Source organism: Merops nubicus, unplaced genomic scaffold (assembly GCF_000691845.1).
Source record: "Merops nubicus isolate BGI_N331 unplaced genomic scaffold, ASM69184v1 scaffold18898, whole genome shotgun sequence".
Taxonomy (NCBI): domain Eukaryota; kingdom Metazoa; phylum Chordata; class Aves; order Coraciiformes; family Meropidae; genus Merops; species Merops nubicus.
The window spans coordinates 23,864-95,952 of NW_008625326.1; the positions used below are offsets into that span (position 1 = coordinate 23,864).

Consider the following 72,089-nt stretch of genomic DNA (forward strand, 5'->3'; position numbering starts at 1 on the left):
GGGATGCTTTCCTTCCATATCAGCCTTCTGTAGCTCAGGCTAGAGCATTCATGCTGTATTTGGAACTTTGGCTGTCTACTGATGGACAGGGCTGCTAGATGTTCTCCACTTCCTATGTTTCATCCATGCAAAGTTTAGACTCATGGTTCAGCACTGAGTATATCTGAGCCCTTCCTTGTCAGGAAACTCCAGATTTGGTTGAGTTCACATTTCATTTCAGGCTTTTTGTGTTGCTTGTGTAGATAGGGAATGAGTTTCAATTGGGCTTAACGGACATATTTGAGCTATGGAATGAGTTCATTTTACAGCTATACGTGTTATCATCTGGGTTGTCTACTATTCTGGTGTCATCATTATTTCCATAACAATCTTTGCTACTCAATATGAGTTTGTTCACCTAGATATTTGGTAATGTGCACGTTCATTTTGTTGTTTTTTAGGCTTTCTGTGCATTTGAGTCCCAATTGGACCAGTAAAATGAGTTACATTGATGTCAAGACTGATTTTGAAGTCCTTTTTGTTTTTTTGTTTGTGTGTGCTCTTGACTTTCCGGTCTAGGGGGTCAAAAGAATGAGCTGATGAATGTTTGTTTGTTCCAGACTTTGCTGAGCCATTGGTCATACCTACATTTGGAGAAGGTGCTTCCAGTGCTGCAGCTGCGTTTGGAGCTGTTGGGCTAGATAACCAGCCTCCCGAAGAGATGGTGGCAATTATCATCTCCATGGGCTTCCAGAGGAATCTGGCAGTTCAAGCACTGAAGTCAACAGTGAGTTCCATGAGTTACTGGTCACACTTCCATACTATTTCACTTCATATTATGTCCTTTGTACATGTACATGCTCTGGTGCCTTTGAAACATGCGTATAAAAATCCAGCTAGTGGGTGATGCACATAGAACTATTCTGACAAAGTGTGGGATGCCTGACTTGTCTGGGTGAGGGTGGGGAGGGTGATTTTTGTCTTGTGTGAACGTTGAAGTATGGAGGAAAGTGAGGAAAACTTAGCCTCTTGTTACGTCTGCTGAGAAGCAACCTGAATACCTAAAGATTATGCATCCTCAAGATGAGAACCCGGGGGCTACTGGAATTAGTTGTGGGAAGATTTCTGTCAGGCTTCTGCAGAGTGTTTATTGAATACTATTTTCCATGGAGGTAGAATATGTATCTTAAAAGTTTTAAGTGCTGTCGAACACAATCCTTACTCTTCGAAGACTGATGAGTGGAAACATGATGCTAGAGAATGTGTTAAATGCTGCTCTTTGCTTGTTTGACTCCCAGAACAATAATTTGGAGCGTGCACTGGATTGGATCTTCAGCCACCCTGAACTTGAGAAAGAAAGTGAGCCTGGTTTGGACATGATGAACATGGAGAACAGTGCTAATGCCAATATTCTTGCAGAGACAGGGCCACAAGGACCCAGGATTAAAGATGGGTCTGGAAGTAAGTTCTCCCTCAGCTTAGAACTGGTTATCATGTTGTTTCATCACACTTACACCATTCATAGAGCTCCTCTCTGTTTTGAAAGTAGTTATTGTGTTTTTTTGGGCAAGATCCAAGCAATTTACTGGTGGCCCAGCTCTGTGGGGCTTCTAAGTTCTGTGGGCTGTGTTTGCTCAGAAAACTTTCCCTGAACTCACTGAATAGCCCAAGTCCAGCTTGTTGCCACAACGTGTAAGTCTCTCCTGGCCTAGCTCTACTTTTTGTTTTATTGCTGCAAGATAAAAAGACAAAATGCTAGAATGTTTAAAACTTCAGAGGCTAAGCATCCTAAAGATAATGCTGCTATTACAGACCACCCGATTTTTTGTCCTCCTGTGGTCCCATAGGAGAGCAGATAATCCTTTAAACCAAGTTCTTTATTCTCAATTTGGCAGGTATAATTGGTACCGTGCATGTACTGCTTTGCTCTTGTCTTTTGGGTATTTTTTTCTTTTTTCTTTTGAGAGCCTCAGTCATACTACTGCTAAACAAACCACAAGATGGGGCTAATGTGCAGCAGTCAAAGTTGTGAAGTGGGCAAAGAACCTTTTGTAAGTGTAAAAGCATTGGAGTACCAAAGCTTAGCTGGGGTTCTAACATAAGGGTATCACACAACGCTTTTTGAAGGGTCTGTAGTGACCAGTTCTAACAAATTACTGTACGTTGTGGATTTGTACCTCTGGTCTTGACTGTAATGATCTTATAAAAAAAAATGGACAGTCAATTTGATTTTTATTTCTATGGTTGCTGGTATTATGTAAGAACATTCATTTCTTTGTTTCTAACATTATATAGACCAATCTTAAGTCTCTTGGAGACATGGGAAACACTGATTATCATTAGATTTTTAAAAAAAAAAAAAAAAAAGATGTGGAATAATAATTTTTTTGTGGTACTTAGCCTTTATAGACTGAGACCATTTACTGAGTGCCTGAAATCCTGGTAACCAACATGATACTGTAAAATGGCTCCAGAAAGCCCTCTCCACCAAAATCCAGGCCCCTGTCCTTATGCAATATCCTGAAAGAAGGTACCCTTTTACTTTTGGTGGTCATGTGGGTGAATGGCATGAAGGGGTGGGGAGCAAGAATCAGTTCTGAGTTCTCCAGAGACATTAAGCACAAAAATTGTCCTTGTATTAAAGGAAGAGGTGTCTTTCCTGTCCTCTCTTCTATGGGCTGCTGAAATACAAACTTGTTTGGTTTGTTTGATTTATAGGGAATCTATGATCACACTTACAACACAGGTAATTTGTGTGCAGAATGAACTTCAGACCTGGCACTTTCTGTGGTGCTCTCTGGGAACTGGGACTGACTCCACTGCTTCCCCTTTCCTAGCAGGGGCTGTGGTCACAGCCCTGCTGTACGTGCACAGATCTGTGTGGGTTTGATTTGGATTGGTTTGATGTTTGACAGTGAATCTGACTGCTAGTTAAAGCAAGAATATGCTGCAGTCTTAACAGAAACTGTGTTTGGGGATGCAGAGTCTAAGTTAGGAGTGCTTAGCTGCTTCTCCTGTATTAGAAAGGTTTCCCTTGGAGCCATGTAGCAATGTTAGCAATAAAAGACTTATGGTCTCATTTTTATTTCTTAAACAGGATATGAGCTGTTTGGGTTCATCAGCCACATGGGAACATCCACAATGAGTGGCCACTACGTTTGTCATCTCAGAAAAGAAGGAAGGTGAGTGGAATGGGGAGAGAGACAGAAGAATGAGACAATGTTTTCTTGGAAGCATCTGTGTCTTTTGGGACATCAGTTCTGTATCTGCCTTTATCTGGGCTTCCCCCTCAATAGAAACCCATCAAACTATGGTCTGACAGTAGTACTGCAGTGCTAATCTTGGCTGTGATTTTGCTGTGCTCCTAACGTTGGGAATCCCCAATTTTCCTTCATTTGAATTGTAACTACACATTCCTCTGCATGTCCCTCTTCCTTTTCAGTTCCTAACTATGCAAGTAAACCTGCTTCAGCCATTTCTCTCATTTCTTGTTCTTGTTGCAATGCCTAATTTTAGATTTTAAGCTCTTTGAAGTTTGGATCTGAGAAGTCCCTAAAACTTGTGATGATTTTTTTATACACATGGAATGTAATTGATCTTATTTTTATTTCAGATGGGTGATCTACAATGACCTCAGAGTCTGTGCCTCAGAACGACCTCCCAAAGACCTGGGCTACATTTATTTTTACCACAGGATACCAAGTTAGGCCTCAAATCTATTACCTGGCCTTAAGAAACCATAAGCCTTTTTAACCTGCCCAAAAAAAGTGTACAATAAAAAAGAAAATCTAAAACCAACAAAAGACCCCAACCCTTGGACTGCCAAAAAGCAAAGGAAAATATGGGATATTTATAGTTTATTTAAAACCAGTCATTTTATGCCACTTTAAGTGTTTGAGGGAAAATTTCTATTAGGTGATGTACAGCACATTGTTTTAAATTTATACACCTTACAGGATGCCTTTAAACCATGCAGATTACTGGTGAAGTTTGCAGCTAGTATATGGAGAAAACAGAAGTTTGTGTTGAACACAAATAGCCCAGTTCAGCCCAGCTCCTGCCTGTTCTGTCCATGCGTCTGTTGAAGACCACAAAGAAATATTTGAGTCTTTGGTAACTGGGAACTCATGTTTTAAAACAGAGTCCAGACCACTTGGAGAGATCATATCACATTTAATGTTGGAGGGAGGGGGTGTGTGAGTGCTTTTCAAAGCAGAATTTCTTATTGGAGAGATTATTTTACGTACGATGAGAAAAGTCAACTGAATTTGTATCTGTTATAGTCCAGTTTTATAATATTGTGGTTTGCCTTTTTAAATGCATAAACCTAAGAAACTAATGGAGGTGGAAACAATCTCCTGTCAGTGCCCTGTATGTTTTCTGCCAAAGAAAAGTATTAGATTTTGTTTTTGCAGACATCAGTTTCTTCGTCTTCTCATGAATGTTTGTTTTGCAAGTTCTTCCAACAGATTCAGGATTACAGCTGGCTAAAAGAAGCAGACGTGACCATAAAATTAGATACGTAACCTTGGGAAAGGCAAGACTATTATTTAAATTTATTTTCTTATGAAGGAGGTAGAGAAAGGGTTAATGTCCCATTATATTTATTTCAGGGAAATTTGCATCTACAGCACTCACGTTCCAGCTAAAATCAACTTCCTGACAAAGCACTTGCAGTGCAACTCTGCTTTCTGCCAAAGATTGCTTAAATATTTAGTACCATCCGTGAGTGGGGAAAATTGTTTAGTAAAATTGCTGATTTATTGATTTTTTTTTTTTCCCCCTCTCTCCTCCCTCCCTTTAAAAAAAGAACAAACCAAACAAACCCACAGTCAAAAACCACCACCACCAAAAACCTAACAACCAAAACAATCACCTCCTTGAAATGATGTTTCAGCTTTCTTTAAACTTGCAAACACACCAATAATCTGATCTGGTCAACAGACACCTTCTAAAAGGTGTTTTAGATCTCTGTCGGGGATGACATGGTGGGTAGGTAGGGGCTGCCCTTTCCTGTCCTTTTGTTTGAGTGCTATTTCAGTTTGTGTCACAGGCAAGAATATATATATATGTGGGTTTTTAAATTGTATTTGGAAACACTGATTCTAGAAAGAATGCAATGGTGAGCCTGCGACCTTTCATGATTTAAAAAAAAACAAAACCCAAAGGTTCAGTGTTGGCCACTGCTAAGAGTCTGTTGCTGGAACTGCCTCATGTAATCTTACTGAGCCCCGAGAACAAATTGGAACAGTCAAAAAAAAAAAAAAATTAAAAATTAAAAACCAACAAATAAACAACCAAAAAGAACCAGAGTGCTAGAGAAGCAGGGAAGTGGGGACGTGTAATTACATCTTCTCATTACTCACAGTCAGTGCCTGTAGGTTTAATAGCAAAATTCAGGCAGCTACACACTACAGAAGAGAACCTAAATTAAAAATGTGATCATGAGTAGGACATTTTTTTTTTCTCCATATGCTGTTAAAAAATAAATACTTCTCCCTCTGGTCACAGAGCCTCATGCAGAGCCAAAAAAAACCAATAATTGTTTTTGATCTTAAAAGATTTTAATGCAATAATTATGCAAAGTGTAAATGGTGCCTAATTGCTGAGAAAGCTTCCTGCACTTAGTGCTCTTTCTGACACAAAAGAACAGTGTCCTGCCACATTAGAAAGTGGCTCCTGTGAGATTCAGCTGCCTTGTAATTATTAAGCCACCAGTTCTGGACAAAATAAAAGCTGCCAGTAATTTTTTTCCCTTATTCCAGGTTTTGAGTACTTGTGTATTTCACCAGAAAATGCCAGGTTTGAAAATGGGATCAGTAACTTGTGCAGTGACACATCTTTTATTTATTTAAAATAAAAGAACAAAACATCTGTATAGCTATGTTGGTGCTTTTTCATTCTGGCAGTAGAAAAAGGACAAAAGACCTCTCTGGGTTTTTTGGGGGTTTGAATGTTTTTCCCTTTTTTTTTTTGAGTGCCCCAGTTATATTCCAAGGAAGTTCAACACAATGTCGTCCCTCTCGCCTCGTGAACTCAAAGGGCTGTTTATAAACTAACAAGAGCTAGTTGGCACTACCTTTTTCTTTAGAAACCCTGGGTAGATAAAGACCAACAGAGTAGTTCCCATGTCCATTATTAACTGGAAACATGGCTGGTCTTGTAGGATTAAGGATGGAGCTTTGACTCTTGCAAACCATTTGTGTGGCATATCCTAGAACAGGAGAGGCTGCAGGACTGGTTGATCTCAGGTAATAGAAGGCACCTGAAGAGCTGGCAGCTGATAAACTGGAAATGGTAAATGGAAAGGGAGAGCTGGACTGGAGCAGCTCAGCTTCTGAAATTCCTTTCAGTTCATCACTCTTATGTTCTAGTGGGTCAGAAACGTAGGGAGCAGTTTAGGAGAAAGGTTTACACATCTAAAATTTAGCACTTGAAAATACGGTAAAAGTTCTTCAGCTGCTGGAGGAATTATTTTATTACCTCCCAAAGTAGTGTCTTCCCTCCTTTTTCGAATGTCCAGTTCACTCATCTCACTTTTGTGGTGGGATATGTGTGAAGAACATCATGATTCTGGAGGAGCAGGATGTAAACTCCTGACCTCAGCCTGATGTGGGGGAGTTAGTTTTGTTTGGTTGGGTTTTTTGTTTTAAACTTCACCATGCAGAAGTCACACTCAGACTGTATTGAGTGGATGACTAATTTATCAGGCCTTCCATGCTGAATTTGTCTGCACTTAAATGTGCTGGGCCAGGCAGGCCTTGGTGCACAACCTGGGCAGTGCCTGATGGGGAGACTCTGTGTGTCTTCTGGGGGTTAGGTGTGCTGAGAGCTTCTTGACAAGGGATGGAGGAGGAGAGCCGTTTGAGACAACCTGATCTGAGAATTATGGCAAGCCAGGACTTGGCAGCAAATAGTGCTCTTATTTCTCAGACTGGTTTTTACTTTTTTGTAGGATATGTTTAGGTTAGGAGAGTGGAAGGAAGACAAACTCAACTTTTCATTGTTTTCCTTTTCTCCTCTCATTGCCAGTGGTGTGCTGGATCCACTAGACCCCTTGTTCTGAGACAATCTCCAGGCTTCAAATCATGTGTAAACACAAACTCTTATTTAGTCTAGCTAAAATATAATTAGGATAAACATTTATTCAAAGCCATGGTTTAAAAATAAGTCTAGAAGTTTCTGGACTACTATCACTTGTGATTCTACTGGGTGCAGTGACCTTACTTCTGACTGACTTGGGTGTAACTGAAACCAGCATCAGTCCAGTTCCTTTCATTCAGGCAGCCTCCACTGAGTCAGAGTCCCACTCTGAATGCAGAAGCAACCAGAGCTTGTTAGATTGTTTTAGAGGCATCTCCAACTCGTTCCTTTAGTTCTCCATTCTGGCAGCAACCACTTTTCTTTGCTGTTTTCATGCACTGAAAGACTATGCAAAATATGTAACTGGACATAACTTTTTCTTATTTCCCCATCGCCCTTCCTACCTTTAATGGCTGAGATTTCTGTTCACTCTTAAGGGGTTTTACTGCTGTATCTTGGAAGTGTCTGTACTGGTTTACTTTGCACCATTCAGAGCTGTTTGCGTGAAGCACTGCTAACATTTTGGAGAGTATTTGTGTGAGATGAGAAGGGTTGTGAATGATATTGTTGCAATTGTTTTAAATTAAAAAGAAATATTCTCACATCTTTTGACTCTGTAGATTCTTGCTTCTTTTGCTCCTGTCTGAACTGAGGAGGAATAGACTGAATATGTTTTGATGCTGTTCTGTTCTTTGTGGTCATTTCTGGTGTTTTACTTAAAAAAACTAAACAGGGAACAAAGAAGTTTTTGAGTCTTGATTTCTTGTGACTTGTGGCCCTTATATGGCTTGAAATAAAATAAAATAAATCCTTGAGCCCCAAGTGGATATAAAATGTGGCAACAATAGAAAATAAGATTTAAATTAAGATTGATATTTTGTTGTTGTTTATTTTTAACTTTTAAGCCAGTTGATGTTCTTTGAACACATGAGCTGGCAATGCTGCTGTGGAATAGTGTCGTCATTTCATTCCCAAATTCCTGCTTTATCTTTGTCTATAATTTCTGATATCTATTTGAAATTTTGCCTGCTGTTCAGTGACAGAGAAGTCATCTTTTCCTCATGTGTAAGGGCTTTCGACAGCAGTGGACTCGTTGGTAGATGGAAGTGTAGGCCAAAAAAGAAGACCGAGGGGTGACAACCCTTTCATCTTCATAGGATCATGGAGCAGAGGTAAGAGGTAAACCTGCCAGGCTATAACTGACATTGCCTGACACAGAAGCAGAGGACATGGGAAGTGTTGCATGACAGAAGAGGTAAAGATGGTTCAGCTCCTGAAGTCTGGATTTGATGATCTGTTTCAGTTTCTTTTCTATCACAGATGTCCTTCATGACCAGGGCAAGTCACACTGCATTGTGTTGACCCCACTTATAGGAACTGGAAGAGGTGGGAGAACATGTCTCCTTGTGCAAGCTAAAGGGCTCTGTTCAGACTTGATGCAAGAGTACCCTGTGTAGGATTTGTACCTGTAACTTTTGCGGACAGCTTGTGGACAGCAGCGTTAGATCCCTGACAACACCACCCCTGGCCTCTGCTCCCCCTTACTAAATGGGGAAGGAACAGCTCTCTGTCCCTCAGGCGTGCTACAAGCACAACCTGCACACAGGACACGTTGACAGCCATGGTCCAAGAATGCCATCAAACATGGGAGGGAGACAGCTCATACTGAGCGCTCCTGTGGAGTAGGTGATTATATTTTCAGGCTTCTTCAGCCAGTGATTTTTGGAGCAGTTTTGCATGTAAGATTTGGCATTAACACTTGTCCTGCAGCTACTGTCTTTGGCTTCAGGGCTGCAGTGCCATGGTCATGGTCCATTTGCTACAGGGCACATGACCCATGAGCATTCCTGCTGCTTTCTTGTTGGTATGTTTCAGCAGCAAGAACTGAAGGAACCTTAACATCTCCTGACAACACACCAGTGTCAACAGCATACGTTACTTTAATCCTAGGGGTTAGTGTGGTTTAGCTCTTCTGACTCACCACATGAAAGCCAAAACAGGAAAATACGGGTAGCCAACTCCCACTATGTTTATGGGAAGTGCCTTTAGTAATGATTTCAATCGCTGAAAGTTGGCTTTGTTTTTTTCAGAAAGATTGTATTGTAATATTATTACTTCTATTTTAATTTTGAGGTGTGCCGTTGCACGATCTTCAGGAAAAATCTTGATCTACTTTTTTCCCTTCTTGCTCATACGGAGAGTATGTGCAAAATCCTTTGGGACAGACCTCATCTAGTATCGATTCCAGTTGTAAGTATAATTGATCAACATCTTGAAATAATAAAAAAAAACTTATAAAAATAACTCTACCTCAGAATAATGATGAACTTATGAAAAATCATAACAAAAGGCATCTTTCGGGCTTAGTTTTTAAGCAGAGAAGCATTTTCACATTGTAAACAATAGAAGACCTCATTTTAAAAAATCCTTTATTTCAGTTGGAGAAGTAGGCTCCCCTGTTCAGTTCAAGCAATTATAGTCAGCGCCATTTTCAAATTGAAAAGAGATTTTTGAAATTTTTGAAGACACAGACAAAGTTTATTTTTAAAACATATTTAAAAATTGCACAGTTATAAATACAGGTAAATAAATACAATTTAGTATGTGGAAAAGAACCCAAGGAAGGCATGCTTCCATTACAGTACAAAAATACTACATTAAATGTGGTGCTCTGCAAATAGTCGTCTATGAACTTAATAAATTTAACACATCCAATATGCACATCGTTAATTTCTGAGGAAATAGATTATTTTAAACAGCAGTGCAAGGAAACATCAAATTAAAGCATCCGTAAACTGCAAGTCTGTGTTTAATATTACACACAGCTGATAATGCACTAAGTATACAGAGGCAAAGTTACCTGTAGTAAGAAACTCATCGTTTGCTCTGTATGTACTTACACTCAGATTCTCAGTCTGGGTCAATATGAACCTTTGTAATGTACACATTTGGAATGTAAACATTCAGGTGTAGGGCTGAACTCCCACCGCCCGCGTCCCTGCCAAGCCTTGCACCTACGCTTAACTATCAACACAAAGAGTTAAGTGAGCAATGTAAATCTTGGCAGTAGCGGGGCTCTTCAGAGGGCTCAGGTGGAAGTATCCGCCAACCCTATAATCTCTTCTTCCCTGTATGTTGGCTTAAAAATAAAGCCAAAAAAATTGATGCAAGATTGCAAAGGTTTTCAAACTGTTTATAGCGTATGAAAGCCGCGCAGAATGCCTCTCAAAACTATATAGTATTATTTTATTCTAGATATGTTATACTCTGATATATAAAATATATTTATAAATGTTTTGATTTTTCTGAATGTACAATAGATAACTGGTATTAAAAAGTCTATTTAAATTAAAGGTATCACCGGTGTTGGTGGCATTCTGTAAATGCGGAAGGGGAAAGAAGGCCAAAGCACATTCAGTCTTCACCATGCAGGCTTGCTCAACAGGCTGCCACGGGGCAAGCGTTTGCGAAGTTACAGCTGATGTTAGGAAAATTTAGACTCCTTCCCTCTCTCTTTCCTGTGCTTAATGCCTACCACTTTGTGGGATGAGGCTCTGAAATTTCCTTTGGATTCTGTGGCATGTCTGGCTGTCATTTTGCCTGGGTCTGTTCAAAGCGTTTGTTCAGTGATCTCCCTGTGCACAGCGTTCCTTTTCTCTGATTTATTTCACCGGTCCAAAACCCATAGAACAATAATGAAGGAATCTGATTTTTAGGCCAGATGGGGTTTGAATAGTAGATAAAACTCTGTTGCTTAACCACCATTTTTTTGCAACGTGCAGTGCATGTAGCTGTCTTGTTTATCTGTGAATACTCAAGTGTTGGTATTTTATAAACATTTACTACAGAAATTCTCTGTACAGACTGCTAAGCTGACAACACTGGTGACCAGAAATCTCAGTTTTTCAACTGTGCAGGTTATTCATGCAAAATAACTAGTATGTCTCATTTTGCACATGCACGTTGGGGCAAAAGAGATCTACAACCAGTTTCTGTTTCACTCCAGTTCTCACTGGGTTTGCCAGCGGGCAATGATTTAGGCCTTGGGCTTTGCCTCCGTGGCTGCCAGTGCTTGTATCAGTCACTGTGTCTGTCATGGTGGCTTTTGTGTTGTGGAGGCCCATGTTCTCTGGATGCTCCTGGAATGACCTGGTTGATCTGTTGGTATTGGCAGGATCCTCCTTTTCATCTGCCAGGCCCCAGTTTTCTAAATTGGCTCCTTAGCTCTTCATGCTTAGCTTGATGCTCTAAGCTTTCAGCTGAGTTGTCTGCAGCTGAGATCTGTGGGTGCAGCAGATACTCGGATCCTGTGAAGTTTTACATCTTGGTGTTTGAAACGAGATAGTCAGACACTGAGCTGGTGGGTGAGTTTGAAAAGCCTGGTCATGGTAAGTAAGTGTAAACTGAGGCAATAGTTACTGCACTGGTTCCGGGAACCTTTCTCTCTGGTTTGGTGCTATCTCCAAGCTTCACTGTGGAAACTTCTCACATTTAGCTTTCTAATTCTTAATAGGATAATAAAATACGTCTGTAGAAGCTGTTCCTACAGATGCCTGTCATTAAATAAATACTTGAAGCAAACATAAAATCCACAACACAAAATGATTTCTAAGGATGTGATTTTAAAAGGGCTCTGTGTTTGATCTAATCTGTTCCAAACACCAACAACTCAGGTTTGAGTTTGGCAGATGCAAAGTACTTTTAAAATATCCCACAGGGGACACTGATCAAAGGTTTCAAACTATGCTCTGTGGGCCTTCTGCATGCACTCTGTGAGCGTGTACTCCTGTGGCATTACTGCAGGCTCTGTCAGTATCTCAGCGTGGTTATTCGTTCATGTTGCATGCAGTGTTGTCACGTGAGATTGTGTCATTTGACCCTCCCCTTAGTGCCTGTACAAGTGCTGTGATTTATCAGATCATAGCAAAATACCATTAGCTACAGATCCATATAGGTTGGCTTAAAGAGCAAACCCATTCATCAAACTGACACAAGCTGCTCTATTGCAGCAAGGTTTCTACAGCCAATACGGTTTGAAGCGATCAGCAAGAAGTGAGCCTGTTGCTTTCATGGCAAAGCCTCGCTCCCTGTAAGTGATCAGTCTGATCTCAGAGCCTGCTCAGCATGTGCAGTGGCATCGGAGGCCAGCCCTGGTTTGGTAGCTCAGGAGCTGAGCGTGCAGCGTGCTGAGCACTCCTGAGAAGACTGCAGGCTTTGTGTTCAGCAGCTTGATAGATCAGACTTACAGGCCGTAAATATTTATGGACAGTTGCAAGCTGGGGTTAGGAAAACATTTCTTAATTACATGAAATATAAAATAGGAGAAAGACTCAAAAACTTGGAATCGATTACCTGGCAGTGAGAAATCACCTCTGGAGAAAGAGAGGAGTAATAAGAAGGTGGGAGATGATGCAGCACTCTAATTTGGCATCACCCATAGATGCTGTACGGCTGTTACCCTGAAATGTCTCTGAGACTTCTCTGCTGACCTTGCTAGTCCCTATGTGAAACTGCTTCCTTACTCAGACGTGAGCAACCCTGTGTTTCTGTGCTGCCTTGCAGCTCACAGGGGTGCTGAGTTCACTCACGCAGGCCGGGAGAGAGCAGCACTCCCCAGCTCTCAGGTCCTGCCATCACATGCCACGGCTGTTGCTTGCCCATCGTCCTGCCTTGCACACTGAGCAGGTCAGGGATGGCAGGAGGGTTTGACTTGGTCGAGCTCACAGGGAGCACCAGAACAGGACCCAGATTTCCTGTCTCTCACCCTCAGGCTCAATCTGGTCCTGCTCAGCAGCTGCTGTATTTCTCCTACCTCGTGCTTGGTTAGAAATAGGAGTAGATGAGTTTCCTCCTCAGGGTGTTAATACACTGCAGCCTCTTCACAGGTTTCCTCTTGCTGTTTCAGGCAAATATACATCCTTGCCACTGAGTACTTCTGAAACACCATGAGGAGGTCTGATCAAAGCTGGATCTAATCCTGTCTCCTGCACTGACAGTGCTTGGCAGTGAGGGCTAGAGGACGAGGCTAAAGCCCCAGATACTGAAGAAGTCCCTAGAATTTCCAAGAGCTGCTGAACCTGACCTGTTAGTGAGGTGATCTCAGTCACCAGCTGCTCTCCTGCAGACCAGGCCAGGCCAGGTATCTAGTATGAGACATGGCACCGTGCCACGTGAATCCGTTTGGGAGGCAGAGGTCAGCCCCCTCATTTCTCTCTAGGTTTACACAGACAACTGTCCTCACACCAGTTGCATGGGTGTGGACGTGTATCCACAGATGAATGCAGTTTTGAGCAGTGTCTCCCAGGATAAATCAAAAACTACCTACTTAGCCAGGTTTTTTTTGGGGGGGGAGGCTAGGAGTTGCAGTAGGTTTTCCTGACAGAATTGCTGTATTACTCGTCCACATGCTAGAGAAGAAGTTCAGTGAGCTGCCATCAGTACCAAAAGCTCCTTGTCATTCTGGTTCTGAGAAGTCACGCAGTTGAGGATTTATTTTTTTAATTTGAAAAAAGCTCCTGAACAGCTAATTCCTCTGGATAAGCACTGATTATCTTACACCACAGCACAGAGGATGTTCTGGAAGAGCCTGTGTGATGGCAGGGCATCAGGGAAGCACATATGCCTTTGCTTTACAGCCTCTTCTCAAAGCTGCCTCCCTTCTCTCTTATCACTTTCCAGATTCCCTTGCACTGCACCTTCTGCTCTGTCTTATCAATAAAGAGCTGTCATCACACGTTGCTGTTAAAGCAAAAGAGCAAACTGTTGTCAGCTGATAGGCACACAGCAACCCATTTAGCTAATGTGACTTTCTCAGTCAGTCCTTGACAGCCCATCCTTAGAGAAAGTTGCAGGAATCTGTTATGAAATGCTTGATAAATAGGAATATATATGTAAACTATAAATTAATAAAGCACTATAAAAAAGAATTCTGTAACTGTCACTGCATCTCTGTTCTACGGGAGAGAGGGAGTGGTAAGTGTTTTGTTTGTTAATGAGAATAGATTATTTTTATTTAACAAACTATAGTTGGTGATTAGATGCAGTGATTACACTGTCTTACATGGAATTTTCCTGTAAGTGGTTGCTCAAAATAACAGACAGCTGCAAGAAACTTTGTACTGGTGAAACCATCCAGTTCCCACAGAGCTTCTTTCTCTGTCATCTGTGCAGTTGGATTTTTTTTTTTTTTTATCCAGCTGACTGAGCTGAATTTTTTGTTTTAATGCAGTTTATAAGGAACGTGCTCTTTGTCCCACTTGAACACATTTCAATAGCTACCTTGCACATTGAATTCCTGGCCATGAATCAACATAGTAGCCATCTAATTATACTTTTTGCCTTTCACTGTTTAGGAAAAATATTAAAACATCAGTCACTGAGAATTACCTCCTTAAAAAATTTCTATTCCTGTCTTTGATTGACACATTCACCTTGAGCTAAATGTGTTTGACTGTAGCCAGATCAATCCATTCATGGGGCAGTGTACTGCCCCTAGGACTGTTCCCTGTTCATCCAATCAGGGAAAATTAAGATGGTGTTTGTGTATATATATACATTTTTAAGCAGCTACAAATACTGATGTTATCTAAGCATTTAGTCTGCTGTGATGGAGGTCACTGAGACTTTAGCTACTGCTTGCTGTAACAGCAGGATCAAATCTTAGTCTTAATCCTACAAGCATTTTATACACCGGTTGTTTTTTTTTCAGGAAAAAATTTCCCTTGAGCATGGTCTGCAGGCATTAACTCCTATGAAGACTTTTCTTTATTTGCAATAAAGATCTGTGGCTTATTATGTTCTGAAATGACATAATTCACATACAACATGTACGTGCATGCACATGCATGTATGTATATAGTACCTGATGGATGCATAATAGAACAGTCTATTTTTCTAATAGATATTGTAGATCGTACTGTATTTGCATTTTATTTAAACATAAGAATACTGAAAACCTTCTCATCACATTTCAGGAGATGATATTTGGTCCTTTACGCCAACAAGGCTATCCTGTACATTCTGGTAGTAACTAAAAGAAAAGCATAGCACTCATTTACAAAAAGAAATATTAAAGTGCATAAGTACATAGACAAGTGCAGCTTCTGCTGTGAGCTTCTTTGAAGCAGACGTACTCTGTCTGGTAGCTGGTTCAAACAGCAACAGTTCTAGTGCACTAGAATTCACCAATTCTGCTGGCAACCCTTGGCCTTCCCCTATGTACACGGCTTAATCCCACAGTCCTCCATGTACAACGTGCCTCTTAACACTGCCCGTGTTGTACAACTGTGTGAGCCTGCAGAACTGGGCCCAAATCAATCAAGGTACCTTTGGAAGCAAAAATTTTCTTGACTGTCAAATAATAAATACATTCAAAGCAAAATACATCTGTTTCACATGCACCTATTTTCAGAGCTTATGTTAAAAATGGACTTTGAGAAAACTTTCAAACGAAGAAACCAGAAGACAGAGAATCCAGGTTGTAGGGCAGTATGATGTCAGCACAGTGTGGTGAGCTGCTAAGCAGGTTCCCTGGGTGCATTGCTTGTTCTAACGTGCAATAACAGTTATCTAGGTTTGTTCTTAATATATTTTCCTTTGTATAGCTGTGTATATATAGAGAGATAAAGCTTGCGTGGGATGAAGATTCTTCAGAAATGGTTATTTCGTCTAGTTCAGGGCTTTGTCAGATTAGCTGCAGCTCATTTCAATCCTTTGAGCTTGAATTTATTTACAATATTTTGTGCTTTTGAACTTTTCCTTGTCAAATAATGTCCAAGAGAATTCCCCTACAGCCATGATCTTTTGGAAAACATGGTCATTTTGAGCTGAGTAACAAAAGAGTTCTGTTTCCTAATACAATTTAATCCATTTGTGAATACTTTTTATTACGGCTCTAGGTTAAAAGCTCTTAACAGGATGTCTAGGTCACCCACATTGGCAGCTTGAAATAGTTCTGGCTGGTCCATCATAGACAGGGCAATTCGAAGTGCTGCCCAAATATTGCCTGATAGAGCAGGATGGGGAACCTGTTGTTGATTCCTGCTCTTCCTCTGCAAACTGAGAGCAGTGAGAAAATTGCTGACAGCTTCTCTGTAAGGGAGAAGGAAAAAGAAACAAACGATGTAATTTGCTGAGCAACTAGAGTAAAACTCTAGAAAGTTCTACGCTAGACTCAGGTGTGTTATTTTACAATGTAGTTCATCGGTCTCTTTGTGTTGGCCTTGCTTGGTTTTCTTTAAACAAGTGGCCGTGGCCTGTAGTGCTGCAGAGCACAGTCTATTCATACAGTATTCTGGGGACACTGTCTTCATTGCTGGGCAGCCCCCCTTCATCTTAACTGTCTTAGATGGGTGGGACCCTGGAATATCACCCTTGATTCCTGGAGGAGGTGCCAAAAGTGATTTTGATTACATTAGCTACTTGAAGCAGTTTACCTGAAGTTTCCCCTTCTGAAGACGAGGTCTTATATTTTTCTTTAAGAAAAGCTCTCAAGCATAGGATGAAGTTTAAGTGGGAGAACAATCCCACTGATTATAGTAACAGCACTTGCACTTAGAGCTGAAAAAATGCTTAAGCAACTCACTGGATGAGGCATTTAGTTTCTCTTGATAGACATTCCATAGGCCTGTTGTGTGGAATTTGTGAAGTAAGAGAAGTGTCATTCTTTGTTATCACTTTGTAAAAAATAATTACAAAATTTGATAGTAGCTAAGATTAGCTATATTCTGACTTTATTTTTTTTTTCTTAGCTAGCTCTAGCTAGGAAAAGAATTTTCATTTGGTCCTTATGATCTCTGACTTTTTTGTTTACACATTTTTGTAACTCACCTGTATGCCCCGAGGTTGATGCAGCTTATTCCTAAATTGTATCTGGACCTAATGAAGCCAGGCTGTATTTCTAAAGCACGTGTGTAGGCCTCCACTGCTTCTTCACTTCGATCCCCATTTGCCAAGGTTGCTCCCAGACGGTTCCATAACGTATAGTCCTGGTGAAAAATTGCGTTTTCTGATGTCGGTGTCAAAAAGGGACATAATAGCTCATTTTTTGCTTGTAAAGTAAGGAGGACTGTGGAAAATAACAGTGTCATATCTTCTCTTAATTGGCATGGAATGTGAAATTCTGACTCGTGACTATAGGCATCTTTATATAACTACTACAATTAATCAGCACACAGCTAGAAATTGGACATGTATAAATCTGTTTCCAAATGGGACTGTCTTGTAATTAACATTTCTATTTCAGGTATTAAAATTTTAATGGCTGAAGTGACATCTCATTAATATTATCCTGATCAAAAGGGGAGAAAGAAAATAGCCTGTATAGCTAAATTCTTAAAAATGTAAAAGCATAAAATGTACCTCTGGCCGGACAGTTAACGCTGCACTAAATGCATCTATTGCTCTGTTGAATTCTCCATTCAGGTGAAAAAGAACTCCAAGTCCTGTCTGCAAGTCAGGGTCTATCATATTGCCGTTCTGGTGAGCAGCCTCCAGGTAAAAATCCTTTACTTCTTCAAGTAATGAGCTAGACAAGGATGAAAAATGACTTAAAGTCCCCTCTTACAGTTCTTTACAGATATTACAATATAGATTACATAACCAGAAGTTAAAATCCTTGTAGTGGATGTATTAGAAGTGATATACTCCTAAAATCTGAAAATAAGCTCCTTCAACTTCATCATGGCAAAGATTTACTTCCAGCTGCTGTTGGAAACTCGTGTCTGGAGTTAAAAAGTTCACCTGTATGATGATATTTCCCTATATAATGATGAGAATGAGTTCTGTAAGGGGCTGCTGAGCGAACTAGGGTTGTTCAGACTGGAGAAAAGGAGGCTCAGGGGAGGCCTTCTCACCCTCTACAACTACCTGAAAGGAGGTTGTACCAAGGTGGGGTTTGGTATCTTCTGCCATGTAACAAGTGATAGGATAAGAGGAAATGACCTCAAGTTGCACCAGAGAAGAGGTTTAGGTTGGATAGTAGGAAAAATTTCTTCCCTGAAAGTTTTGTCAAGCCCTGGCACAGGCTGCTCAGGGAAGCAGTGGAGTCACCATCCCTGGAGGGGTTTAAAAGACGTGTTGATGCCAGGGGACATGGCCCATAGTGGTGACCTGGCTGTGCTGGGTTAACAGTTGGACTTGATAATCTTAAAGGTCTCTTCCAGCCAAAACGATTCCATGGTTCTATGAAGTCAAACTGCAGCTAAGAACCCAAGTGAGATGACACAAAGGCTTATTAAAACTACTAAAATCACATGAGTTTATTGGATGTAAAACTGTTTTTTACTGGCAAAAATACTAGTCATTCTTAAGAGGAACAGATCAAGTAACTAGCCAAGACCCCTGAAGAAAGACACCTAAATTCAAGACTTGTGTACTTATTACAGGCTTCATAAAACCTTTGCCCTGCCACCACCAGATGTCAGTGGGACACGGACGAAGTGGAATAACACACCTATCAGTTAAGCAGGACTTGCATATTTTAATTTTGCTTATACAAAATGAGCTTGTCACTCCAGGGTTTTTTAACGATACGGGTGAAACCTAAGGCCTGCCTTCAAAATGACAAGCAGTGAGATAGCCTGAGCATTTTAGTTCTATAAATCATGTTTATGCCTTTAATGACTTTATTCTGCATCTCACAATTCAGAGATACTTATCAACTTCACAAAGCCATGACAAAGGGCTGCCAACTCATGAGTTTCTTTGTTATTTAAAATGGCTGCCAGCTCCCATTACAGTATGTTAAGCTGAAGTCAGATACAATGACTACAGCGTCTCTCTGGCTAGAACCAGAATGGCTTTTAAACAAGCAGATGCTACCTCCCAATATTTTCAGTGAACTGAAGACATGTTCCACTGCCATCCTTCCTGGATTTGAGGGATTTGGTTGGATGTGATGAACAGTTGGAAGAACACACACATGTAGAGCAGGATACGGGCCTGGTATGGATTTTGAAGCATCTGAACAGCAAGAATGCAGGATGTGGGAATACAAAGGCAGAAGGAGGAGTCAGAGGAGAGTAATGGGAATTGAGAGGAAGCATTTCGGTTTAGCTATTTTATTTATTTTAACTTCCAGGGATGGCACAAGATACAGCCTTCAGCAGATATCCTGTGTTGGCCTCTTGCTTCTGCCACTACAGACATTGAGTCTTCCATCAGAAGAGGGGACAAGCTGGACGTCTACAGAGTAAGGGGACACTGCATGCACCATCAGCCCTAGTGAAGTCATTAAAATTTCCACCATCAGGGTTTACACTGTATTTACCTTTCATCTGATGTCTTGGACATTCTTCTGGTAAGTGCTGGAGACCCTTTCTTGCTTTTTGCTATATACTTGTATTTTGGATTTTGCTTTATCCAGTTTCTTAGAGCTTGATAGGCTTCTTGTTGATGGCCAGTGTTGGTATAACTTACAGCCAGGGCCATCAGAGCTTTTAGGTTGTTTGGCTGTAGTTCCAAGCACCTAGGCAGAAAATAAAAATATATTGAGGTATTTTTTTTCACCAAACACATTTCTGGAACACTTTCAAAGTAATCTGTGTAAAAAAATTATCACACAAGTAAGATCTACCCAATAAAACTCTTAAAGAAGGGGCTTTGTCTTATTTCCCAGTGATAAGTGCATTATGCATGTGCCCATACACACATGTGCAAGCATGTTGCTGTGCATACACATGTGTATATAAACATGCATACAGGTTTTGTTTTCATCCTCCTGGTTATGAGTAAATGTAGCTAGATTCTTTTTTTATAGTATGTCTAGTAAACAAAGAAAAGCTTTATATAAATTCAAGTAAACAGTTTAATGTGTTTTGCAGCTATATGAAAAAAATATTTTGGAAACAAAATTTCTCCCATCCCTATGAATCTTCTCAGCCACCCTGAGTTCTGTTTTTCATTGATAAAACTGGAGCAAATCAACTTGAGTTCTCTTTTTACAGTGATAGACCATGAACTGAAAACAGAATCTGGTTTATTTTTATTTTATTTTTGAACATCACTCTTGCTTGTTGAAAACTGTGGCGATGAGCCATCAAGCAACCCCTTGGGTTTCTGTCCAGGTAAGTGTGTAAGTTCCATATGAATGAGTTAGAGCACCTGTAGGTGGTGGTCAGCCTTGCTAATGCAACTGGCTGTGGAGAGGAGTCTTGCCTCAAGTGGAAACATGAAAACCTGCTACATAAAAATGATAATTATACTGATATTTTGGAACTGACATTTTACATACAAGTAATCTTCACATCTCTAGCAACCTAAAAATGTTGTCAGTTTAGTATTCAGCAGCTAAAAGGAGCTCGTTGCAATTAAGAAAACCTCTTCATTAAAGGACAGACTACAGAAAGTACGCCAAATATCTGAAATATCAAAAAGGCATTTTATGTGCATTCTGCCTAACTCATGTTGGTGAGGCCATGTAACTTTTCTTTCATGCAAGTACTTAAGTCACTAGATTAAATATTGCACTTATCTAAAAAAACCAATTATTAATCACTAGTCATCCCTCTGAAATCGCTGGGAAGATTTCTATGTCTTTGTCAATTCTTTACTCAGTTAAATAAATGCTTCATGTTACAAGGTAAGTATTGTGTTAAATGTACCTAGGCCACCATTACCCAACACTCCTCAGACCCTTTATTTAGCAATTCTCTTCATCTACCTTTGGAGGGCGACAATGGCTGCCTGCTCATTTTCATTCTCTGCCTGTGTTATGCCCAGGAACTGCCAGGCCTGCAAAAATAATCATCATTGGATTATTTTGTTATAGATACTCAACTGCAAGCAGAGCTACAACTAATAGCACTGTTAAGCAGTAGAGTGAATAAAAATAGCAGATATGTCCATAAAGAGCTACATTTTTTTTTTCTACAGCATGCATACCAATAGCACAATTCAATGCAGTTTTCAATACCTGATTTCTTAAGTTTGAGTACTGTACAATTTAAATGCTGCTAGAATTTTATGGAAAACAATGAAGAATAATCAAGTTGTACAGGTTTAAGGGATTCTAGAGGATCTGGGGAGTCTCTCTGCTTTTCAAAATACTGCTGCTTAGTTTAATGTAGCAATAGATTCAGAGACCTAGATAATTACACTGTAAATATTTTTCATGTTTCATGTTTAAATATATACTCGTTGAAACCAGCAACATTGCAGCAATTAATACAACTTTTAAAAATTTGACAACATTCTTGTTAAATCAAAAATGTTCATCTTTTCAGTAACAAGGTTTAAAAGTTAGTTTGAAAACAGGAAAAGAAGGAAAGGTTTGAAATATTGTCTCTTTTGAATGCCGTTAAAGGATAACTTGGAAATGCTATGCTTTAAAAAACAGATTCTCAATTTCTGAAGAGCTCACCTTTATCTGTTCAAAGCATACACTACTCCAAAACTATTGTTACTGTTCAGTCTGTTTCAGTTGGTAATTAGGAGCAAAGGTTTGGGCCCTGAAATCATTCCATCATTCCATGCTAAAGGGAGTCCCCTTTCCCTCTACCAGTAGAAGGCACAGGAGTGCATACCTCTGCATCATTGGGCTCTTGGAGAATAGCAGCCTCCAGGTACAAGATTGTAACTGGCAGGTCACCTTCTTTCATTTTTTTCAGTCCTTCCTCAAAAGCACCAGGCCAGTCTTTGAAGGGATTCTCAGTATGGAAATAATAACCCTGGAGAAGGGAGATAATGGACCTGTAATGAAGCACTGTAGCAAGGAATGGCAACTCTGTAAAACGAAATGACTCACTGTTTTCCAACTGGATGTAAACATCCTTTGTGCTGTGAAAACAGTATGAGCTCCCTGTGAAATTTCAATGACAAAAAGTGTGAAAGAGCCATCATTGCTCGACATTCATGTTTCTGCTCTCTTTATTTTAGCTCTGAAGTTACACTTACTGGTGCTCATGTTGGGCCTTCCTGTTCCCCTCAAAGACAGCAGGAACACAGGTTGCACAGGAAGGACGCACTGCATCAAAAAACTTTGTTTTACCTTTTCAATGGTTGAGATGGTGACTTGCCCTGGTGCTTCCTGGCTCTCCGAAATCCAGTTTCTGCGAGCCATTTCTTCCCATTCTGCCTGCATTTTATCCCAAAACTCTGTGTCTGACTAGAAGAAAAAGGGGAAAAAAGGGAAGAAGAGTAACAACAAAACCTGAAATAAAATGGTAAGCCTTAATTCCCTTCTACCAGTAGTCTGAGTCTGGCAATTTTGCTGAACCAGTATTAATTCTATTAATAATCATACTGGCTGAAATACTACAACTCATATTTGGAATTCCATATAATTAAATTTCACCTCTTATTTTGGAATGTATTTTGTCAACAGAAAACTCTTTATCTCAGAGGCAGCGTATGTTCTGTTTGAAGCAGGATTTGCAGCAGCTTACATTGCATCTTATTGATCCTAACAGGAAAATTTTGCATAAAGTCTGAAGGAAATGAATGCTGCTGAAACAGTTTAAAAGAGAGCAAGCATCTTACTTTGGTATATTCAGCATAATTTAAAATTATGTAAAATAGTAATGGCAAAGCTTAGAGCATTTGTACAAGAGAATTAATACAACTGGGGCTTTTGGTCATAACACAGAAGACTTAATATTGTATCATATACTGTGCTGGTGAGAGGAGTCTATAAGGGATTATAAAATTGTACAGTAAGATTAACATTCAGCTCAAAGGTGAGAGGGAAAAATGCATATACAAGAGAAATCTCATTCTTGTTTCATCATTTCTGTTTAGGATGTGTAACGACCAGAATGAGGGACCCACTGTAGCTACTAGAAAATGATGCCAAGAAACAGAAATAGGATTAAAAAAAACAAAGGGGGGTAGGGGGGGGGTGGGGGGAGAATCCAAGTTAAGGTGCTATTTTTTCAGCCTCCACACATTAGTCATAAGCCCTGAAAAGCAGTTCCCTATATGCTCAGCACTACAAGCCACTGCAAAGTTCTTGAGTTCCTACAAGGTTACAGCCAGAACTTCAGTGAACTGACACTACTGAGGGCACAGTTTCTCATAATATGTCAAAGACAACAGCTCAAATAATTCTGTTGAGGTTTAGAAAGAACTATTTGAGTGAGGTGCTGACCAGAATTGACTGAGGGTATTAAAAAAATGGCCCAGATAGTTTGATCTGAATCTTCATGACAAGAATGACCACTTCACTACTGCTCCACAGCCAGGTGTGATTTGCAAAAACAGAGCTTAGTCTGTGATGGCACGACTGGCTACAGCTCTCCTCAGGTACTTGGAAAAAGGGAAGTACAGCCCATTACTGTATCTAGAATGAGTCAGCAATGAGGACATGTGAGTCTAGGTGTGAAGGATTAGGACTTGCGCCGGCTAACGGGAGGTGTTGGCTGCTGTAAACCTAAGGCTCTCTGCAAATGGCAAGGTGCATTCCCTCCCTGGAAATCTAACAGGCATTTCTCTTCGGCTCTCACTGTAGCATCTGCCTCCTGATATCCCACACTTCCTTCCAGGGGACTCAAAACTGTCTGAATCATGCAGTTGCTGGGTCTGTGAAGGTACCTGCTCTGTTCCTCTGTGGAAACGAATGTGAATCATTCGCTCCTGGAGAAGAGATTTCACTCTTTGTAATAGAAGCAAACACGACTTGACAACTCTATTACACAGCAACTTTTGAGGTTTCAAAATTTGCTTCCATTCCAAATTTGAAGGAAATACGGTCTCTCCAATAGCTGTGAGATTGTGCTGAAATGTCCATTTAGGGTTTGAAAAGGCCAGGCTAATGAATCAGATCATTTCCTCTTTTACTCTTATCAGCCATGACCAGAGGCACTTGAATCCCTTAAATGATCCTGTTCAACAGGCATCTCCATCAACTGCTTTGCATTCAGTGCAAATCTTCACTGCGATGAAGAATTACTTGACCATGTTTTTATTAGCAGTAATTTTGAGATTCGGCATGAGGTAAAGGAGTGGAAATTTCCTTTTCCTAGAAATTAATATTAACAAAACTATGGAAAAGTAATTAGTAATGCCTTTCTAAACAGATTAATTTATAGAACTATTTTTTTTAATATATATATATATGAGTTTGTATTATGAATCACTGGTTTGGAAACACGCCAGTTCACATTTCTGCAGATCGTAAGCAAGCATATAAGTGGTTTTATTTCTTAAGTTTAAATTCTGCCGCTTAATTATATTTTTATAATTCACACAGAAGCTCACAGCATGCATACTCCACTGAAAAAGCTAACGAATTACTATGCATTCAAGCAGCCACGTTTTAATGGCTATCTACAGCAAGTTAAAAGTGGAGGAAAAATGTAGCGAGGAGAAGACCTGCTTTGCTATAAAGTCTTTCAACTCATCATATCCTCCTTGGACACCAGCCAGGACCCAGCTGTTATTTTGCAACTATAAGCAAATATTTGCTTGCTTGGGCCAAATGGCTGAGAGTCCCAGCTACAGCTCTCCAAGCAGCAGCATGTGGGGTGTCTGCAACTGCTGTGGCAAAGCTGCGCTGAGCAGCCGGATCGTGCGCAGTTGTGGCACCTGATAAAATGCTGTAGTGTTGACACAGCAAGTAACGGTGTCAACGGCAGAGCAGTCTGATGTCTTTGAGGAAGAGGACGGTAAATATGACACAGTCTTTGTTAAAGGCCCAAGTCTATTTCAGCTGTCATTAACAGCAATTTTTTCATTGACTCCAGTGGCACGAGGGTTAAATTAATATTGAGTGTTTCTGAAAATCTGATCAAGTCTCTGAGATCTAATTTTAACTCTATTTGCTTTGTGACTGGTGCCAATTATCTCATTTCAATGTTTTTGCTACCTTAATCCTGGCAAATTACTTTGGACATATCAAAAGTTTTCAGACCAGCTGAACACATCTAACACGTTCTCTCAGATCATCTGCAGCAGTTCAGTGGAATGACAACCAGGAAAACTGTTCATACCATCTGACTACTTGCAAGCAGAATATTCTGTATTTTGTCAAAGAGGCTATTTTTACTCCTAGTATTTAAAAATATGCTGAAGCAGTCAAACAAGAGGCAAAATATTTTCAGGCTCTTTACTTCCTATGGTGCAGTGAAAGGGGGTGAGGGGTGTACTTTCTGAATATTGCTGGCTAATTTCTAAACTTACCTATTCTCACAACTTTTAGAGTAGAATTTTGTCTGTCCTGTACTACCAAAAATTAATTTTCAATGTTCCTTCTTGACCAATATATAAGAAAGAAAGGTTTTGTGGTTGTTCTTTCCTTGAATTACTGCATCAACATACTCTTCAATGTGAGAGACACAGTGAGTTGAACTTATGTGCTAGCTACGTAAGATCTCCTTAGCTGATATAATTTCAAAACCAAATCTAAAATATGCCTTTTTAGGAAAGTTTAGAGATATTATTTAGAGTAAAAATACACATCTAGGAAAAGATTCCCATTGTGATTTGAGAGCGTACCAAATAAAATGCACCTGAATGACTTGAGCTCCTAGATCCAAATTTACAATGTGGTTTAGGCACTTAGGCACATCCAAAAGGGATGTTGAAACAGTGAGACAGGAATATTGTCGGTACAGGATAGATTCTAACTGTTAACCAGAACCTGATGATTCTAAACGGTGTTTTTCTAGGCTACAACAAACAAACTCCATCTTCTTCTGACTGCTGTCACATAATTTAGCTGTAATATGTTCTGATGCTTCATAACAGCGTATTATACACCAGATGGCTCATGTGACATAATGTTGTAAATAAAATGATGTTGAGAAGGACAGCTCAAAATGTCTTTTGCATAAGCTCAAAAACTACTGTGGCATCTGAAGTTTAATCTCTACACCAGGAAAGTGTGGATTAAGAAAATACCAAAACTGCTTATTTTCCCACCTCTGAGACTTTTTTGTACTTTTTTGGTTTAGATTTTTTGTTTTTTCTAACCTGTGACAAATAGGATGGTGGATGATAAAACAATGGTTTTAGCAGGATGGATCTGAATCCCCATGCTGGCAATTAAAAAAAAAAAAAAAATTGAAAAAACACCGATATTTGGGACAACAAATTATTACTTATTATTGCAAATTATAACAATAAGTTACTAAAAATTATTGTTGTTATTAGAAAGATCACATTAAAAGATATTTGGTATGGCACTTGGAAATCATGACGACTTTAGGCTATTTGTTTTTCCCTCATGTATAGCAAAGGGATGAAGCAAAAATCAAACCCCATTTCCAGAATGACAAAAATGTAGCGAAGTCTGTAAGCACCCAATGCATCTGGAAAGAAAGCAAATGTATCTGGACCCTCTGCAGTAAAAAAACTAATTTACTTACATCTTTATTCTTAAAAGATTCCCCAATGGCATAGGCATCTTTAAACCTTCTTAAGAAAGAATTACCTCACAGATCTTCATTAATCTCAAAGTTTGACAACTTAAAACCATTCCCAAAGCTCTCAAGTGAACACTGGGTGGAGGATGAAGTTTGGTGTCTTCATTTACTGAATTGTTAATTAATTCCTTTCGAACTAGGCCACAAAGAACCTGAGATTTGCTTCCTTTTCTTGATCAGTTTTCTGGCTCATCTTACCACTTGGAGCTTTCCCACTTGAAGAATATTACTGAAACATTCAAAGCCTAAAAAATGAATTTTTGGACTGTATCTATTCTCCACTTAAAAAAGCACTAATCTTTCTGAGATGGGCTGCAATTTATTTCAATCAGTCTAGCTTTCTTACCACTTCATTTTAGCTAGGATGAAAATTCAATTCTTTTCAGATGCAAATGGCAATAACTGCTCTCCAAGGTCCTGAAGAATCACTTCCTTCACATTTTCTTAAACTACCTGGTCCAAGTTTCTATTTTAAGCAGAAAGAATAACTTAAGTCAGCCAGCTACACAGACAGGGAAGCATTTAATTAGACTCTTTTTAATAGCTGTTTTGAGACTACATTAAAGCATTTTAACAACTTTGTTGCTTTAGTATCACCTTTTAACGAGCAGGAGTTTTTTACAATATATTCACCTTCTTACTTTACTCTGTAAAGTAATTCAGTAATGCCTTGCAATCTGTTGTTGGACTCAACTCATTTTTCTTTCTGTTGAATGTCTGGGAACTCCCCATCACACAGGGATTCTGGCAGTTTCAAGGGTGCTGACATCATTTGCTTAACAACTAACCATAATGCAGAGATGTTCATCACCAGATTCCCTGTGTCACACTCACAGATTACAGCACCTGTCCCACTTTAAGGATCAGTCTGCAGTGCAATTAGGGACATCTAGAACATTTTAAGCAGTGGCGATTTGAAAGCAAGTCTCTACTTTCGTGCCAGGTGCAAATGTATATGACGTGTGACATCAATAAAATCTATCGTGTGTCACCAGCAGTGGTTTATAAAGAATCTATCTGATCAGGAAAAAATGCACTCAGAAAATACATGAAAAATGCATTTGGTCTATAGCTTATAAAACAGCTAACTTACTGATTGTTTCCATTGTGTGCCAAGAGAAGGATTTTTTTGTGTGCAGTAAGATCCTTAAGAAACCATGATAGAAACCATGCAGTCTTACCTTAGCATATCATGAAAAATCCCTACAAATCAAAGTAATTTCTTAAATTAAAAGTTCTATTTCTAGCTAGAAGTCAGCATATGACTTTTCTTGACCCACTTGCTATAGCAGTAAAAGTTGAGCTTGAAAAGCTGATTCTGTCTAATCTTCGTTTATAGCTAAGGTTTGTTTTTTTTTTTTTTTTTTTTCTGAGAGAAACTGCTATTTAAAATTAGTAACTCCAGGAAATGTAGCTTTTCTCTGCTTTAAATAATCAAGTTCCAACTTGCTCCTATACTTGTGCTGTAAGATGAGTAAGTAAATCTGTGGAACGTTAGCTGAAAATGAAAACAGTAAATGAAATAACACCTCAACAGCTGCCTTTGCTCTTTCAAATTCTTCCTCCAAGGAGTGATTTCTGGAGAGAAGAGGACCTCCCCAACGCTGCTCCTTAGCTGATCGTGCCTAAAACATAAAAGAATAAATCAGAAAGGGATGATATATTCTCTGCCGCATTTCCGAGTTATTTTCTTATTTGCCTAGAGCTCCAAATGAGCTTTTCCTTGGGCAAAACTAGTTGTGTCCCTGCATGAATTCCTCTGAATTCTTTTATACTGTAGCAGAGATCATTCCTTATGGTAAGCAAAGTAATTTATCTGTTTCTGGACTTATCTTTTCACTCAAGATGCGTGAAAGATAGAGACATCCGAGAAAAGCCAATGCAGATGTTGGGCTATAAAGGGAAGAGCTGCCTACGTTGTAGAAGACTTTTACCTTAATTTTTCCTTCTTCTGTATTATGACTGTGACAACACATTCCATTCACTATGCTCCAGGAAGAAATCATCTTATTTTCCCGGTACATTTTGTGTTTTTCTTTCAGGTTGTGCTTTGGGATCACATTGGAGAGCCAGGTTTCCTATGGATTTCACTAGAAGGACAAATCCTTTTTCTAATCAGCAGCTCTCTCTTCTGTGCTTTACTATCAGCCTATCCCATTGGAAATACATAATAAGTTTCTCCCTGTTCTTTTAATAAAACCTTTTTTCTTCCCCCCACAAAACCAAACAGCATTCAATGGTGACATAGAAAAGCACAAAGTGGCCTAATCTTGCTAAACAGAGCTCTGGCTGCTAATCCCTTCCCTTGTGTTAGTCAGAGGTTAAACTCATTAGCCATTTGCCTGATCATAGTCCCAACTGCATTAATTTACGTGTTTATATTTCTGATGACTGTACTTGTAATATTCAATTTCAATGAGTCATGGTGCTGAAAGACTAATTTTGCTCACTTCAGACTCATTGGGCTGTATCTGCAGGTGTTGGGACGTGCACTGCTGGGATGAAACATCCAATACATCCCGGGGTTTCATGTAAGTCATGTACAATGCGTGGCCAAACATGTACGTCTCTGTGTGTCACACGTGGGTTTTTACCAGGAAAGGTGACATTCATTAGTCAGTCTAGCCCTAGAGTTTCTGGTTTGCTTCTGAGTCTTTGGTCTGTCAGGTAGAGATTGATGCGTGAAGTGTCTGTTGGGCTGATGATACACACACGGTTAGGAAAGAATCATACATCACAGCTTCCGTGAGAAGCATATTTTTTGGGGGGGCATAGTGCGATTTCATCTGTGTTAGTTTCTGGTCTTTGCTCTACACTGAGCATCTATTGTTTCTGCTTTTTTGTCTGCTACCTCTGGTCCAAGTTGACTGGAAAATATTAATTTTTTTTTTTCTTTGGTGAGGCCAGGAAGAGATTTCAGGTTGTCACTGACAACCTAGCAAACCTCAATCCTCTACACAAACCGGTTATTTTACTGATTTATAGACTTTAAGGCAGAAGAGATAATTGGTTCAAATTATCCATTTGTCTGTATAACACATGATGGTATTTGTCACTTCACATCTGCAGTATGAAACTGATGTTCCACAGAGAATAAATTGAGATTGCCTGGAATATAAATCTTACATTTTACAGCCTTATCACTTGCTTTGCAAATTTGTTTAATTGCCCTCCTTGTTTATCTTATTAATTTTAATTTCAGTTTCTATCACTTCTTTTTCCAGTAGTTTAAAGCACTATTTACTACTCCTTTTATTATTTTCTCTGTGGAAAGGTAGTTATGACTTTAATCTTGTTTAGTTTGGTTTTTTTTAAATTATATAATGAGATAGAGATCTGAAATTATCTTAAATATGGGGCGGTTTATTCAGATTTCAACCTTTTTTCTTTCTTTTATTCTACCTCTGTTTCTTTATACCTTCATTTTTTTATAGCCATCCAGACAACTGAAGTGAACCCTATATTCCAGTACCTGTCTTATCATTTCTCTATACAGAAATGAGGTGATCTCCTACCTCTCACTAATTATGTCTGCTTCTGCACGCTCTTCTTGCCACAGCACTGCACAGGGAGCACTCACATTGACATCCTTGTACACTCTGAGCCATAGATTTTTTTTTCAAAATGCCTTCCAGCATAGTGTTATAAGTAGAGCTTGCATTCTTGTTCTGAAATGCATGTTTTTTCAAGTGACTGTATTGGAATATGTATTTATACAAATATCTTGGTCACCAGGTCATTTTTATAATCACTTATTAACATTTTTTTCATTCCCATGTTGCATCACATGCACATTTTATCAGGAATGGCTTTCATATTTATTGTCAGATCAATAATATTGATGATCATGTTTTCTCTTTGGAATAGCAGAAGAACCTTGTGATTACAATCCCTAGGTAAAAACTACTGTTTTTGGGATCTTAGGTTACAGTTTTAATCTGTTTAACAGCTGCTTTACTCATACTGTGTGGTGCCAATTCTAAAATCAGAATATGGTTCGTTAATTCAAACATCTCACAGAATATCACACAGCAACATTTATCATCCTGACTTGTAATCCCATCAAAGAATTAAATGTGGTTTTCTTGACACAAAACTCTGTTGATAGACATAAATTATGTTCCAGCCTTTTCATTATTTATAAGCTGGTTCTTGCAAACTGTTTGATTACTTCCGCTTTTTAATTTTTTATTTCCAGTGACTGCAATTTCCTTAGGTCAAGGACAATACTGTAAATCATGATGTTCAGACTGAGTAGTGCTGCAGAAGGGGAGAGTGAGCTTGTTGGGGCAGTCGAAAGGTGAGGGGGAAGAAGACAAGAAGGACAGAAGTCTCCTCCTCTGCCACATGTCAGAGCATACACATTGTCCCCACATAATCCCCACAGAAATGTGCTTTCTCCCCCATTAAATGCACAGCCAGAGGGAAAAAAAGAAGCAATTAACAAAGCCCACACAAGCTGCATTTGCACACAGACAACGCAGAGTCATAGTCTGAGTTGTGATGCTCAGAAATGAAAGACCCCACAGAGAACAAACCTGCTGTCTTTTGCTAGTGTGACAAGAGAGGGGATGGGAATGGAGTGGCAGCACTGGAGAACGTCACCTCCCCAGCTGGTGAGAGGGTGGGACTCTGCAGCTACCTGCCTTCAGGGGAGCCCAAGGTGTGGTAAAGGGCAGGGTGGAGTGTCTGAGGCACAGACACGGTGTATGCTGTGGTCTGATACGCTCACCACTCTACAGTGGAGGTGCTGCAGCTGATCACTGGCTGCTTTCTTCAGGGACAAAATCTTCCATTCCAATGCATTTGCACACACTTCCCTGTGCTTGTACTTTGCTTATGTGCTGTTGGACCTGAACTGTTGGTGAGAGGTTTAAATTATAGTCTTAACTTTAGAGCAGGTCTTCAAATAATGAGCTAAATTTGTGCCTCGTAGCTCTTCATTTCAGCTATTTGGGAGAAGTGGGGAATAAATTTTGCATTCTAAATATCATTGCCACAAAAAGCAGATTTCTAAGGTTTACAGGCTCCATGCTATATCTTTGTTTGAAAGTGACATATTTAAAGTAGGTACTGTTTTTTAGTATGTCAGGGGTTTTGCGTATGCATTCTGGGTGAGCAACAAAATATCTAAAATGCTCAGGGAGGCATTTAGAGAGTTAAAACACTAACAGACTTCATGTTTACACATTTGAACATATTATCTCCCTCTGCAGTTGGTAAATACAAGAGAAAAAAAAAACAACTTCAAAAAACCCCCAACACTGTGGGATATCTCAGTACTAATAAAAGTGTAACAAGGAACTTTCCAGAATGGCAGATAAAAGAAAGAGCAAAGATACTTTGGGCCAATGTAGTGTAAGAGTTATTAATAGGGAATGCATGATGTGAGTAAAACAGGGAGAGGCAGGATGGCCACATCCAGTGACAGCTGCCATGCTATTGCCCATTCCAGCCTTCAAACACTTTTCTTCTTTATCCATTCAAAGTTTGCCCTTGTGATTTTGTATTGGTATAAGTGCTGGTAAACACAGAATTTTGCTAAGAAGATTGCTTATTTTTAATGAAAATACGACCTAGTTAGTATTTCAGTTTGAGGACTAAATCTAACATGTCAAAGATGAACGACGAAGGTGATTGTCTCAGAAACTGCTGATGGATAACTGCAGCAAGTTTGACAAGAGGAAATCTTTAGGGTATGGCAGAATCTGTTGCATATGCAAAGGTTACCCTTAAACGAGATAGACCAGATCTATAGAGGACAAAGTATGGAAAACATATGCTTTGATAAAAGCTCTAACATGATTCCTTTTACAAGCAGATGGAGAACTTGGTCAAGACAGATGAGCCTGTTTGTTGGGAACTGACAGCTTTGACAGTACAAGTATAAACAGGATGAAGCAGGCAGTAGTGACTGAAAATACTCAGTTTCTAAATAAAACACCTGGAATAAGAACACAATCTCACTTCAAGTCATTTCTCTGCACTACTAATTACCAGTTTAATAACATTTCAGAACTTGAATGGATCACAAGTTTGAAAAAAGGCAAAAAGCAAAAAATTTATGATAAAAGAAAGCAAAACATGAACTGTAGCAAAACAAGAGAAAGGAATTTTATACTTTGCTTCCTTTTCAAGTTGGCTGGTTCAGCTTCACTTTCCTAAAATTTTGAAATACCACTCACTTTACAGTCTAGTTTGGAGCCTCAAATGATTTAGCTTATACTGAATTAAAAATGTAGATATTTGCTTCTGCAGTTATTCTAGTAGAAGATAAACAGGAAATAGGCCATATAGAGTAGAGGTTATATACTAAATTTGCAACTCTTTCTACAGAAAGCCACAACACTTAAATTCTGTGATTCTACTTGATTTATACACGTCTCAGCTGACCACAAACTTCCTGGCATTTAGATCTATTAGGCTGAGGAACAGCCTCCTAAAAAGGGGTTAGGGATAATTAAAGATAAGCTGGACAAAGCATGTGAAAAACACATTGTCCATCTCAGGCGGATGATATTATTCAATAGACCTTTTCCATTACTAAGATGCACAAATCTGTTGTACAGAAAAGAAAGATATCAGGCACTACAACTAGTGTTAGGCTTTCCAAAGAGAAAACTAAACAAACAAAACCCCTTTGTAATTGAGTGATGGCAGGGAAGTAAAGGAGACTTTTTTTCCCTAACCAAAACACAGGAATGGATCCTGATAACTGGATTCTATTTCTGTTTTCTGCAAACTGGTGCATAATCCCAGGAAAGGCATTTGTCATTTTACTGTCTCATTTTCCCATTTTCAAATGGGACTATTACTTTCCATTAATTTCCATATTTTCCATCTGACAAAAAGTTTTGAGGTCCAGGCCTAAAAATAGCTGTGGAAGGGGGGAGAATGATTTTCAGCTACAAGTTAAACCACGAAACAACTCTCTCTTCCTCTCTGCCAGTGGAATTGGCTAAACTTGAAATCTTTCTGCTAAATAAGAAACGGGAAAGAAGGTGTATAAGCAACCTGATCTATGTGAATATAAAGATATGTTTGTGCACATATATGCATACGTACATATCTAAAACCATACAACTCTAAGTAATCACTTCCACACATTCCTGCCCAATATACAACATGACTGGAATTGGACAAATCTACAGACCTGCAGCTCAGAGTCCTGCATATTAGAGTTCCTTTTCCAGCAGAAAGCTGCTCTCCCACCAGTGGAGATAAACTGCTAATGAAAACAGTCTAATGATTCCTTCCTGTATTCCTTAGCCATTTCCAAATTCCAGGGACTCCTGGTTGACCAAGAGCCCTTGAGAACAGATATATCACAGGGATAGAGAACCACCAGAGGTCTGAACTTCAGAACCTGAGGAAGGGCAAGGAAGATGAGGCTGTAAATTGTAGTTTGAAGTCTTTGCCTCTGTACAGGAAGGTCACAGTTCACTGCACTGTGAAACTCTGAATGTTTGAGATGCTGACATAGTTATTTTCATAACATTAATTTGGAATCTGTGTGAAGATTCATCTGTATGAATCTTTAATGATAGTCCTTGAAAATATCCCTGAAGTAGTTCTTGCAGAATGTGAGCTGTTAGTCAGTGGGACAGTTCCTACTTGCTTTTTTATTGTTAATAAACCTACCAAGTGTTCTTACCTGTATTGCAGGTGCAAGTTCTAATTCTGATGTTGAATCAGAGTCCAAGGCACTCTTGACGTTAGTCAGCTCAGACTGTGACCTGTTTTCTGTGGACCTAGAAATAATGCATTTACATACTCATCACTGCACACTAAGACATGTGACCTCTGTCTTTCACGTTCATAAGCACACACTGATTAATTAGGTTAGTTCTTTTAACAGAATAGTTTAACTGGCAGTTACCAAAAGTGCCTGGACCAGTCTCAGTGTTTCACTCTTATGCTTTTCAGTTGCATACCGACAACAGTTAATACAACAGAACAGTCAGGCCTGATTCACCAGCAGAGCCCTGGGTATATGTTGACACGAAACTAGTATAATGGGACAAAGACTTGGCCTCTACCACTATGCTTCTCGCTCATAGCCAGGCAAAATGAGGTTAGGCAATGACACAAGACTGTACCTGCAGTCAGTGTCTTAAGAATCAAACACCAGATTACAGAACTTCACCTTGGCATATGTGCATTTTTGTCCCACAGTATCCTAATATTCTTTCTTCCTGGAAAATGAAACCCTGTAGACCAAAATCAAGCTAATGGAGCAAAACTTGTGTAAAGCTCTAAGTTAATGAAACACCCAGATAAAGGGCAGGTTAAGATACAGGATAAGCATCATTTGGTCAGAAAAGTGCTTCTGGTGTATGAAAATGCTAATTATGGTCATGCATAATGCAGTGTATGAGTGTTCCTTATATATCAGAAAGGCAGCAGAGTTAATCTACAGGAACTGTTCCCATAGGCAAAGTCCAATTCTTCCCTCATTTACATCTCTTGCAATTTTAGTTGAACTGCGTGAAAGATGTAGTACTTGGCTTGGATATTTTATCTTGCCTTGGATATTTTATCCTGCCTTCCAGTTACACACAGAAATTCTGCCCTCTTGGTAGTAAAACCAAAATACATTGGACATCCAGTGACTGTCAAATCACTGTCAAGTATCCTTCTTTTCTTATTTTACTCACATGTTTCTAGCTGGTTTTGGATCACTGCGTGCCTCTGTAGAATTCTCACCACCTCAAGCACCTGCTGCTTTTCCCATTAAAAAAAGCTGGCAAAATGTCCTTTTATAGCGTCCTTGCTTATGACACATTGCCCAAAATGTCTGCTTGAACACATTGAACGTAATCATAACAGATTTAATAATATGACTTGTCATCAAGTGAGCATTTCTGTGAGATAAGAAAATGGGCTGGAAATATTTTTGTAAGGAAAGTAAAGATTTGTACCATAATAGCTCTTTTGATGGAGCTCTAGATGATGATGATGATGTTCGCTCTGCAGAAGGGTGGACCTTGCTACTCCTGTCTCCATGATAATTGACATCATCCCATTTCTCTATCTGTGTCTGAATATCAACTAAAAAAATAAGAAAAGAAAATATGAATCTTTTAAAGAAACTGCTGCAGAAAATTCTACCTCCTGTTAAATGTAGGGTATAGAGAAAATGGTGCTACCAAAGACTATACTTTAGCTAAGGCCCAATATACAGAAACACTGTTCACCTTCCTGGGTGACATTCTGTGAAAGTATTGGGTATTCATAACATTTTCCTAAATCTGTTAACATTCATGGTCAGAATGTCAGTGGAGCTCTTCAATGAAAATCAGTGGTTTGTGTGTAATTTAGACCTGTTGATAAAATGATACAAAGTATTTGGTTGTTTGGGATATATTACCTAATTGTAATTCAATTATAAAAATAGAATTTTTTAGTGACTACAATTTGAAATAACTGTGTAGGCAACAGATATTATTCAGTGATATGTTGGACTTACTTTGCAAAAGTCAGACATTCAGCTCCTGTTTGAAGATAAAGTCATTTAGAAGAATTTATGTACTGATGAAGGGAAAATTTGTTACCTTGGTATAAATTACATTTACCTTGCAAATTTCTCAGTTGCAGTGCAGGTAATTTAGTTTGGATGGAACTAAATTAAATTCACCTTTTCCAAAGCCCATCTATAGTTCATACTTGGCAGGATATTGAGTTGTGTTTGGGATTTATTTTTTTCTTCATCTGTATAAATACAGTTCTTTGACAAGAATGGATTCAATGGATACTTTTTTTCTCTCTCTTATGCATAGATAAAGCAGTATTTACAAATATAAAGTGTATTTCTGACATCTGCAGTTCCAAAAAGGACATTCAGCACGGGCTGCCTCTGATTTGTGTCCTTTACCAATTTCTTAGGATGCCCCTATAGATTTTTCTACCATTCTACTCACACTTACTAAATTCTTCTTTGGAAGAATCCTTTCAAAACTTTATTTGCACATTTAGTGACAATTTAATAGGTATAATGGCAAAGGCAAAATGTGTTTCCAGTGTTTCAAGTCATTTATAATGTGGAAACAAGGTTACACTCCCTGCTGAAATGCAGTGCGTCAAAGAATTCTGGTGTTGCTCATTATGTCGTGATAGTAGTAAGCAGAAACTTGTGCTAAGCAAGGCTATGTAGCACTGGTAGAATAGCTACACTCTTACCTAAATCTAGTGAAGACTTGTCTGAAACTCTGACATTCTGGACTTTCTGCTCAGTATCCACACTGATAAGGTCAGAATTGTCTGTCTTCTTTCTGTGGGTTGAAGCTTTTAAGCCTTCACTTCTGGATGGATTCTCTGATTTCTTTGCTTTGTTTTGAGTTTGTGAGACAGGTTCACTAAGATCCAAGAGATCCAGACCTGTTGATAATACTTAGACACAAAATGTTAGAATTAAGTATTGTTTTAATTCAAATAGCTCACTTCCAAAATTTTGTTCTAATTGGAAAAATAAAATTACTAATGTCTTTGCATTCAGTTAGATTAGATGTGCCTTTCTTGGCTAAAGATGGTGAGCAGTGTGTTCAAATATTCCTATGGATTTCAGGTGCTTCACTGGATGCAGCTTAAAAAAATTTTATTTGCATAAAAATCTTTTCCTCTGAAAATCTGAAATTCATCTTAGGTCTTAAGGCTGTGGCCTTACTCCACAAAAGAATTTTCAGGTTGTGAGGGTTCTCTGTACAACTCAGCTTTTAGATAAGATTTGGTATAATCTTGTGGTTTATCCAGTACTTGTAAGAGCTGTTTAGGGCACTGCTGTTGTGCCACATGCTGTTACAGAAAAAGCTGAAGATAGACAGCTTCTTGGGTGGACTTATTAGGTCACAAAGGAACAATGGTATGTTTATGAATGGCTTCTACTGTTTGTTTGCTGTCTTTTGGGAGATAAATATTGAATATAATTATAAATTCTACTGCTACTCCTATTAAGGACTATATTACTATAAAAGGAGTGTTCAGACTTGGTTCTTCATTTAAAAGCTGGTGAAAGGGTAACAACGTTTATAATTCTTTAGCATATAGAAGATAGAAAACCTCCCTCTTTATAATTGCTTTATAGGGCAGGTGTTTTTGACAGATCAGTTTGTAAGTACATTATCTGTGTTCTTGGTATATCACTGAATTTCATAAGAAAATTTTATTTTCTTATTAAATAAATCTAATTACCCCGACCCAAATCTGATAGCTATTCAAGGCAGATAAAGAATCTACAGATACTTACTTTGTTGCAACAAACACCACACTTAAACAACCTGAAATGTATCTATCCATCATTGTAATATCTGTAATTCTTATATAAAGGAAAAAATATTATTTACCATTGTTACTTAATGCAGAGTTCCAGTTTTTTTGTTATTAGAACTTGCATATTGCTTTACACACATATTAATTGGATGTCAAGATAATCACTCAAGTGCCACTTATTAATTTAACAATTTGTATGAATATAGATGTCCATTAAGTGGCTTCTAACTAGCCAAGTCATTGTATGAGATAGCAATAGAACATGGCAGTGCTGTGCTGATTTTATTATATCTCAGCTAATCTGCTCAACCTCTTTTGATTACCTTTGCACAAATACCAAATAGGAGGAGGCCAATTTGTAAAAACACTTCCAAAGTACAATACGTTTCACATACAATTCAATATAATTCAAAAAACTTTCAGGATTCACTCTTACTTTTTTTTTATTATCTGCTCCACTGTATCATTGTAAAACCAAGAAGCTAAGAAATGTCTTAGATCCTTTCACTAATAAAGTGTCTGAACTCAGCCTGGATAAATTTTTCTGTTAACTCTTCTCTTTTCTCCGACATCCCATCCAAGTTTTTATTACAGAAAATCTTTCTAGAGTAAGAAATGGGTTTGGCTAAAACCAGACTAAATGTGACTTTCTCAGAGGTTAAAAGTTTGCAAAAACAAGGATGGAGAATTTATCAAATTGATATGTACTTCCTCTTGAATTTAAATAAGTTCCCTTTAATTCAACCCCAGAGATCTGGTAGAATATACGTGATTCGGATCACATCAGATTTGCACTAAAATATAATGAACAAAGTTTTTCCTACTAAAATATCAGGCAACTATAATTTAATACCAGCTTGTAATTTTGTGCAAACAGTAACAAATCAAGAAATCACTTGACAAAAATATAAAATGATTAGGATAAGACTAAAATTATTTCTTTCTAGTGAGGGATAGCAAAGGATTCCATTTACCTGCAGTATTTGATGTTACAGGCCTTGCAACAGCTTCTGGCTTAGTTTCACAGAGAAAGTCATCGATGGAAGGGCTCAGAAGGGGTCTGCTTTCTTGTTGCTCATTCACCAGCTAGCAACAAAAAATCCCAGGGTCACAGAGTGTTGTTGGGATGCAGAATTTAAAGAAATAAAACATCTCACAATGCCATGTGCTCTATTTCTGATTGTGAGACACTAAGATATTGCAATTAGAAAATGTACAAATAGCTCGGGGCTTAAAATAAAAAAAAAAAAAAGCTTTTGGGGCAAAGTTATATTCCAGTTTTACAAATTGCACAAAAAATAAAGCAGCAAGGTGATCTTTTTCCATAGGAATTATTGCATTCTTTTGTTTATAGGGCTAAAGTATACAAGGCCTGATGGGGGAAACTGCCCATCCTCTATCACCAGGAGACCAAGCAGGGCTTTATTTAATATTTGGAAGTGGTTTTGGTTTTGGTTTTTTTTTGTTTTCACAAGTAACACGTGTGACCGCAGAACTTCCACAATATTATTTCATCTAGCAAAGATGCATTAGCCCATTAAAGAGTAACCTGCTGAGGCAGAAAACACTTCTCTGCAATACAAAGACATATGGATGACAGTGGATGGAGCCTGGCGAAAGTACGAACTTCCTGCACGAGTTTTGATGGTGTGAAGACTCCTAACACAGTTTTTATTTGTGTGCAGTTTTCCCTTTTTAATGTAATTGCATGAATGCTTTAGTTTTCTGCTACCTAAAAGAAATCTCTGTATTACAGGCTATTTCACATATTAAGGATTAAAAAGATGAAACAGCAAAACAGTCTCAGAAATAGAAGTCTCCTCTCTGCAATCTACCTCTGACTGGAGGATCAGGACCTATGCTGAGTTGGATGGATGTCTGATAGTGTGGCCTGTGTTTACTTTATCTTTAATAATGTGAAAACATGTTTTTCCACTGTCTGTTGTTTTCATCTGGTGCTATTTCAGCTCTACTTTTATCCTCTCTGCTCTCCGCTCCATTTTGTTCTCACTCTTTATCCACTGTTGTGTTTTCAAAATTTTCTCTCAGATATATTTCAACTTCTGAATTTAGGATGCTAATGAAGACTAAAACTGGCAAAAAAAGGTCATTCTCATTTTATATTTTTTATATTTGTTAATGACTGGCATTTAGCTACTCTGGTAGCAGGATTACCTCTAAATTTATTGTAGCAAAACAGCTTAGAATCACTATTGTTCAGTATTTGATTTCTGTATTACAAAGTTGCAAGAAAAGACTGGAGCTATTGAAATAAAAAGCCTATTATTCAGATGGATCAAACATTTAAGCTGGTACCTAACGCTGACTGAGTGCGTAATACATGTAGTTGTTCAGTTGTCCAGGACCTTACAGTTTTGCACTGAAACACCAGTTTGCATTCGTAACATGGAAGACACAAATCTGGCCATGATACTGTCCCAAACTCTAATTCCTCATAGGCCAAACACAGACTGGAGATTGCACCTTTCAGGTGACTTAATCATGTGGGTTTTTAATTCTCTGAACCGATTGTCCAGGTTGCTGTCTCATTCAATGCATAGAAGTTACTTGCACAGAAGCTACAAGAAGTTGTGCTTAGATGCATGAAGTTGGTAAATCTCAACATTTGATTGGAAATTGCATTTACACCAGCTGCATACCTCTGATTTTCATTAAAGGTGCCTCTATGGTACCCACATTATCTCCAGGTCTGTATTTTTACCTAATACTGATATTTAAGACGTAGGAGGATGTTATTTTTCTGTTTATGATTCGGTGACAATCCTTACTAATTTCTATGGGTAAAAAAATGAAAATGGATGCCTAGTTAATTGTTGCCCAAATTGCTTCTAATATTTTAAAAGTTTCTTTATGATTCTTTTAAACCAGATGTCAGCAAAAATTGCTTGAATACTTTTTTCTTATTTACATTTACACATCCCATTCTAGGAACTAGCATTAGTCGCAAAGGTACAGCAGCTTTTACAAGTTGGATATTTGGATGAACATGGTGTTGATCAGAATGATTGTCTAAGCCTCTGGATCAGCTGGATCTTAAAAGAGCTATCCCGTGATATACTAACAGCATAAAGAGAAGTCCTACACCATTTAAAGGGGGACAGAAGGCAAGAAAGAAGAGGTTCTGTAGGAATCACTGTAAATGTGAAAACTTCATAGGAAATATTCTGGTTTTGTATCTATAAAAATGTATTAGTAGGGTACATTATCACATTATCATTATCATAAGATCTGGGTGCTTAAAAATTTTCCAAATTTATTCTCTGGAAATTTGCTTTAATAGGAAAGAATGAGGGAAGGAGGGAATGAAGAAGGATTATGAGAATCAAGACAGCCAAAGATCACTCACTGGCAACAGTGAAGAATAGAAAATCTAAAGATCAACTGGAAAGGCAATTTAGTGCCCAAACTTGCTGCAAGGGTAAGAGGATAAACTCTGGGAAGACCAGCAATAATGCTAAGAATCAGAGTTACGGAGCGAAAGGAGACTAGAATCCACAAAGATCTGAATTTCTCTCAGGCTCAGCTGATGTTTGAAGTATCATATGTCTGGCAAACATCTTTTCTCTTCAAAGTTGCTTATCTCCATCCCTAGAAACTCCTCTAATACGTTGTTTGATACCAGCAGTGTATTTTTCAAAGTCCCTTAATAAAATTCTACCACCAAACTGAAAGGAGATTAGTCGTAATATCCACTTCATCAATTTTGCCAGCAAACACAAAGATTTAATTTTTATGAAGTTGTGTCTTCTTTCTACTTCATTAAAAGCATTTTTGTTTAATTAGAAAACAAATAGTTTCTTATTTTCTGACTGTCTGTCTTTGTGAACTTATACACTGAATTCATCAGAGATGAGCCATGCAAATGGCTGGAGGAATAAACCCCACATTTTACAAGGAGACTAAGAGAGCTCGACTTGCTTAGGCTAGCAAAATGAAGACTGAGTGGGAATATAATTATTCTCCATGTATACATAAAGGGTGGTTAGATGACACTGGAGGAGGAAAGTTATTTCATCTATAGAGAAAGGCTGGCACAACAACAAAGAGATCTAAACAAGCCATGAATAGATATGGTCTGGGAATTAAAAGAATCCTTATAACCATCACAGCAGTGAAGTGCAGTACATTTTTTTAGGGTAGGGGTACAAAAAGCCTACCTATTTAAAATGTCTTTTGACAAGCTTTCTTCATGGCTGTTTGTGCTGTGATTACTTTTCAGAAGTGGACTGTGGCCCTGAGGATCCCTCTTAGTCCTACAGTCCCATGACTAAGAAGTGGAAGCTGTAAGAGTGTCTTATTAAAAGGATTGTTCCTGTGGAAATTAATCTGCTTTCAATTGAAATATTTATGTCAAAACAGATAGCAAGTACATGATCAAGTCCACTAATTCTCAATAAAAACAAACAATATACGTGAAGCAATAGTGCCCATTAGAAAAATAAGTTTTTGACGTGAAGCAGACATTTTATGATGAATGAAACTTTAACAGGTTGAAAAGTGCCATGAGCTGATATTTTTGCTGTAGGCAAGTGGGCAGTGGGGCAGGTTTCTGACATTACTGTGTATGTAATGCTACTTGGTAAGCCCTCCCTCGGTCTCACACTCTGAGTTTCATTTTGCTGCCTCATATATTGTACCAAATTTATCCCTAGTTTAAGTATGCTCAAGTTATTAGACTTATATCAGGCATGAATTTGGAGCAGCACTATAAAACATTCATGAGATGAAAACTATTATCTATATTAAAGTAATAATTTATGGTTCTCAAGCACCTTTCAGGGTGAAAATCGCAGAATGCTTTAAAACATTCATGAATCAAACCTGGCACCACTGCAGAGCTGGGAAGTATTATCTATCTGTGGCAGACAGGAGAAGCAGAGTGAAATTAAGAAAGCCACCCAACACCACCCGGCACTGGAGGCAGGAGCCAGGCGGCTGGGGCTGCACCGCTGCACAGGATTTATGTGAGCAATAGTTGTACATGTGCCAAGTGGTGTAGGCTCCGCCTGTGAAACTGTTGATTTCTGAGTACTAATTTAGTCAAGGAGTTCCATAAATTCTCATATTGTCTCTAAGAACTTCATTTTTCTTTATAAAATAATTTTAATTAAAGAAAAAAGCCCACACACTCCTTTAACTGAAGGGTATCTAAAATCTGTGGACGGTGATGTTCCCTACTACTAATACATCTGAATAGACATGCATAATATGAAATTCTCCTTCAAAATTCAAATTATTTTTCTATGACTGACTTCTGCACAGCACAATAGAAAAAGCTGCTTTTTCTCACCACAGTACTGCTATTGGAATTTTTTGATCCAAAAAGCACAGAAGTGGGGTTTTTTGGTGCTTTGGGAGAGATACAGGAAGAGTCAGAAGTGTCATCTGATGGCTGATATCAGCCCCACTACTTAAATATATTCAAAGCAAGAATCATTTAGCAGAGCTCTGAGACGGATCACAAAGGCCAGGACAGGCAGCACCTGTCCTGGAGACCATGTCTGCCTCAGTGCCTTCAGCCCAGGCCAGGCAGTCCTGCAGCCCAGAGCACCAAGAGAAATCACCTGGGCTCCATTTTCTGCACCCCGTCACTGCCCCTGCCCAGCTGTGTCCATGTCTTCAGCTGCCTTGGCTGCTGATTTTGCCTTCCCCCGTGCTCTGGTTTGGCTGGTGGTCTCCATGTTGCCCCAGAGCTGTTGTGAAAGGAGAAAGAGGAGGTGGCAGCAGCTCTCTGAGGTTTCTTCTCTTGGTGATTCTCAGGTCTGAAGAGTAAGTGTGGGCCCAAAGAATGGTGCTGGTGGGGGGTCAAAACCCCCCAGTCATGTGTGGGCCTGGGTGTGCTGGGGCAGGAGGGCAGACGTTGCTATGGGAGTGGCACAGCACTGGCCATCTGGAAGGCAGCAGTGGCCATGAGAGGTATTCTTCCTTCTAGCCTTGCTTTAGCTACCCCTGGTCACCCACCCAGCATCTCTTCCTCTGCCCTGTAGTGACCCCTAAATCCTCACAGGCCTGATTTTTCTCCCTTTGTCCCTGTAGAAGCGCCTTGCCTGGTAAAATACCTTCCTAGAGCCTTCCCAGATGCTGTGGGGAGCCCACATGAGGCACAGCAAGGGCCAGCCTGCTATTATGGCAGCAGAAAAAACTTGTTTTCTGCTCATCCTCAGGGCCTTTGGCTTAGAGTTTTAACGCAAGTGCGTCTTGCAGTGCTGGTGTCAGTGGTGACGTGTTTTCTGTGCCAGAGACAATGTGAGATTATGTATGCGTACAGCAACGGCTTTAGATTTGTTTTGTTCCTAGTGTACCTCTTATGTTGTTGTAAAACAGTTATGAAATGCTGAGGGAATAGTATGACTTAAAAATCCAACCAAACAAACAGAAGAAAAAGGGGTGGGGAGGCAGCTGACATGGCTCTGTTGTGAAAGGTTTCCACAGAGCAGCTTTGCTTGGCCTTAAGGCAGAGGGAGCTGGAGCACACCTGAGAAACAGCTGAGAGAACCAGCTTCTTACCTAGTGCTGCATTTACAGTTACTTATGATAATGTTCTCCTGCACACCCTGCCCTGCTCATGGCTACAAGTGCTTTCTCTGCTTTCTCTTCCTAGAGCGCTGGGCTTATTGCTGAGGGAGTTCTGGAGTACACTGAGGCGGTCAGTAAGGTATGGCTCTGATGTTCCATTTTATACTCTCTCTCACTGCATTCCCGAGCTTGTTTTGCTTGCACAATGTATGCTGTTTTGTTTCTTTTTTAAATGTTAGTAGGGCATAATGTAATGCTAGTGTATAAGATAAATTATTTGGAATCTAAACTTGGGGGTTCCAGTCAGGCATAGGTAGCTAATTAGCACCTATGCTTTGAGCACATGGTGAACTAGTTCTCTTAATTTAAGTGCCTAAATTCCCACCATGTTCAACAGGGAGAGAGAAATGCCTAGAAAAGCAAATCCAAAGGGAGATCCTGCCTGCCTAATTTAGGCTGTCCCTCAGGAGGCTTTCAAAGGCACCTACCTTTCCCACTGGCTATATATGGAATTTATTTTAGAAGGACTGGTTCAAGAGGCACCTAAAATTTAGATGTAATTAGCTACCTAAGTTAGTTGGATTGTATTCTACCAATTTTGTCATCTGAGGCTGATTGAATTACTCAAGACACCAATTCGGGAAGAAACAAAATATGAGTGGGTAATCCCCTATACAGCTCAGCAGCAGAGATGCTCCTGGGCACTTAGACCTTTTGCTATACTGCCTGCTCAGTGTGTTGGTGAGAGTGTGGTTGGGCTGCTGACTGCATCAGTGAAATGATCTGACCTAGAAAGCTCAGGGTGTGCTAATGTGCATGGGAGAAAGCAGAAACCTCTGAACTCGGATTTTGGAGGGGGGTGGGGAATTGTTTTTGAACATTAAGAAACTTGTCTGCTGCTTAGACAGAACTGGACAAATAAGTGAATGAAATTAATTTGAGTAGTTTCTAAGTATTGCACTGTTAACCAGAGGCATATACTAAGGCATCAACTAACTTGAATCACTAGTTATTTATATCATAGACAGCAATATTTTCTTTATAGGTAGATCATGATGTGCCAGGTGTGTGCAGAGAACCTATGGTGTCACTCACTAGCATAAGATGAAATTAATTGATTTCCACTAACTAGCTATTTCTAAAAAACTAATAAATGGGAACCACAACTAGAAATTGAGGTTATTGTTCTGTAGAGCATCACTGGAAGCGCTGACCTGACAGTTGTGTCTGTGGATCATTATCTTGGCAGGATTTAGAACTGGAAGACCTTTCCTGCTTGCTGAGGGAGGTTTGAAGAGGGAAACCCTAAAAAAATCAGTCTTGTGCTACAAGTTCATATTGCATGAATTATGGTTTTCTTTTCACTCAATTTTCTAGAATTTTAATAAATATTTCACAATCAGAATGACCACCTCACATACCTTATTTAATATTGTACAGTAGCTGATCACTACTTGACTTTTTGCCTCACCCTTACACCAAGGCAATACTAATTTTTTCTCTCTCACTCTAGTATGAATTTGTCTCAAAAACCTGATATGCCAGTCAAATATTTGGGATGCAGAAGAACAGGATAAATTCACAGGCCACACAATATAACTGGCTTTCACCAGATGTCAACTGAGAGAAGCTCTAAAACTGAGACAAATCCATTTCACTCTCCTGCAATGAGCACTTTGGTGAGTGTTTCCTCTCTGAAGATAAGTATTGCTCAACGGGTGATGACCAGTACTCTGTTGCTAAGTACTAGAAAGTGTGTGGAGTGGCCTGTGAATCAGAGGTGCCAATTTTACCTGAGATCACATAAGCTGTAGCCTGTGGGGACTAATGCGAACAACTTGCAGAGGGCTTGTGTGAAGTCAGAGAAGCTGTGGGAGGATGGCTATAGGCACCATTTTGAATACTTAAATTCCCATGCCAGTGGTGGTGTTTAAAACCTATGCTTGATGTCTAAATCTGTAAATGAGAATGTGATTATGCTGCATCTTTATCAACAGCACTTGTGTTTCTTGGTGACAGCACTTGCTGTGGTTGCTCTGTCACAGCAGTATCCAAACTCTGTTCTTAAAGTGCTGACCCATACAAGTTATAGCATGGTGTTGAAGGGTAGAACTAATTATCTCGCAGTTCACCATCTCCTTCTCTCTTCCTCTTGGTTTGGCTAAAGGAAACCAGACACAGGAATTGTAGCAGTTTCCTGCATTTTGGCTTTGCTCCAGCAAAGCACTTAAGCATGTCCTGCCAAACTGAAGGCTAAGCATGTGCTTAACTGTTTTGCTGGATCAGAGTCATGGGGGAAGGGGAGGAAATTTACTGTTGTCATATTTTGACTGACTGACAATGTGACCTTTAATACACTAAATCTCATTTTTATAAAAGCAAATTCATTTGTTTCATTAATACCTGCATGCTCTATGCATTTTTTGAGTAAAAGAAACTGTTCACTAAAACTGTGTCTCTCCTTCCTGTTAGAAGGTTATATTTACTTTACCTCCATTGGCTGTGTTGTTTTTGTGGTTTTACTCTGGGATTTGTGTTTTAGGCTCTCCCCTTCCCCATATTACTGTATGAATTGGAGAAGTAATCTACAACAGTGCTCAAAGACAAAATTAACTCATCACAGATCCTTAGAGGGCTGTGAAGTAATATAGTCTTTAAGTTACAGAATGTTCCTTTAAGGATTTCCTTAATTATTTCTGTAAAGTTTTTAGAAGTAGTTAGTATGTATTCCTAAAATGGCCAACAGCCTGCTAGTTAATTGAGGGATTAACAAATTTGACACAACAAGCTGAATAAATGCACTTTGGGAAAGTTTCGTAGAACTGGAAGGCTACAGAATCCAGTTATCTGCTGGGAGAGCCCAGAAGAAACCTATACTGTGGGAGGAGGCACAATTGTTGTGATGGTATCTACAGGGAACAAACAATAACTTGTGATGCTACATTCTGCTTTCTGTATCATTCAGTGAAATGACTATTTGTATGACAACTCCAACTGAAGAGGAATTCAGATTTGAGAACCACAGTTCTCAGAGGCACAGAGGATGAACTAGAGTGAGTCCTGTTTCCTTACAATGCAAGGATTATATTTGTACTCTTGCAGATCTCTGGGGTACAACTGTGAGGATTGCTTACAAAATATTAGACAATTATTTAATGTTTTTCATTAGCTGAAAGTAAGGAAGACTATATGGAACTGAGGTGCATGTACAAACTTGTGAACCGCCAGTGATCCATAGATATGTTCAAGAGTTCCAGCAGTAGTGGTCTGTGTACAGCCTCGTGCAGTGTTCTGAGTATTGTACACAATCAAATGTCAATTCAGATGACAGATGCACAATCAAATCTTCATGCTATAGAAGCATGAAGACTTTAAAATGAAGAAGAGAGAATTAACAATAACAAACATATCAATGGCTTATGCCATTCCTACTGATCTTCCACTGTGTCAAAAATGCCCTTTCTTAATTTCCCAAAATAAATATTTTACTGTACCCTTGCTGCATCTTTGTATATAGGCTGTAATTACTGTGAAATCATGCAGATTTTTCTTGTCTTTTCTGTGGATTTTTCTTTTAAAACAAGATTCTGTCACATATCTAGACTAAGGCTGTGGGTTTAGATGTGTTTCTGTGGGCACTCACAGGAAGCAAGTAATAATTTCTTCTTGTTATACAGTCTTTCTCCGCAGGGATCTGTCTTGGTCTGTGTGCTTGCTTTGAAATAGCTTTTTTTTTTTTTTTTTTGTAGACTGAAGAGCTTGAAACTCAAAAGCTGTGATTTTTTTTTCAGACTTGCAATTCAGTAGAACAGTGTCACTGCAAAAGGCAATTTCACTGAATATAGAACAATTGTAGTACATGGCTTGCAACTCTAACAGGACAGTATATTTGTACTTAAGTGTATTCATGAATGAAGAACCAACACATTTCTGAAAAGTAATTCCTATTCATTATTAACGTTAAAAAAAGAACAGGGTTAAACTGGTATAATATATTATTTGCAAAACAAATTTGTTCAAATCTTTCTGTGCCCATGGAATGGAAAGGCATTTTCAAATGCGTGAAACAGTACAGTTAATTCTTTATTTTATGAAAAAAAAAAAATTGCACCATTAATTCCCATGGTAATTTCAAATTAAAACTGTTATTTCTTGGAAAATGTATTTAATTTATGTGACAGAGAAATCTGTATGACTTCAGGCAAGCAGCCAATTTATGACTTTTAAGCATATTGTCAAGGCAGCTTTATTATACTCATGAGAATATTTCTGCTGAAAATATGCATGGTGCCCTGAAAGCAATATAGTGTTGATCAGTATTTAACTCAGAGGTAAAGAATCAATTGATATTTGTACTGCTAAGCACACTTTTATGCATTTTGGTTTTTTTACTCTTCTTGTCGTTACCTCATTTTAATAATAGTTGAGAAGAGTTATCAGGACTCAAGAACTGTCCAATGCTAAACTACTAAAAACTTTTACCATAAGTCAAACTAGACAGATTTGAGATATATGGGAAATAGTGCTAATTAATTAACCATGAATCCTTTAGAAAGAATATAAAAATATGATCTCATTTGTCGTCCTCCTAAGATCACTGAGGAAATTGCCTCTGTTCTCAGAGGGCAGGTTGGAATGTGCAGCGAATTATAGCAGTCCAGACTTAATTATTGTCATTATTTAAAACTGGAATGACTTTTGCCTTTTTTTTACATTAATATATATCAATTAGTAAAAATTGAGTTAATGCTGGTTTAGATTGGTATAAAAGAAATCAGAAGCTAATTACATTCCCTTTCTGCCGTTCTGCTATAATGTTATTTAGGAAACATTTATGGTACGGGCTGTAAGTCAATGCAAGTCTAATACTAAGAAGCTTAGAATGAACATGATCGATTCGAATGGGACTTTTGTATGGAAAACTGAGTGTGCAGTCAAATTCATGTAGTGAGTCCCTGATACACACACCAGAAAATCTACTGACAACACTGGGAGCTGAATATTTGCTATCTTTACTCTGTTTCCTTTATAAAATTGAAAGGAAATCTTTGAAATGTCTCATGTCAGAGTTAAAAAAATAAACCACTAAACCAACCAACCAACAAAAATGCCAACAAACAAACCAAAAAACTCCAGTAAAAAACAAAAAGCCCATCCAACCAAGAAAAAAGAAAAGTGGAATTTGGGCAGTGGAAATGTTTTCAGTACTTTACTCATAAGCCCTTGAACAAATATAGACGTGTTTGGATCAACAAAAGGCATGCAGATAAAGTTCACTTTAACAAAAAAAAAAAAATTCCTATCCTGAATACTAAATAATACCTCACAGAGACTATAAAAATATCTTAAGCATCTGTTGAAGTTGATTGGGGTGTAGTCATGAAATATATCCTTTTTTTTTTGACAACTTATGTTGTAGCCTGAATTTTTCATGGGGTAGGATGATTTTCAGCCTGTTTCTCACCATCTTTTTAAATGTCTTCTTTCCAGCTCAAATTCTAAAACTGGAGTGTTCTGCAGGTTAACTTTTAAAACTACCAGCAGTCGATATCAAAATCATACTCTCAGCAATGTCTGTGTAGCTCGCATAAATTCCCCATAAGCAGCTCCCATATTTTTCAAAGAGAAGTGGGGACAGCTTTCAACACATGCTTTGCATTTTGCTTTCCTATCGAAAGGAATTTTTCATGGGCATCCATTTCTGTTCCATATAATTCCAGAGTATATTTGCCAAGGATCATCTTGGACATGGCTCACCTCCTGCAGGTCATCTTTCTACTGTTTTTATAGGGATCCTACAATCACTAGCTTTTCAATTTATGTACTCTAATGAAGAATCTAATTTAGGTGTGATGAATCTGGGACAAATAATTCTTGTGACACTGTGAGATTTGTTTGTTTAAAGTTAGGCTGGCAAGGCATTTGGCATGCACATTTTCTACTGCTCAATAAAACAGTTAATCATATTTTAAAGTATAAGTGTGGATCGAACTACTTTATTGAATCAAAGCCTTTGAAGTTTGCTGACCTATAGTAAATTGGGAATTTCATAGCTGACTGTACAATTAAACTTCAACTCTAGGGGATATTTAGGTTTAAATTTCTCATCAGAAAGTAATTCTGAAGTGAGCTTTTTTCTCCTGACAAATGCAAAGAAGCTGTGAAAATGTTAAACAAAAATTTTAGTTTGGAATTCAAATAAAACTTCTATGCATTATTTTTGTCATTTATTTCTCTGCTTCCATTAGAAGTACATTGGCTCATAGCTTAACATCAAGTTACTCTTTGAACCTTCAGCAAACTTACTTTCAGTTTTTTTAGTTTCTATATAATATAAAAAAACCCGCCTTTTCTCATTTGTTCCAGTCTGTTCTGAATTATCTTTCACAGGTAAAGGGAGATGGCATCATGTTATAGAATTATGTTCTACAACACCCCCTAAGTACTGAAATGCTGAAATCTCACTCTCTGTTGATGCTTTAAGTATTAAATTTGGCAACTACTGAATGCTTTCTCACAATTAAAATTACTCCCATTGAAAGCAATTGAGACAGAATCACCAAAAACAGGTATCAAAAGGCCTATTCAATTACCAAGAATACCCCTCTGCTTATTGTCATTGCTGCTGGAATAACGGTCAAGGTTCCCAGTTGCCATATATTGGCATAGTCCCACTGGAGTCTCCAGTACTTTTTTTGGTTCGTGTTATTTGAAGATTTGCCTCTAGATCTGATGATATGAAATAATACCTGATGATGAAAAATGATCTGTGAATTGGAAACTTCATTAAGATTTCATTCACAGTACTTGTGTCAACACATAATTTGTGTCAATGTTTTCCAAGCAGGGATTTGAAAGCAGCATAACAATAATATGTGAATATTTCACTGTCGTCTTGTGTATTAGATATGTGTTTTTAACATTTTCCATAGGAAGACAGCAAAGAGGCATCTCTTAAAAGATAAATTCAGGTATCTCTGCACATCATCCCTACCTTTTTGTCTCAAAACAAGAATCCCTTCTTTGTGTATCAGATTCCACTTATGCTTCCTGTAGAGTCTGCTTCTGGAGTCAGACGTGATTAATCCTCCATTCATCAAACATTTTGGAAATGGGAAATTTAACTTTTTTTTTTTTTTTTTTAACTTCTAAGGAAGCCAGTACTGCTTTATCTGGGCTTGATCCTTGCATTTTACTTGCAGATTTCTTGCTTAGTTAGTTGTAGAGGTGGAGCTGTGTGGTTACCTAATGTAAATAATTACTTCCTAAGATATGCATGTGCCCATACCAGGTTTGGTGATGGTGATAACTTTGGAAAGACCAGGCTTATTCTCATGAACCAATTTAATCTGGCTTGGGAACTTTGCAACCAGTTTGGAACCTGCATGTTTCATTCTGTGAGCAGCAACCACATCCATCTGTTTCATCATGTAAAGAGCAGAGACAAACGCTGACGGTGATGGTAACGTGCATGGTTTGAACGAGGGGTGTATATGGACACACTGAAGAGACAGCAGCTCAAAACAACATCACAGCCAGACAGGGTGTGAATGATGTATGTAACACGGTCATGTAACTGTGTGTCACATGTACATGATGCAGAGATGGCTATGGGAAATACTCACTTTTTCACTTGATTCTGCTTCCTTTTGGCCTCTGCACCCCTTTGGTGCATAGCAGGGAAGTAGGTATTTGTGTTTAGTGGAAGAAATGACACTGACTAGCAGACACAAGCATTTTACTCGTAGACTTATCATTGACTATTGCTGAGTAGACTGACAGACAACCACTACAAATGGTGCTTCAAACATGGAATGAACCCAGGCTGAACTCCTGACCCTGTTGAAGCCAATAGAAGTTTTGCAACTTTTTTTTGGGGGGGGGAGATGGGTGTGTGTGGGGTTAAGGGGGGTAGAGGGAGCACCATTTTATGTTGGTTTCTAATTGTTTTTTAATCACTTAGTAGAAAATTAGAAATGATGCCTTAAAGCAAGCATCGTTTTCTTTTGTGCAATTGCTTCATAGACATTAAGAGTTCACCACAAGCAAATTGGTGTTCAACAGGGGCTGAGGAGGAGATGGCCAGACCTGGTTTCCAGAACAGATGATGACATTTCTATACGTGCATTAGTGCAGTGCACTTGTGATGCTCTGTAAGAGAAGTATGTGCTGGCCTTGCAGCTATCTGAAGTGCTTTTTAAAAGTACAGTAGCTGTTATTCTAAAACATGAAAGGAGTAAAGCAGGATTACAGATTTTGAAGGGTCTTGCTTAACTATGTGGTGAGATTACTTGTAGTAAACCTCATGATGAGTAGGAACAACTTGTGTGCACTAAGTATTAACGGTAAACTCAACGGACTTGCTTGGGGAACAAATTCATGCGAGTGGCAGGAGGGAATAGATCCAACTCCTGTAGCAAGAGGGAAGTGCTGTGTTTTACAGTGCCACTCAGCCACTGCTTTCAAGAAACTAATGAAACCACCTAAGGTTTGATGGCTACTCCAAGGTGTAGCGTTTAGTGTAATGTTATGTCCTTCCTTTGACTGAAGTTGTAGAAATGAAAGCAATGAGGCATGCAAATTAACATTCTGATCTGGACTGGGAGCAAAATCCCAGTGAGAGGTTAGGGATGGGATCTGAGACCTTGAAAATGGTACTACTGTGAAGTGCTTGGGTTTTGTTTTATATGTGCATTGCAAATGAGTCTTTGTAGCGTGAATACTGATGGTGCAAATTATAATTGAAATTTTAAATTGGTTTGCAATAACTTTCTGGTAACTGACATAGGCTGTACTTTCTACAGATCCTTTTATTTGGGGGAAAAAATGCACGTTTGTTTAAACTTTGATATCAGGCTATCTAAAAGCCCAAGCATTTACATCACTTATGCCACATGATTTTTGCCTGTGTCAGCGAGGCCACGTGAGGACGTCAGTGTGAGGTCCCCAAGCAGAGGGGCTCAGCCAGCACCGCTGCGGCCGGATCTGCGCCGAGGGGAAGCAGAGGGGCGCGTGGGGTTCCCCTCGGGCTGCGTGTGCCGGGGTTCATGGGGGGCTTTCGCTATCTCCCGTGCGCTGTGTCCCGGCCTCCTCAGAGCCCCGCGCTCCGCCCACCTGTGATGCCACAGTAAGGAGGGGCTTTTCTTCTGCAGACTCCTCCCTCGGAATCTCCTTCATCACCATGGCAACAGCTTTATCTGCCGCCCTAGAGCCTTTCCCCTACAACAGCGAAATCAACAATGGCGCGAGTCAGCAGCAGCCTGGCAACAACCGCTTCCCAGCAACACACCCCACCACCATCTCGTCGGTATGCTGGCGGCGCTGACGGCTGGAAGCAAAGCTTGGTTGAAAGCAGAATACACAAACAGTTTGAAAATAATAATAATAATAATAATAAATTCTCTGTGAACCCATTGGTTAACAGTGCAGCTGCGGTCTAGCCACAGACTTGTAACTTGTTAGAGTTGCCCCAATGAAGTCAATGGGAATACGACACTGCCTTGCTGGGGCAAGACTGGCTGGAAATATTCCAGTTCCAAGGAAGGATTTGAACCACCTGCAGGACAGGATCTCATAGGATTGAAGTCTGAATGATCAGCCCCTTGATTTAATTTTAGTAACCAAGAGTTTGTCTGTGATAAAGGTTTGCTTAAAAATAGCATAAAGTTGTTTTTGCAAATAAAGCGCAGTTCCTTGTAACTCACTGAGGCAAACTCCTCCTGAAGTTTGAATGTATAACCTTCAAGGCTAGGCCTACAGGGTTTATAGCTCTAGTTACACATTAAAAAGCAATTTACATAATATAAACAGTCTGAGTTTTTTTGCTAACACAATATATGGAGCCAAATTCTGCCATTGTAGGCATTGTTACAGTTTTCACAAAAATAGTCATTGTTGAACTTACTGTAAGGGTTTTTTTTAAAAAAAAACTTTACTTAAAATTCACTTAATGTATTGTAAATATTCACAAAAAGTTAAAATATTTTAACAATTTAAAAAATATTTTAGCCAAACAAAAAATGCACTAACATTGTGCCATACTCTTGTTTAAAAAGGGTATTTATCTTCTTGAATTCACACGGATTTCTGTATTTTGATCTCTTACACTCTTGCAAGTGGCAAAGTCTGAACATATGCAAAAAGCATAGCAGCCAAATTGTGTTATCCTGATGAACCTTGGCATGTCCTTGCTTTTGTACTTCAAAAGCTCCCATTGATTTCCATGGAAGTTTTAGTTGTGCAAAGACTGCAGGATCTGGCTCCATAAAAGCAGTATTTTACGCTAGACTTAAATATATTTAAATACTTAAAAGCCTAGTAACAAAACTGGTTCTTTACTACCACATCACATACTAGAATTACTTAGACCAGCACCATATTCCGTGTCAAATAAAACCCCACTATTGCTTATACTAACTACAGGTTGTTTCAGAAACGTTTCATCAATTGCAAGTAAAACCATAATATATTATTGCATTTTTCTGAACATATTTATTGTCAGGTCAATTTTAGCTTTGCTTGCTTGTGCAAAACATCACAGTTACCCTACAGAGAGTTCTTTGCATGCTGCAGGAAATTCTCAGAGCAGAAGTGTCAAAATGATAAGCATGCTGGATTTGTGATGCCTTTGATATCCAAAGAACTGCAAAGTCATTGTAAAATTAAATATATATCATTCAATGAGAATTATTTCTAATTGATAAGCATATCAAAGGTTCTTTGCCAATGGTGTATTTACTCGGTTCATGATTCACATGACATATTCCGGGTCTATGCAGCTCGTTTCTAGTATGGCGCGTGAAGCTGTCGTTAGCTAGCACTAATAACATGCTCTTTGATCTCTAGAAGATCTAGTCCTTTTGTGCCGAGTACTAGAACAAAATAGTTTATCAGCTAGAAAGGATGCATTGGAAAGCATGCAGTGCTTTTTATTTCTTGCAGAGTAAAAACCCACCAAAGCAAAGGTCAGGTCACTTTTTTGAAGACAGAGCCACTTTTTCTTCAAGGTTTCACCTACTGCCTGAAAAGAGTCATGATACTCGTATTAGTGCCTGCTCTTAACCTCTCACAAACATAACTCTGCAAAGCCCTGGGAGTGGTTGATACCATGTAGAGAATGTCTCATCGGTTTAAGGTGGCTATGGTACAATGCAGAATAGTAACCTGAGGAATTCCTCTGTGCTGTGGTTTGGTGTGGGTTTGGGTGGTTTTTTTTTTGGTTTTTTTTTTTTTTTTTTTTTGTATTTTTTGTGAGAAGATTTCATGTATTCGCTAGTCAAAGCAAGTGGTTGGATGCTAATTTTTTATTAGACCATTCTTTTAGCTTTCCTGAAAGACTACATGTAAGTCAGGTTGATTATTTCTGGCTACCTGGTCTATGGCATGAAAAATATTATTTGGAAACTAAAATCCACCAGGCAATTTCCTGGATAACAAAAAGAAAGGTGTTGTGGTGAAATAGCTTAAATCCTCAGATTCTGGTAGAGTGATACACAGGTGACCGGTTCATTGGAAAATCTAGTTCTTTATTCTGGTGACTAGAAATGGATTTTTTTTTTTGTCCAGTGTGAGGTATGTAAGCTTGAAGTTTTGGTCTCTGTGTTCACTCTAGTGAATACTGTTTATTTACTCCTTGTCTATGAAGTGATCAGGCAGAAGAACTGGAGAAGAATAAATGTTTTTCTACAACCAGGACAAATTTATTACTGTGGTGAACTTTAGCTGAAATGATAGTTTCTAGCACATTGTTATAATAACCATTCAGGGATGATTATTTCTTTTTTTTTTAAGGTGCTATTTACTTGGTGCCTTTCAATATTAAGTGGTGTTTTTTTCTCACTGTATGTATTTTTCTGTTACAGTAGCTTATTGTTCAAACACTGTGATTCTATAACGGCTAATTTTAGACTTGCCAGGTCTTTAAAATGAACAGTTTGCTGATAGTGCAGATTTGCAGTGTAAGTTATTTTCTCATGGAAACATCAATTTAATAATTTAGTAAATAAATGTCATTATTTCTTATTTGCATTATTTGCATTATTTGCAATATGTAGATGGAAACACTTGTGATGCAGAGCATGACAACCTATGTACAAATCAAGACAAACACAAATAGTTGAAGGAAAAATATATTATTTGTTTTCATGGAACATACTGCATAAGAAAAACTGAGAAACTTGCCAGTATTTCATTATTTGATACACTGAAAATGGAGTTGTTCCTTCAGGTGATGTCTTGAGAGCAAAATAAGGACTAGAGTTCAGATTATTCCCATGATGCTAAATATTTATAATAGAGTTGGATTCAAAACTTAATAATGGTTTCTCCAGGTTTATTCTTTGGGGTCACAGAATGGACAATAGACATTTCTAAAGAAGTATGATTATTTGGCAGGATTTTGTAAGGAAATGTTAATATTTATTTTTTTTTTTAGCTAATGTTTCTGAATAGTTCCAAATTAAATTTTGTACAAGTCACACGATTTAGACGTGGTACTTAGTAGTGAGCATTTAATTAAGCTACTGTAAGAGCACATTGATGTAAATGTCTAGGTCACTTTTCAGGAATATTTATACCACTTAGCCTTGTGTGAAAGTGAACAAAAAAAAAACCTGAGTGATGGGATTCATTTTTTTTAAAAAAAGTAAGAAATTCTGCCTTTATGTAAACTTGTGCTTTTCCATTTATTTTCTAAAGATCCTACCAGGCTCTTTCAGCTTTACTTGACACTCTACAATGCATTGCTATTCACTGAGCTATTGCCAATCATCTCAATGTAGGCATGCTTAAGTTTCAGCTTCTGGAAAGTAGAAGTTTTAACACAGCTTCCCTTGTAAAGAAATTTGTTAGAGGAAAGTGATGTGCAGACAGTGCTGGTATATCTATGAAGTGATTTCTGATTTCACGTGGCACCCCTCTGGTTGAGCAACAGAAGAGCAGCTTGCTGTATTTATAAATATAATGCCAAAAAAGTCACCAGCTATCCTGAACTTTCCACACTAGGCTATTGAATTCAAGTGTGTTTAGAAACAAAACAGCAAAAAAACTCACAAAATACTTTTTGGTCTGGTATATCTTGAAGTAGTGATCTGCTCTTTTAATAGCTTTAGTGGGTTGTGGAGGGGTTTTATAAAGCCAGCTTTGTGAAAGATGCAATGGTGGGAAGTTACAGTAGCTGTGGTCTTTCTATGTCGGGAGGAAGAACCAGCAGAGCTGCTCTGTGTATTGGACTTGGGATGCTTGGCTGCTGCCCAGATCCCTAGGCAGCCAATATATTAGACCTGCAGTATCAATTAAGCAGCTGATTCAGAATAGCTTTATGCACCGCAAGTCTTTGTCTTTTGTGCAATTTAAGAAAAATAAAAATGAAGGGACAAACTAGTCTTTACTGTTTAAAATAATGCAGTGCTAACATTTTTACCTCTCAGAATGTGCACACACAGCTATGCAATAGTGCCATCAGAGTTCTAGTCTCCACAATACGACTGCGAGAGCTTGATTTCACCTAGGAACCGTTTTTATTACTTAATATTTTTCCCTTCTCAAATTTTTCTGTTTTCTCCATCTGTCTGTCTTTTCATCATCTATGCTTTTCTACTGTTTTCTGGTGGTGTCATATCTTGCATCTTATATATCATTAAAAATAATGAGAAGCCATATGGTAAGGCAGTTTTATGAACCAATACAAGATAGATATTTAAATAGAAAATTGTTTCTTCAGCCACTTTGTAGTTTATTCTGAGGTTAACAAAATGAGTTATATATCTAAGGTAGATGGGAATAGAAGTGCTTCTGGCAGTGCTAAGCTGCCTGTGGCGTGGAGACCTTTGACTAAGCCATGTGTCCTGAACTGGAAGCTGTATTTGTCAAAGTGGATCAGCTTTCAGGACCCGAGCTAGCATTTCCATACTGTACTTGCATTCTTTGGAGCCTCTTATCAAGCTTTCTGTTAGAGATGGTCCCATCTTTCTTCACTTGTGACCTCTAGTAGTTCATTCAAGATTATGATGAAATACAGATAGTGTTGGTTACAGAGAAGGAATATAGTATAGAAAGCCTTGCCTAAGAAGCAATTTGTGATAAAGCAGCCAAATCCATTATTGACTGAGCTCAAAGTGCACTACTCAGCTTTCACTCCTTTCTTTGATTCTTATGTGAATGGAATAACAGACTTCAGTATTAATATGGGAAGACTTTTTCTTTACTGTATACAAGAAAATTGGCAAAGAAAGAGATAACAACTGATAAAAGGTAATCAGCACAAACATTCACATTTACCTTCATTGGGCTGTGTCTTATGTCCATTTAAATGTCAATACTGTGGTTAAACTGCGTTCCACTTTGAGAAGCATTTGACTTGGAATGGCATTGTTAGATTTCCTGTTTATTGACCCTCAGTAACTGTTGCATTACATGTGCTCCCTTTAGAAGTTGTCTCATTCTGATGCCTATAGATTCATTCTGAAAGCCAAATGGGACTGCTTCCAAAGTATCTTGGGCAAAAGCTGAGCAAGACCCACTTTGCTCTCAAAAATGTGAGCAAAGTCACTGGACTTAGTGCATCTGAACGCATTATGGCTGGAAATTAACAAACAATTCTGTCAAATCTCTATTCACATAAACTAGTATGATTCCTGCAGGCTAATAGGAGGAAGAGGCAGTGAAACCAGATTAGAGGTTTTATTTGTCTGTTATTCTCTTAGGTCAAAAAGTTCTATTTGGGATGTGCACAGAGAGTGTACCTCTTGAGCAAGATACTACTTTTTAATGTCGGAGCGATAACATCAACCTAACCGTAAATAGTAATTCCAGCCTTGAATATAGAGCAAGGTTGGTAAGAAGAGTGAGGTGTGGGACAGAACTACCTTCTTAAAGGTTATTTAAGGTTCTGGTCCTTTTATGAACAAGTTATATAATATAGCTGCTTGTGATAACAGGCTTGGATGAGATGTTTTGCAGTCCTTTCTTTCCAAGTGTCATCTTTTAATAAGGCCATTGTGAATATGTAGAAACTACTTTTTTTTTAGCACTTATTTGATTGACTTCTTTATAATTTGTGACTGCTTTATCAAAAGGACGAGTCTTTTGACTGCACAATGGTATTTGACTTCAAAAATTTCAAACAGCTGTAGAACTTCTCATCTCTGCTTATTCTGTGTCAAGGAACATTGCGCATTAATTTGATTTAGCAACTGACAATTTCAAATTTGTTTGGCACTCTTCAGCAAAGAACTAATAAAGTATTTTCCCTTTCCCAGTTAAGGTTCATTTTATATTGATTTTCAGTATCATGAGCCCAAATCATAATATACATGTAATCATAGAACTAGTTTACTGCTGTGATAATGCAAGTACAGAATTAGAAGAGGCATTCCTCTGGTAGCAGCTCAAGTGAAATTCAAGGAGCTCAGATCACTTTGAAAATAAACAGGTTGGTGACTAATGTACCGTCCATTGTTTGAATGTGTTTTCTGCACACGTGGTGTGTAAATGATGTATTTTGCTCACTCACTTCCTCCTGGTACCTAATGTATTGTTCTTTAAAGCAGTTGGGGTTCCTTGCCTCTCAAAGCTGCTACATGATTTTTAATGGTTTTGTTTCATGAAATGTGCAGAGAACCCAGACTAACAGTCTGTAGCAAACATAGCCAGATTAAGGACTACACAGTAAGTCTGACTTGCTCCTTTGATACAGATTAATATTACTGATGAGCAAGTTCTGTTGATACAGTTTCCAATTTTGTGCACTACTTCACAAAGTTATCTTTAGTGGAGTTTTCCCAGATGCAGTTTGCTTTGAACAAAGGGCTACAGCAGTTGCAGACACTAATGATAGGAGCACAGAGAGCTCCTGGAGCAGATGTCTGCCAGACAGGATCTGCCATGGGGTGTGTGTGTGTAGTGTAGAGCTTGCTTTTATGGCACAGGAGTGAGGATAATACAATTCCAGTGACACTTGCTCACATATATGAACAGTTGGGCATTACATTTTATCTGTTGTTTTCAAATTATAATTTAAATTCCACTTCCTAATACAGAAACCATGCTGCCTGAATTGTGTGTGTGCTAGAACTGTGGTAGTTTGTCAAATTCACATCAGTGAAGCAGTGAAATATGTGCCTTAAAACATTTGGTGCACGTACATTCTGTTTAAAGAAACCGGGCAGGAAATAATTTTGAACAATCTTATCTGTGCTTGTCTTCAGATGGGAGATGGTAAAAGGTTCTAGCAAATTTTCCTTATTTTCCTCTGATGGTTCACAAGCCCAGATGTTTCGATTGACACACGTTGGTCAGTGGACTATAAATACTGAATTTAAGAATATTTGATAAAAACATAAGATATCTTACCAGCACATAGACATGAAGCATTGGCATGCCTATTGCATTGTCCCCCTCTTTAAATTTAGTTCATTTTCTGAGTAATTTGAGGTCCAGAAGTTTGACCATGGGTAAGAATTTAAAACAAACAGTAAAGATTTCAGCATTTGATTTGAACTAAATAAGAATTATTTAGTTACTATAAGTTTCTTCTTTAAAAATCTAGAATTTGTTATGTTGGGGGGTAGAAGTTGAAGTTATATTTCAATTCTTCTACACCCTTCCCCAGACACTGAGGATGTTAATCCAGAATGATGAGTAAAGTATTTAATACAGCTGAAGTAAATTTGGATTATAAGTAATCTGTGCACATGTAAAACTTTTGTATTAGTGCTAATGCTATTCAAGATGTAATGCAACAGCTGGATTAAACACTGAATTAATGTTGAGTTGAGTAAAGAGGACAGTTAAAATAATACACAGGTAGCTTGTGCTTTTTTAGAAAAGAATTGTTTATGAAAAACAATGAAAATAAATTGACAGATGGTATATTTTTTTATGTGGAAAAAACAGAAGCATCTCAATGAGCAGGAATACATAGGAAATTCAGAATACAGAATGTTTTTCTGAGGTAATTGATTACAAGACAACTGTTTCTAAGGCTTGTCTTATAGAAAATGTTTTATAGATGTATTAGTAGGGTAACCCTCTGGGCAACTAATAGATATTCTCATTTAACCTCGGACAGTGGCTTGAGCTACGAAGCTTGAGAGACGCACTTAACTTTTTGCCTGCTTGTCACAAACGTTTGGAGATGTTGGAAATCTTGGCACTGACAGTTTTGCTTGTATCTACTTTTGCATTATCTCTGTCTTTAACTATGCTGCTGTCGCAGGTTCCTGTACTCTCAGTGGTGGTGTCAAAACATTAATTTATTGTTATTAATATAGCAAAGGCAGTGTAGACTACAGCAAAGTGTGGAGGCAATCATGGCATAGTTTAAATGTTTATTTTAAAAAACAAAGCCAACAAAACCCATATCCAGCTGTTCCTATGAACTTTTGTGCCTTATCTGTTACATCTTGATCTCACCAACTGGTCCTCCGTTGTATTACTTCTTCACTTGGGATTAACAAGACTCTGAAAAGTGTATGACAATATTTTTAAGCATGTGTAAATGACAACTAGAAGTATAAGTGTGCTTACAATAGGATGCAAATTCTTTTAAACAAGAAAGTGATGCAGGTTCTGACATTCAAATGATACAATCTGTGCTCTCCCTGCCTGGAACGTGGAAGAAAAGTCTATTTTTCCCAGTGTTTACAAGCTTAAGTACTTTGTTCTTTTTGTTCCAGGCATCATTATAAAATCATTCACTTCACAGTTGTACACCTGTGTAGCAGAAAAAGAAATTAGATCCCATTAGCCCAATCTTCTTGTTTGTGGATGCTTTCTCTAGATTGGGCAGAGACTCGACAGAAGTTTAGAATGAGAACGAGAGGCAAAAAATCAAACATGATTGAAAAGAAAACAAAATCTCTTCTAGAGAAAAGAAGGCTCTGCATACATACTAATCCAATCATATCTTACGGTTACAATTCTGTGGGAGTCTTAAGATCATTTAAGTCCTGAAAGGGGCTTTCTGCACAGAAAAGAGCTGGTGTACCTGTTGAGAACAGAAAATTTTATCAGAACTGCTGGATGGATTTAGCAGTTGTCTGTTATTTCCTCTGGTTTTACATGACACAGACTTTTTTAATCTGTTAGATTATTGTCACTGTAGGGATAGGTTTACTTCTGTTTTGAAAGCCCTCATAGAAGGTGTTATTATTTAGGAAAGGTGAAATTATGTTTTACATGGGCAACTGCTCAGATGCCCTGTTACTTCAGAGTCAGATAAAATTCTGCATACTATTTTGAATAATACACCAATTCATTTATTTCAGTACATATACATCTTTTGCTAGGTGCCTAATTTCAGAACCATTTAAAACTTGTATTACTTTTAAAATTACAGTTACTGTGACTGTTCTGATTTTGTTTGCAAAGGAAGACAGACACTAAACACACTGTAATGAATTCTCATCAGTATTAACTTTTATTGAAGATTAGGATGAAAATCTCAGGATTTGAGTTCTATAAATCTGGGATAAACGTTATGTGATTGAAATCCATGTCTTCACTTTAATTTTTTCATATAGATTATTTTGTGATTTGTGTATAATAATTACAGAGAAAAAAATAATTCTGTTCATGATTTTTGTTTTTCTGTCTATTTCAAACAAATTTTAAACAAGAAAACTTGCTCAAATGCTATGCAAAAAGAATGGAAATTATTCTTTAGTATATTTTAGCATTTCATGTGAATCATAACATAATATATGTGATTCTACTACACAAAAGGGTAGAAAGATGGTGATGCCAAGATTGAATGGAGCAATAAAAATGGTAGATGGAGGGTTATGATCTGGATTTGTTTTGAAGCAGATTGTTGCTACTTTCTTATCAGGCCTCTGATTAGACTTGTAAAAATTTAATAACGAAAACTTACCATACTAGATGACAGGTTTGAAAACAACAGATCAGGATAGTTCATGATGGAAAAATAATTTTAGGACTTATTTTCTTGACCTATTTGAGTTCTCTCCAGCAACCATTCTGAATGCTGCCAGGATAGATTTAGCACTTCCCATAATACAAACATTTGATTCCAAACTTAACATAAACCTTTTATACCTTTGATTTCATTATGTCATTTTTCTGCTACAACATTAAGATTTGAGTTCTTTCTACAGTGAATGGAGACTCAAGTAGAACTATTAAAGCACTTTGGTAAGAAAGGGGCTTATGCTGTATCCTTGACCTAAAATCCATTCTGTGTCTCTTGTGCTTTGTGTTCTTGGTAACAAAAGTTTCTGAATCTTAGTGTACTTACTTGCTAGAATAAAACTCTATTTTTAACACAGTATAGTAGAATATGTTTACAGTCTTCTTTTTATTCCCTAAAAAAAGCAAGTTGCCATTTATCAGACAATAGCAATAGTAGATGAGGCAGTGAAATAACAGTGTGGCTGCAAAATAACTTGGTGTCCCTGACCTGGAGATGGCCTCTGCACTCAGTTTCAGCTTTGGAATGATCTCATCTGAAGTACCAAAGAATGTTAATGCTGCAAAAGCAGCATTAACAGCATCGTATAAGCCCATTTAGAGAGGATTATGCTACTGTCCCTTCATTTAGCCCCTTGTTTATTACACAGTTTGGAAACCTTCAGGAAGCAAGTTCTTAAAATGCTCTTAAAGGATATTCCTAATTCTTTGTCATGTACTGTTATTATGGAGAATGGACTTTTCTACTCAAATGCTGCAAAAATGTTGTAACTACAAAAACTGAAAAAAAAAAGTAGGTGCACTAGTAGTTAATACTTCTAGACTTGATCAGAGGTTCATCTGTCCTGGGTAATTAGAAACTCATTCTTGCGTTTCCTGTTTAAGATAGTTTTTTAGCGTAATGGGCTGCATCAGTTACATTTGTACAAATCTGATCTTTTGTATATATTTGCAAGTACTCTGTATTCTTTTTGGCTTTAGTAGATTTAATTTCATTTTACACCAATGACGGTGATTCGCATTTGGCCTGTTCTATAAGGAGCTGAAAGCAATATCTCTATTTCTAAGAGCCAGCACCTCACTGATGCCAGGTATGCTCTGTGTTGTTTGGGTTAAACAGGCATTCACTCTGTCCTGTATCGAGTTACTGTGATGCAATCAAAAGCACTATTTTTCCAATTTATTTTCCACCTTCTTATTTTTGCACATTATAAAGTAGCAAGAACCTATTAAAGGAAAAAAAGAAAAAAAACATACTTTTTTACTCCCTTTACACATTCTTTTACAAATGTATGTTTTAACATTATATAATAACAATTTTTTTGAAGGGCACTACATTTGGCAGTCCACATGAGTTTGGGTTGTCAGGTTCCTCATTAGAGAATTAAGATCTCTTTTTTTCCTCTATTTTAACAGTATTTAAAAATTCAGTTATTTAGTATCAGTTTGGGGATGTCTCGAGTATAACCAAAAAGGGTGAGTCCACACTTTTTGTAGCAACCATTTAAACCAGTTTAGCTGGTAAAGTAGTAATTTTGCTTAAAAACCGAGTACCTACAACATAATACCTGTGATGAGGTAGCAGAAAGAATCTGTTAGTGGCAAGTCTCTTACAGAGAGGCTCTTGATTCTCAAAACATCTTAAGATTTTATACGCAAAGAATTGTTAAACCATCGATTACACTTACTGTGAAGCTTCGTTAGCTCTTACTTTCTTCGGGTGTAAATGATACTGCCTATATTACAAGCTTGTGGTACATAGAAAATCCCTTGGATGTACTGTTACATTAATTGGTGGATTCTGCCTCTTCAGCTGCGATGTCAAATTTAGTGCCAGTCTGTCCTATATAGTTAAAGCTAAACTAAATTTTTGTCTGCAGTTCAGGGCATGGTAACCAAACACTGTGGAGATTAAGCTGCGTGGCAAAAACATGACAGCTATTGTCAGAACTATTTCCCCTCAGAGGTTCTCTAAAAAAACCCAATCCTGTATTAATCTTATAGTCCAGTGCTATACAGTACTTGTGTCCCCTTCCGCAAGAACACATTCATTTAGCATGGATTGTTCTTGATCAAAATAAATGTTGATGAAGTGCAAGAGCAGGTATGAGTTAACCACTTCCTGAATTGTTTGCGGACAGCCTCAATAAGTGTGCTTATCAGAGAATTAACAAGCTGGTATCTGAGGGAAAGGAATGCAGCAGCTTCCTCATACTTGCTATTTGTAATAGATGGGGATGTAGCTGACACTCATACTCCTCTCCATGTATTTATTTTTGGCACCCCAGCATGAGTGAGATTGGTGTTAGGCCTAAGCATAGAGGATAAGTGGTAGAGTCTGAAATACATGTATCTATCTATATCTTTACTTTGCCTTCTACTCACTGAGAAGAGCAACTGAGACACCACAGGAAAAGAAATATTAGTTTGCTGTTGGTATAGTCCAGCAGTAATTCATTATATTGTCTTCTGATGGGCTTAAGAAGAGAGTAGAGTGGCCTGAAAGCTTTTGTAGCAGTGCTCTGACTGTCTGAAATAGGTCTATCAGGCAGCACTCTGAATTTTGCATTCATTGAAACACATTGCTGCTCCATTTCACTCTGAAAAGCTTGTAAATGAGGAAGTCTTGATACAAACTTGACTGTTTCCCTTTAGGCTTCAGACACTTCACGTTAATGAAACCCCAGTGAAATTATGTGAAAGATGGCGTTGTCAACTCGGATTGATAAAAATCACTTGAATAAATATGTAGGCATATGCTTAAACTGGCAAGGAGTGGAAGATTTTTTTCAGCCCAGATAGCATGACCATAATTGAGGGGGGAAAAAAAGAAGCCGTCACAGATGGTGATAGCAGTGAGAGGCCCAACGACACGTGCTTCAACCCAACGTTTGCTACAGGGGAGGTACTGAGGCAGAATAACAAAATAGAGCAACTGCCAAAATCTCAGGCTCTAAGAAACATGCTTATTAATTAAACTTGCATATTTGTAAAGAGAGTGAACCAAATAATTCCTTTATATGGAGAGATGTTCATGAGTAGAAAAGTAAGCTGGGATATGTGTGTTGGTCCCAGAGGATCAGTGCCAGAGAGCATCCGGCAGAGATGAGGCAATGAAGGGTTTCCAGGAGTGAGGCAGCCTGTGCTATTGGCACGATGTAGCTGCTGCACGGTCAGGGTGAGGAAGAATAACAAGATGCCTGGTACAATTGGAAAATACCGGTGCTTTCCTGTGAGGGAGGGAGGGTGGGTGTTACCTGGGCCACATATGAGCTGCCTCGTTTGAAACCCTGCCAAGATGTGGTTGACCTATAAAGACTGAACTAAGAGTATTCGCAGCATGGCCAGGATTTTCCTTTTCCCCCTCCTGTTCACACCTGAACATAAAGTGCCCTTGGAGTAGTTAGCAGCCAATAAAAAAAATCAGGCAACTCCTTCATGGTCAGTGAAGTGGAACGAATAGCTTGGAGCTATTTTCACACTCCTTTCTGAATTATTCTGTCCTCTCATCAACTACAAGAGTTTCTTCACACATTTTGTCTCATTTCATTAATAGAATGTGTTTCTTTGGTCATTAACAGTGGCAATGATTGAAGACAGTTTGGCTAAGGTAGACTGAGAACTTGTTCTTATTTCCTAGTACACGAAAGACCCTCTCCTTTCAAATAGTACTGTGTTATCCTGAAAATGTTGAGGGGAAAAAAAACCCTTCAGGCCCTTACGCTCTCACAAGTAGAGGAATAACTCCTTGTGTGCCTGCTGAGGTTGTTGCTATTTTCTCCAAAGTTTGTGTGGTTTGTTTTTTTTTTTTTTTTTTTTTTTTTTTTGTGGTGTTGGCATTCATGTCAAATGCGGACCTTTTATTTCTTTATTGCCTGTGACAATACAGTTTAAATTTTACTCTTCAAAAGTGAGAACTCAACAGTATTATTAACTGAATGTATTAGTTCTTCAGATGCCCTTTTATTTTTGCACTCTGTAAGCATCCTGACAATATCAGAGGCTGTGAGTTTTTAGTAACTCTTTTCAAGATCTGCTTGCAAATGTAAAAATATACATTTTGTTTTGATAGGTAGCTGGAAAACAACTGTTAATAAAAATGAGAACATGTCCTGTGTGCAAAAGTGAGCTTTTTTTTTAAGAGTAAATGTAGCTCAGACACATGCAATGAATATAAGTGGTTGTACGTTGTGGTGCATTTTGAAATTTCAGCCTGAAGTTTCCTTGTGCACATAGCCTGGGATTCATAAATAAACAATTGGTTTCCTGGGCATAAGAGAAGGATCAAGAACAAACTATAGGCTTTTGTTTGTCTTGTAGCTGCCCAAATTAGAACTCCTATTACCAGGCATGAGTTGTTTATGACTGTTTCAACTTAAATAGTTAAGTCTAATGAGAAGTATGACTGATATTACAAGATCAGCAAATTATAGATGATTTTCAGTGGTTACAAATCTATAGAAGCTAAGAAAAGGAGGACTTTCCTTGAAAGATTTTGCAATAAGGTGGTTTTGTACCATTAAGAAAGTAGCTTTAAATTTCTGGGCTGTGAGAGATCATGTCATGTAGTAATTCCCAGTAATTGATAGCTTTTAGGATTGTAATATTCCATGCGCTCATCTTAGCTGGCCTTATATATAACTGATATCACCAAATTTGTTTTGTACACCACTTGTATCTCACAGGGAATATCCTGAGATAGATAGATAGATAGATAATGAAAAAAGTAAATTCACGGAAATTATAATATTCTGCTTGTGAAGCTCTCTAGTGCTGCTCTGAAGTGAGAGCAGCATGTTGACTACCTGGCCTCTCAGTTCAAAGAAAGAGCAAGCTAAGGTTAAGATAACAGCTTGCTCCCTACTCCTGCTTCATGGGATGCAGCCCCAAAACCCATTCTGATATTCACTTTGTCATGGCTGTGCCTCACCTTCGATGGTGCAGAAGGCTTCCACAAGCAGCAGCTTCAGCAGCCTGGTCAAGTGGCAGTACTGGATATGGAGGGGAGAGTTTTATTCTGGAAAGCTTCTACCTCCCTTCTCCTGGGTCCATGCTTCAGATTAGGTATGATATTGTGTAGAGAGGATTTAATGAATTTTTCAGTTCTGTTCTGCATCTCCCTTCAGTGGATTCTCTGCGGGCCTTCCTTTTTTTTTCTGCTAGTTTATAGTACAGTCCAAAAGGTAGCAAAGAGCTTGCTATCACAGTAGCATTCTGTTGTACATAATGGTTGAATTTCAGGTAGTTGCTATCTGTTTCAAGTTGTTTTCTGTAAACCCTCCTAGGAAATTATCTATAAAATAGTAACAAAGGTTTAGTTTTGACTTTTAATTTTGCTTTACAACAAATTATCAACACTTGAAATTCATCCTCTGAGAATTACATGTTCAGTGAGTCAGAAACACTGTTACAGAACTAAACTCAGTCAAAAAAGTGAAACAGAAATAACTAACAGGAGATTTGCCCACCATTCTATTTGTTATACTGAATATCATACCTAGAAACAACAGGAAGTGTTTGTAAAGAAGGATGCGAAATACTCTCTAATGAAACTGCCGAGTTAGAATTACACTGTGGACCAATAAAGCACATCTATGATTTCTTAGGAACTTATATGGCAGTAGCTACTGTATAATGTTGACATTTCTCCTGCCTTCTTCATAGATTGATTTAATATCATTATTTAGAAAAAGATAAGTGAATGGTCTTGAATATTTGAGCACCTTCTAAGATGATCTGAATAAAGCCATGTCCAAACACAGGTTTATCAGAACTGCTGGGACCTCTGCTCAGTAAGCACCAGCAGCAATGTACACGCTATGAGAATACCCTTGTAAACGGTCTATTTGTATCCAGATTGTATCTGCCACTCCTGGTGTGTGAGTAGCTGTCTTCAGTTCATTGGCTGACTAGAAAAATCAAAATGAAAAAATTCTTGTTGCTTGGACCACAACCGTCTACCAATGTGATGCAAAATCATGAATAAACTTTGAATCAAATAGGATGTTTTAATAAGTCCAAGTTTGCTATATAGTTACTGGGGTGACAGAAGAAAATACAGGTCAGAAGGAAATCAGTAGCAGAACATCTGGGACTGATATCTCCAAATACTTTTGACCAAAGATTGGCACCAAAAGTAGGGATGCTCATAAACCTATGGATGATAAAAAGCTTGAAGGCAACATTAATACAGAGGCTTATCAGAGTAACAGAACAAATATGAAAGGTGCCTCTACTACAAGGAATTTCTGCTGTCATCTGGGAGTCCATAATTTGGAAATAACCGGTTAAAAACAGGTCAGTCAGTCACAGGAGTGCTGCAAACCAGTAATACTATGCAGCTGTGAACTGGTCATGTGTATTTCAGTCCAAGACAGGAAATGTTTTTATTGCACAAACACTTGTAGGACCTTGTCTAAATACCATAGTAGTCACATTTGAGAAGGGCTGATTGACACTAAAAGATGCATAAAAGGGCCAATCAGGGAGACAAAAGCTTTTATTTTTTAAAAATAGTAATTTCAAAGGTTGTCATTTTGTCAGAATAAAAGATGGACTGTGAGTAGACTTAGGTTGGTAATGCGAAGTTTCTGAAGCTGTCTAAAAAGTAAAGGGGGGAGAAATTTTAGGATTAATTTCTGCATACAGAAAGGACAGTGACCTATTATTAGTCCCTATATTAAGAGACTGGATGTTCATGTAAATGCATGTTCCTACATTTCTAGCTTTATTTTTGACTTCAGTACATGTCAGTTTTGAACAGAATGCCATTTAAGAAGAAAGATCCAAAATTCTCAACAAATTTTCAGACTAAGCTTATTTCTTACTTATTGGGTAAATGTAACACGGTGGCTCTTCTTTTTTTCAGTGAATTATATATTGGCTAAGAAATATGGCCTCAACTTTGGTTCAGCTTTTTTGTTCTCTCTCAGCAAGATACTTACATGTTGTAAAACCAGCAGGCTTCCTACATTAAGGAATCTATAAAAAGAATCTCTTACCAATTAACCTTCTAAAAGTTTCCATGACATAATTTTGACGCTAAAACAAATACAGAAGTGTGCTTTATGGCATGTATCAATCATGTGACAGAACTTTCTTGTCTAATATAACAGCTGTCATGGGATCATTTTATTTGTGCCTCAGTGGAGCTCACCAGAGCACACCCTGAGGAATTACCTATTGCTCGAATGCAGTGCTGATGCTTCTAATACTTTCCCTCCTTTTTATGAAACATGAACACAGGAGTAACTAATCTAAATTAGTGTCTTTGAGAGAGTAGATTTCTTTTAATTCCGAAAGCATGTGTTTTCTTTTTCTTCAGGCCCCAGCCTGTAATTCAGTTCCACAAGTTATGAAACTCAGTCTGTGCTGGGGTATACCTGAACGCATGGTGTTAATGAACAGGAGTCTCTGAAAACAAGACGGCTAGACAGGCTTGGCTTACCCAAACTTTTACCTCTATTCTGCATTCATTTAATGCGGGCTGTAGACATCGCCAGCCAGCCAGTCCATATGTGCTATATTTTTCCTGAAAAACTATGTTCGTTGATGTTTTATAAAAACCGCATGCACCTCTGTCACACTGGTCAGTCCCTCTTAGTGAACAGAAATGTGGACATTTTAAACCAAATTCTATATGTTCAATCAATAGGACTTTGTTGTTTTGGTTTTGGTTTTGTTTTTTGTTTTTTTTTTTTACAATGCTACTTCAGAACTTGCTGCATTAGACATATCTTTTTTCTTTGCTGGTTTTGCTATTTCCATGGATAAATTTCAAAGGGGAATGGGGAGGGAGGAATCATTATCTCCTTTCTCAATTGTTCATTTTGTAAGAACTACCCAATGTTAGCAGTAAGAGGAATAAAATCAGCAGGAGTAGAGGGACATAAAGGCATTTCTGAATTTTATGGCAAGGCTCAGGGCTTGACAGGAAATCTTTGCAAAGTGGTTGTCAGCTCCACAGTACAACAGAACAACTTCTGAGAGTCTGATGTTTTTCTCCCTGGGGTCCTGGTGAGTGGGTGGATGTGAGGAAACACTTCTATGAAAAAGTATTAACTTCTTAAAAGTTGTTCAGAACTGAAAACTAAGGCTAGAGGCCATATAGCAGCATACTGGTGTAGAGGATACCACTGTGAAAGACAAAAGAAATAAGGGAATGTGCCACAAGGGTAATGTATAAGCACAGTTGTTCCTCAACACTGTAAAGAGGAAATATTTTTCCATGGTCCAGTTTTTCTAAACCAGTTTCAGCTATTAATGTGAAATCAAAGCTGACACTGTACTTAAGGTTCTTGCAATAATAATGTCTGTAGTCTTATTTTAGTAGTTGTATGATTTTTGTTGCTCTTTCATATATAAGTGTGTTTTGTCCCATCTAGGTTGTTGGCAATTTATGCTGTAAAAGAATGTATTGAAAAATAATACTGTTTTTGCTCGGAGAAATCCGGAACACTTATTAGCTTTTGTACTCTAAAAGAAGAAATAAAAATGGGTAGAAAGCAGTTTAAAATATTACAAATACTCCTATTGTTGGGTTTTATACTGCTTCCAATCCGTGTTGATTTGCTAGATCATGAGCCCATGAGAACATGACTGCAGCATGTTGTGTTAGTACTTCCTAAAGCCACACTGTTAGAAGCTCACAGCAGGAACTTTGCATAGCCTCTCCACTTTAATTAAGGTCTGAGTAATGCCATTATAAACCCAGAAACTGTATCTTGGATTCTAGTTGTAGCTACATGTGACACTTCTTTTAAGATAAAAGCTCTTCTAAGACCTAAATATAACAATCTATTTTAACATGTACAAAGACTAAATCTCACACATTTAAATACTGAATATAATGTCCTGTCTGTAGTCGGGGATGAGACACAGGGTAGCATTTATGTGCCCTTAGAGCATTAGCCTGGTGGAATTTAGACAGTGGCTATGGTC

General features: G+C 38.3%; 2 protein-coding genes across 2 annotated transcripts in view; one reads left to right on the forward strand and one right to left on the reverse strand.

Moving 5' to 3' along the window:
- Window positions 1-3,742, forward strand: part of USP13 (ubiquitin specific peptidase 13 (isopeptidase T-3)) — a gene marked incomplete at its 5' end in the record, with an annotated part of 24,805 nt that extends 21,063 nt beyond the window's left edge. The window contains 4 exons of the mRNA XM_008945646.1: window positions 600-766; window positions 1,278-1,440; window positions 3,077-3,161; window positions 3,593-3,742. Coding sequence (XP_008943894.1) covers window positions 600-766; window positions 1,278-1,440; window positions 3,077-3,161; window positions 3,593-3,686 — 509 coding nt within the window. The remainder of the gene's footprint in view (window positions 1-599; window positions 767-1,277; window positions 1,441-3,076; window positions 3,162-3,592) is intronic.
- A 12,199-nt stretch (window positions 3,743-15,941) lies between these two features.
- On the reverse strand, window positions 15,942-55,242 carry PEX5L (peroxisomal biogenesis factor 5-like; the record flags this gene model as incomplete). The annotated part of the gene is made up of 14 exons (XM_008945647.1): window positions 15,942-16,152; window positions 16,891-17,048; window positions 17,422-17,587; window positions 19,331-19,528; window positions 20,723-20,793; window positions 21,585-21,728; window positions 22,049-22,165; window positions 27,950-28,045; window positions 34,075-34,171; window positions 35,342-35,471; window positions 36,600-36,809; window positions 38,660-38,771; window positions 53,337-53,441; window positions 55,177-55,242. Coding segments are annotated over 14 exons (1,875 nt in total), but the record flags the coding sequence as incomplete, so codon positions are not given.
- Between the last annotated feature and the right edge of the window lie 16,847 nt (window positions 55,243-72,089).